Source organism: Populus nigra, chromosome 14 (genome assembly GCF_951802175.1).
Source record: "Populus nigra chromosome 14, ddPopNigr1.1, whole genome shotgun sequence".
NCBI lineage: Eukaryota > Viridiplantae > Streptophyta > Magnoliopsida > Malpighiales > Salicaceae > Populus > Populus nigra.
Genome location: NC_084865.1, coordinates 6969605 through 7041247, shown reverse-complemented (window position 1 = coordinate 7041247; position 71643 = coordinate 6969605). Strand labels below are relative to the sequence as shown.

The 71643-nt window shown below is 33.9% G+C and overlaps 5 protein-coding genes and 1 pseudogene across 12 annotated transcripts; 3 read left to right on the top strand and 3 right to left on the bottom strand.

Annotated features, from left to right (window-relative positions):
* Window positions 1-5345: 5345 nt before the first annotated feature.
* On the bottom strand, window positions 5346-6720 carry LOC133673336 (uncharacterized). Its single transcript, XM_062094069.1, has 4 exons — window positions 6181-6720; window positions 5924-6064; window positions 5665-5829; window positions 5346-5429 (listed from the first exon to the last, which is right to left on the bottom strand). Exons 1-4 carry the CDS (start codon window positions 6676-6678, stop codon window positions 5346-5348), a joined length of 888 nt encoding a protein of 295 aa, XP_061950053.1. The 5' UTR covers window positions 6679-6720.
* Window positions 6721-22919: 16199 nt separating this feature from the next.
* Window positions 22920-27137, bottom strand: LOC133672469 (uncharacterized protein At4g15545). 3 transcript variants are annotated; one of them, XM_062092895.1, is made up of 10 exons: window positions 26516-27137; window positions 25968-26036; window positions 25659-25712; window positions 25471-25537; window positions 25267-25338; window positions 24200-24457; window positions 23904-23949; window positions 23731-23809; window positions 23491-23628; window positions 22920-23170 (listed from the first exon to the last, which is right to left on the bottom strand). In XM_062092895.1, the coding sequence occupies exons 1-9, from the start codon at window positions 26792-26794 to the stop codon at window positions 23536-23538; spliced, it is 1017 nt and encodes a 338-aa protein (XP_061948879.1). In that variant the 5' UTR covers window positions 26795-27137; the 3' UTR covers window positions 22920-23170; window positions 23491-23535. The 3 variants fall into 3 exon arrangements, with proteins under 3 accessions (XP_061948879.1, XP_061948880.1, XP_061948881.1); XM_062092896.1 differs by having other exon boundaries at window positions 22920-23157; XM_062092897.1 differs by having other exon boundaries at window positions 25471-25534; window positions 26516-27135.
* Window positions 27138-40271: 13134 nt separating this feature from the next.
* On the top strand, window positions 40272-42034 carry LOC133673402 (peptidyl-prolyl cis-trans isomerase CYP59-like). Of its 4 annotated transcripts, none has more exons than XM_062094181.1 (5): window positions 40272-40506; window positions 40640-40680; window positions 40895-40994; window positions 41251-41386; window positions 41457-42034. In XM_062094181.1, exons 1-5 carry the CDS (start codon window positions 40389-40391, stop codon window positions 41881-41883), a joined length of 822 nt encoding a protein of 273 aa, XP_061950165.1. In that variant the 5' UTR covers window positions 40272-40388; the 3' UTR covers window positions 41884-42034. The 4 variants fall into 4 exon arrangements, with proteins under 4 accessions (XP_061950165.1, XP_061950164.1, XP_061950162.1 ...); XM_062094180.1 differs by having other exon boundaries at window positions 41248-41386; XM_062094178.1 differs by having other exon boundaries at window positions 40895-41000.
* A 281-nt stretch (window positions 42035-42315) lies between these two features.
* Window positions 42316-46934, bottom strand: LOC133673400 (cyclin-T1-3-like). Of its 3 annotated transcripts, XM_062094175.1 has the most exons (9): window positions 46815-46934; window positions 46679-46730; window positions 45982-46070; window positions 45758-45912; window positions 45182-45263; window positions 44837-44971; window positions 44237-44412; window positions 44011-44162; window positions 42316-43782 (listed from the first exon to the last, which is right to left on the bottom strand). In XM_062094175.1, exons 3-9 carry the CDS (start codon window positions 45982-45984, stop codon window positions 42677-42679), a joined length of 1809 nt encoding a protein of 602 aa, XP_061950159.1. In that variant the 5' UTR covers window positions 45985-46070; window positions 46679-46730; window positions 46815-46934; the 3' UTR covers window positions 42316-42676. The 3 variants fall into 3 exon arrangements, with proteins under 3 accessions (XP_061950159.1, XP_061950158.1, XP_061950160.1); XM_062094174.1 differs by having other exon boundaries at window positions 45758-46070; XM_062094176.1 differs by lacking the exons at window positions 45758-45912; window positions 45982-46070; window positions 46679-46730; window positions 46815-46934 and having other exon boundaries at window positions 45091-45233.
* Window positions 46935-48395: 1461 nt separating this feature from the next.
* On the top strand, window positions 48396-51291 carry LOC133672250 (putative Peroxidase 48). Its single transcript, XM_062092615.1, has 4 exons — window positions 48396-48818; window positions 49576-49773; window positions 50214-50379; window positions 50474-51291. Exons 1-4 carry the CDS (start codon window positions 48462-48464, stop codon window positions 50956-50958), a joined length of 1206 nt encoding a protein of 401 aa, XP_061948599.1. The 5' UTR covers window positions 48396-48461; the 3' UTR covers window positions 50959-51291.
* An 8632-nt stretch (window positions 51292-59923) lies between these two features.
* LOC133673335 (uncharacterized) lies at window positions 59924-66054 on the top strand (annotated as a pseudogene).
* The last annotated feature ends 5589 nt before the right edge of the window (window positions 66055-71643 follow it).

Genomic DNA, 71643 nt, shown 5'->3' with positions numbered 1-71643 from the left:
ATATCAATGCCTATATAGCACCCTCAACTACATCTATTGATTCTGTTATTACTCTTCCTATTATGACTTCATACTATAAATGGTTTCCAATAATTGAGACGTTCTCGTTCCAGCTATCATTATTTGCTAGGCTTTGATACCAAAAATTATAATAATTCAAACAATGGTTTGAAAGATAGAAGGGGAAATTGTTATTTAGTAGACTAAATTGAAATATTATAAGATATGAATTAGAAGGAAATTAAAACATTTCTAGATTGATTAGAGGTACTCCAGGTCTCCAAGGATTAATTTTACTCAACAAGAATTCAAGCTAACTCCATAAACTACTTTCTTATCCTTAAATAATTGAAATTAAGGATTAGAAAATAGGTTTAAATTTTGAATTTAATCAATTTGAATTCTTGAACTAAGATCAACAAGGGTAAATTGATCAAAGAAATTTTAAAATGACACCACAAACAAAGATCCTTGAACTAAGATTTATTATCTATTATGTTAAATATACTTTTTTTTTTCTAATTTTTTGGTAAAATAGTTCTATAACTAGCTTAATAACCGGCGTCGCGTCGAATATTCCTCTTCATCAATGTATCTGTCAAATATGGAGAGATAAAGAATTCTTGTCTTTTATTAGTGGAAAGGAAGAAAGGGAGTCGTCATCTATTATTTTGGTCACTAGGAATCCTAACTGGTCTCAGAGATCGGGTACGGGAACTGATTGCATAAAGGAAATGTATTAGCACCCAAAATACGTCTTACCTAAGGTAAGCTGCATTGTTTAATTGTTTGATAAAAAACTAAGATCTTGTCGTGTTTTAAAATTGTTGATCTATCTAAGGTTTAAGAAAAGTCCTCCTCACCAAGGAGGTCCTTATCTTATCGAGTAAAAACCTAATTGTTCTAATATCTATAAAAGAAAAACCTTTTTAATATTGAGAATATGTTTTACATATAAATTTATAATTTCAGATATTAAAAGAAAACAAAATACTTTTTTTGAAATTTTTGAAATTTTAGCTTAGTTCTCGTGACTTGAATAAACTGGTTATTAAAGCCAAAATGCATTCTAAAACATATATATTTTTTGGTTGTATTGAAGCGGTGGCGGCTGACGGTGGCTGCAGCAGGAAGAAAGAAGAAGAAGAAAATCTGCAGGGGGATAGGACTGGCAACTGTTGTGGCTAATCGGTGGCTGTGTTGGCTTCATGTGGTGGAGATGGTGGCTGAAAAGCTGATGGTGATGATGGTGGTTAGGACGACAAAGAGAGATAGAGTGTGAAGAGACAGATGACAGAAATGGGAAAAATCTAGAGAGGAAGGATGGTTTTCGGCCGTCTTTGGACGTAATTATGTCCACCCATAGAGCATGAAGATCAAATATATTTATAGGCGGTGGAAGAGGGACACTTTGTCTCTTCTGGTGCAAAATCTCAGCCCTTGGTTCGACTCGAAAGCATCCCAACAATTAGCTCAAAGTAGCAATGATGAACTGTCAGTTTTGTGTAGGAAAAATGGCTGGTCGGGGTGGCCACTTTGAGGCGGTGCCACCACCTCTACAACCTCGATCAGCCCGAACAGTTTATACTAGCGTGTAGTCAGGTGTAAGGGTTCGTTTCCATGCAAGTTTCATTTAATTTAGGAAAAAACGAGGTGTCAAACACCTTGGGAAGGAGGCCCCTCGGGCAGCCTCGATGGAGAAGAAGATGAATAGTAACTTTTCGCCAATTACGCTTTAGTCCTTCAATTTATGACTTATCTCTAATTACACCCCTGATGAACTTTAACTCAAGCCCCAGATTTCAGCGCCCTCTTCTCTTTGGTCCCCGGTTCTTAATTTATTCAATTAAGTCTATAATTAGCCATCAAACTTCAATATTTATGCAATTAAGCCCCTGATTTGACTAAATCAACTTCAAAAATTCTAATTTAATCGAAGAACTTCAATTTCTTTCAATTAAAGCCCAAATTTACTTAAAAATCAATTTTCCTTACAATCAAACCCTTCATAAATTCAATTAAACCTCCAATAAAATTTAATTGAGTATGGATGCTATGCCCAACAACATTAGTGTGGTATTCGTGAGTGAGCTCTGGCTTGTACCAGTTAGGGTAAGGTGGCTGCAAAGGTGCCAGAGGTTCAGGAGCTACCTGCCCGATGCTTAATAGCTTTTGGTACATCTCATTCAAGGGCAGCGGTAATGGAGGTAGTTGTTCTTAGACCATTTGGTAATTTTCAATTTAGCTTTTAGCTTTAAAGTTTTGGGACTCATGTCTTTTGATGGGAGATGAAGAGTTGATATTGGTAATTTGAGATGGAGGGTGATAGTTTTTGAATGTGTTTGACATCGCCTCTACAGCCTCGATTAGCCCGAACGGTTTATACTAGCGTGTAGTCAGGTGTCGGGGGATCATTTCCATGCAAGTTTCATTTAATTTGGGAAAAAATGAGGCGTCAAACACCTTGGGAAGGAGGCCCCTCGGGTAGCCTCGCTGGAGAAGAAGATGAATAGTAACTTTTCTGCCAATTACGCTTTAGTACTTCAATTTATGACTTATCTCTAATTACACCCCTGATGAACTTTAACTCAAGCCCCAGATTTCAGCACCCTTTTCTCTTTGGTCCCTGGTTCTTAATTTATTCAATTAAGTCTCTAATTGGCCATCAAACTTTAATATTTATGCAATTAAGCCCCTGATTTGACCAAATCAACTCTAAAAAATTCTAATTTAACCCAAGAACTTTAATTTCTTCCAATTAAAGCCCAAATTTAGTTAAAAATCAATTTTCCTTGCAATCACACACTCCATAAATTCAATTCAACCTCCAATAAAATTTAAATGAGTCTATAGATATTTGTTTTTGAACATTTCTTCTTCAAATTGAATATTTTTCTTTGTCGACAGGGTTCTTCATTTGTAAAAATTATACGGTTAAATTTTAATCTTTGAATGTTTTAGCCTCCTCAACCAATTTCTAGCCATTTTCTAAGCGCTATGACATCCTCTTCTCACTGGTATTATTTTTTGGAATTTTTGTTTTTAGTCCAAATATATTTTTTTGATTTTTGAAAGAGAAAAGGTGAATTTAGAGAATAATCCAAAAATAGGTTATGACAATTGGTCTTTTCCAATAACTAAACTAGTTCATCTTTGATCATCGATTCTCATATCAAGTTAAATGGTACCATCTGGCTAGAAAACTCAGTCCCTTATTGCAACATAATATTTGGGGGGAAATGAATAAATAAAAGATAAATATTGTCTTCTAAACAAATGTAAAAGAGTAATATAAAGCTATTTTGAGACCTTACCTAACAATTTAATTTTTTTATTTTTTGTTGTTGAAATGATTTTTTGACATAGAATTAAAGTCTTGAGATAAAATAATTACAAGTTTAAAACTCACTATCTTTATTCTCTTTTCTAGTTAAAATTAAATGATTAAATATAACATAGTATAGTTATGGGTATATGTAAGTTTCAAGCTTAAAAGAATTTTACTTATGAAAATGTATTAAAAAGTATAATATAATTTTGAAATCTTACATAACAACTTAAACTTTTAATCTGAGATAATTTTTTGATTTTAAATTCAAAATTACATGGAGAGAGTTTCCCAGAATTTGTGAAAGTTTACCAATAGATAAAAGTTGATGGTTATTCAGGAAACTAAAAAAAAATTGATGAAATGGATGGTATAATTTTAGCTTGGTATCGAATTAAAAGGGATATGGAAATTGAACACAAGCACACACACATATAATGAAATCGTTGAAACTTCATAGAGATATTGGGCTTTCCATAACTAATTTTGGGTTTAAGTGCTTTCCTGCAACAAAAACAAGTTTTTTATATGTAATTACGGACCTTCTAATAATTAAGTTAGTGGATTAGAGAGGAGAAAAATAAGGAGAAAGAAAAATATGAGATGAGTGAGAAAAATGATTTGGTGTGATAGTGAAAAAGTTATTATGAGTTAATTATTGTGGGGATGATTTAGGATATTTAAACACATGTTCATCTAATATCACATGACTTACTTGACGATGAGAGGAGTAATGGTAGCTAACCTAACAAGAGGGCACGGAGCAATGATTCTCCCAACAATCAGTGAGTCTGGTGATTATTCATATGTTTTCCTCACCAATAAAAATATTTTTGTGTGGCGTTGAATATTATTTTGTGTGCCTGTGATTACAAACTGCTTGTGGTCTAGTCAATTCTAGGTTAATTTAGGGGTATTTTTGTTTATTCAGACTCATGTCTGACCATATGGAATGAGCCGACCGGCTAGGTTTTTGTTTTTTTAACCGATAATTTGGTTAATTGAGGCCTTGGTCCAGGTTTCTAGTCAAATAGTTTACTGTTGGAGAATTAAGAAATTACTTGCGGCGTTCAGCACTGCATTTGTCATGAGTTTTTATGTAAAGCCAGAAGCTAAAAGAATATTTGACTTCAAAGAGAATAGGTAAAAGAATGGCCCTACATTTACTGGCCTTTAAAATGACAAGACCTGTAAAATATTCCAAGCTCCCTCTCCCTCTCCCTCTCTGTGTTTGTGTTTTATTAAAGCAAACTACTAGAAGATCAAGCAGAGAATAGATAAAGCAGATGTACAATCGATAAAAAACAGCCAAATAAGCCCTTTTATGCATCGCAGAGTGCAATGCTTGCTTCATCGATCATTATCATTTTGTGTATGCTTCTTCATCTGAAAAAAGTTGTTCTAACTCACTTTTAGGACCTGAAAAAAGTACTTATTCTTTAAGTCATAATAGTTCCTCAGGTGTTATTCCTTTTGGAAGGTTAATTTGGAAGATAAACTATATCGCCCAGAACACCCATTTCTCTTCCCAATCGATCAAAACCTTGTTTTCCACTAAACCAGTTGCAATTATGGCTTCAAGTTTCTTTGATAGTAGCTAGGTCCACAATCATATATTTAATCCAGCCATTATATATAGAAAATGAGTACTAATTAATGTAATCAAATTAATTAACCCTTTGATACTTGGCTAGGCAAAGCTAAAAACACCAAGACGACACCTTTGATATCCTCATTTACAACATTAATTGCAAAAGTGTCTTATCACCACGATGCTTTCATGTCCTTGTTGATGGAATATTAAGAGAGACTGTCATGGTGATGGTGTAGTCCTATGAACTTCCTTTTCAAATCCAACTGAAGAAGTTTCACGACCGAAAACAACCCACCATGAAAGTGATGTTATGCTATAATAAATCGAACACTAGCTTGGTTAGAAAGTACTTTTGCAAGTAAAAAAAACATATGCCAGTCATCTTCAAGCATTCCTACATTAATCAGTTGTCCGTATTACAAGTCATCCAGCAATATGCGGTACATACACAAGACTTGCCAAAGCCTCTTGCAGCCATTGTTCATCGTCATCATCGTCGTTCTTGATCTGCAAAGTACACAATAATTCTTAGATTCATAAAAATTTAATCTTGACGACTTGTATGAATTTCCTTCTTCTTCTTTTTTTGTGACAGGAGACAAACTTAAACTCATCAAAACCTTTAAGAAAAACGAGGAGGGTAGTTGAACTAAGATTATGGTGTGTTAATTGATTGGTTTTTAGAGATAAAGAAAAAAATGATGATAAATTATAAGAACCCCAAAAAAAACAATTACTATACCTGGACTGCATTGCTAGTGCAATATGTTTCTTTTCCATGACGGAGATAAGGAATACTATCATCATCCTTCTTAACCTCAGTTTCTTCTTCAAATATTTCATTGTTCCTAGCAAATCTCCCGCGAACGCGAACTCTGCGGTCAGCTAGGGTTTTTCGGCAAGCATACTGTAATATTGTTGCAGGAATCATTTACAGGTTAAATTCACATCTTCTAAATATAGGATTAAATATGAAATGGGTTTAACTGAAACTTAATTACCTTGATGGTCTTGTTAAAGTTCCTTTGGTTTCTCTTCTTCAAATACCTTGAAATTCTGTCTTTCCTCTCTTCCACCGTGTACCGGCCAACCTTGGCCATATCGGTGCTTTCTTTGGCTGTTATTAGGTTGTATTCCAGGCTCTGAAGGAAAATTAACAAATCATGAGCACCAAAAAGAACTCTATATATGCTTAGAAATTGAGAAGAAGAAAAATCTTTCTGAAAATTCTATATATCATCATGCAGAGGAGTCTTACAAAAAATGTGCGTGCCCAATTTTCTTCAGCAGCAGGACAGATCACAGGCGTAAAATTTGGCGAAAAACCATCAGAATCCTCCCCATATTCACACACATCCGATATTTGAAATCCGCAACTAAAATTCTCAATTTTGGCAATGCCACCATTAGACCCCATTTTATAATCCATCCATGTGGGCACAACCATATCAGAATTCCCAAATATTTCAGGCATTGAATTCGTTGCTGGAATCGGCGACATGATCTCAGATTCCCCTTGAAAAATATCAAGGGCACCACAATTTTTATGATCATAAAACGTTGGAAAGCTATGATCTTGATGATCACCCAACTTTGCTCCACCACTAAGACTAGAAATTGCACCACTTGACATATTTATGCTAGAAAATGAACCGGTTCTAGCATATCTATGATCTTGATCCATTACAGATGAAATCTCTGAAAATTCATCTGGAGAAAAGTGATAATCAGAACGGAAATGAGGAATGGAAGCCATTGAAGAGAGGAAATGGAACTGGTTTGTGGGGTTTAGCTTCTTTTTTTTTTTTTTTTTTTTGCCTTGTCTGTCACTAGACCAATAAGGCTACAACATATATAGCAATGTGGACTGTGAACTGGCTTTAGGCAACTTGTTCTGCCCGGAACTGTCCGGGTAGGACGTACGACACAGGACATAGCATGATAAGACATAATTAGTAAACAAGGCTAGCTGCCAACTAAACTGACACTGTGTAATTAGCTAGTTGTACTGTTTTATTAAGCTGTAAACGCATAAATTTAGCAACTTCAGTACTTTTTTGTGAATTTATCCTTCACCACTTGTTTTTTTTGTGTAATTCTCCACAAGAAAGAAAACTAAACAAAATGCAAGGAGCATTCCCTGAGAATTATAAAAACTCATTACCAGGTCCAAACTATCTTAACCAACAGAAAAACAAACAAAAGCTAAAGAAAGTTAAAAAAAATCAAACAAATAGATAGACAAAACAACTGTTAGGATATCAGTCTGGCAGATATATGAAAAACATAGAATTAATCGACCGGTTGTTCAAACAGGACCCTAGAAACAGGTATGTTACCAAAGGTGAGTAAATTAATTGTATAATTGAATTAACTAAAAAGAATATAAAATTAATTGAAAAAACCTAACCAAGTTATCAAATAAAAAAAATAAGAAATTAACAAAAACAATTCAGTTCAGTTTTTGTTATAAATTTGAGAAACTGAGAAAATTGAATCGAACCAAAATTAAATATTTTAACATAGAAAAAAAAAATCAAGTCCATTACTTCAAAACCTCTCAAAAAACACAGTTAAAAAACCCATGGACTAATTTAATTTTTTAAAATAAAAATCAAAATGGACTAAATTTTTTAAAATAAAAAACCAAAAAAATAATCTCAAGTACATTACATCAAAACCTCTAAAAAAAAAACCCCAATTGAAAGACTCAAATACTAATTTGGTTTCATAAATAGAAAATTAAATTGAATCAAACTATCCATTTTGAACTGATATTTCAGTTCGATTGGAATTTTTATCCATACTAAACTAAGCCATTTGATGCTCACCTTTATATATCACCACATGTACAAGAGGAATTTTTTTTTTTTGTATACCTCCTGAAATATCAGGATTCATTTTGATAATCCAATAAGACCAATCAATTATACAATTTAAGTTTGGATTCAAAACCATTAATCTATGATATATATGGTTATTATATATGGTTTTTTGTTTAACTTCTTATATAATGGATCAATATATTTTTAAAATTTTACTTTTTAGTCCAAGTCCAAATATAAAAGGATAAAAAACAGGGTGATAATCCAACATACCTAAACTTGGTGGAATGCCAAGTTTAGATGACATGGGTCTAGCTTGCTTCTAAGCTCAATATCTTTAGGTTCAGCTATGAACTTAAGAAACATTTCAAATGCAGACGAAATTACCCATACATTAGGATGCTACTGGCTTGGACCTAACTTGTAATACCAAAAAACTTCTCTCACAAACCCTTCGAGAGGGAAGTTATACCCTAACTCGTATATGCATATTAGGGTAGTATTTTCAAAGTACCCCTAGCTGAAGGTTAAGGTCAGTTGACTAATTCTTTCATTTTTAGAAGGCAATTTAGCAACATAATCTCTTAGTTGCCGACCACTTACAAAGGCTACCTTATATATGCTTAAGGTGTTAGGTGCATCGTCCTCAAGGGCTTGAGGTAGCCTTTCTTTCCCCCAAGGTTCCTTAGAGGCAATAGAGGAATATGGACTTCTCCGATGTTAAGAACTATCTTTCCCTTTCTAGAGATGGATGTTGGAGTTCCATCCCCTCTAGTTTTAAGTTCTAGTCCCTTACTACTTCCTTCAATTTCTGGTTGGAACCTAAATTCACCACCTAAGAAATTTTGGCGTATATGTGTGATTACCCATTGTCCAAACACTTAAAACATTATTCCTGAGCATATTGGATTTTAGAACATCATCAATTAGCATTGTTTGTGGAGAACTAATAAAAAAAAAGAGGCATCAATTGTTCTTTTATGGCTGGTTTTTTACATTCTTAATCGCTATCAATGGTAAACAATCAAGATACCCTTGGGATGGAATGCATCACAGACATTGTTGTAGTTGTTGGCATATCAACCCCATCAAAGATCAAAGTTTCAATAATTCATCAACCAAGTGCAAGCCATTACTCAAGTCGAGTTGGAAACTTAGAGGCAATATTAGACCTAGTCATCCCAGCAAGTCTTGGCACATGATGTATCACCCTCAGTCTTAACTTCTCAACCCTAAATTTTCCCCTCTACCATAAGATAATTGTATTATTTAAAAGAGTTTGGATGAAATGAGATGAAGAGTTTTCTACCCTAACAATCTCCTAGTCTTGTTAAAGGTTATTTTTGTTGATGTGAAGCTTTCCTAATAAGTGATCACTCCAAACATGATCCCTTTAGCCACCACAATATAGAGTTAGTTATCAATTTTGTCATTCCATGCTAGAATTCTCCGAATCTCTAAAGCCTATTAGACAAGAATACAGGAGAGATTTGGCAAATAGATACATACAAGATGAGCTCTACGATTCTCATGAGAAAAAGGGATCACTTTTATCTAAACGAGTCTTACACACTCTCATCCCTAAGGAGTATATCTCTACGAAAATGACTTTCGACATCTACGATAATCTGACAAATCTATAAGAACATGTCCAAAATACACGTAGTAACCTGGATTTAATCATCTAAGACAATGATATTATATGCAAGATCATCCCTACAACTTTCAAGTGGTCAGCACGAGCCTTGTATAACAACCTAAAGCTAGGGTCTATCATGGGTTTTAATGACCTTTGTGTTAAACTTGTGTCATGATTTAGAACTAGTTTACACGCCAAGAGGAGCTCTATATAACTCTTTAACATTACTCAATCAGGAGGAAAATTCATCAGGGTATATTTGAAGAGGTTCAAAATGCTCAAGGTGGAGGAATTAATTAAGTTGATAGCCTCAAAGGCTTTAATAAATGGAGTGGGGGAATGTTCTTTATGGAACGACTCGTATGCCCTACCAGACAGAAGCCTCTTAAAGGTGAAGCAGGTCATGCAAAATCATATACAATTAGAAAAACTAATATGTTGAAACATAGGCCTCTATTTCTTCTAGAAGGTTCAGGATAAGAAACCTTTCAAATAGAATCACTCTCCCAAGCGAAGAGAATAATTCCAAGAAAGGTAAAAAAAGATCAGTAAGAAAGCGCATACAATACCCTAATAGAAGCTATACAATTCCTTTGAATTCCACCATCACAGAAGTCATTACAGCCATAAAAAAAAATCTTGATCAATATTTACCCCTTATGGTATCGGCTCCACACACATGTACCTCTAAAAAGTTTTTGTTTGTTACACAAGGATAAAAAGCATGATATGAAAGATCATCTCATGCTAAATAAAGAGATTGAGAGGTTAATAGCCAAGGGTTATCTGAAGTAGTTTGTTAAGAGGCATGCCCAAATGGAATAAGACATAGAAAAGTCCAATCAACTTATTCAAGCTCTGCCTAAGATCAATATGATTTTAAGAGGGACCTCATTAAGAGGAGATGCTTTTAGTGGAAAACAATTATGGAATATAGGTAAAGGCTCATGAATAGGACGTATGGCATGAACCTATCAATTTCACTTCAAAAGATGGAGGGGGTGATTTACACCTATTGGATGCACTGGTAATTTCAACAATTCTAGCAAATTATGAAGTCTATAAGGTGTTGGTGCATGATAGAAGCTTAGTGAACATCCTTTCCAAAGAGGTGATGTCCTATATGAGGATATATTCCTTAATAGTCACTCATGTAAAAACTTTTTAGGTTGGGATTAAGGGTTAGAAGTGTTAGTGAAGGGCATCTTAGAGATCCATAATCATGTTTGGGCTCTCCAATAAACCTTTATGGTGATAGTTATGGCTTTGGCCTATAACATCATAATAAGAATGCCTCTCTTACGCAAGATCAATGCAATCATTTGTACCTGGTGTTTGGTTTTGAAATTCCCTACTCCAAAAGAGATGGTTATTATAAAAGAAACCTAAGAGGCCTCTAGGCATTGTGTCTCTATATATCTGAAAGGATAAAGGTATTTAGTTTTAGACCATTTAAGGTCTTTAAAGGAAGGGTGAAGATCATAATTAAGGCCATAAAGTAGCTGAAAGAAATGATTTAGGGGAAGAGGAGGGAGTCATCACCAAGATAGGCTCAACTTTGGAACAAACTCAATAACAATTATTGATAGATTCCTTCCTCATCCTTAAGTTTGATTTTGCTTTCAGCACTTCAAATATGTCAGGGATCAATCCAGGCATAACTACTCATAAACATCAAGTTAATCTAACTTTCTCTTTTGTCCAATAAAATAAGAGAAAATTTAGAGAGTAAAGGTAACAGACAATAACTATAGAAGTGGATAAATTATTAATTGCTAGTTTTATTTCTAAGGTCATGTATCTGGGTTGGCTAGCTAATATGATCATGGTAAGAAAAATGAAAAATGAATTATATATGTGGATTTCACCAACTTAAACAATGCATGTTCAAATAATAGCTTTAAGCTTCTTTCTTAGCAGCATGAAGCTCATCTTTGGATGTCCTCATCTCAATTATCCTTTGCTTCAAAGCATCTATTTCGTTATAAGTAAGATGAATCTCCTTTTTAGTGGAGCCTAGCTGAAGGAGAACACCTCTCATATTGTCATCCAGCTATGTATAAGATATCTTGAGGTCCCTCAGCTCATCCTCCACTATAGCCTTCTCATCCCTTAGCCTTTGAAGGGTTGTCTGGTCTATCTTGTTATTGGAAATAGCCTCCCTCATTTAAATCCTCTCAACAATCTAGCACCCCTTAGAATAGGTGCATATCATGAAAGTCTATCACGGATAAACAATTGTTAGAAATAATAGTCATAAAGCTAAAATAATGAGGTCAGACAAGAGAGTTTCTTACGTTGAAAGTTATTTGTCCAGTTAAGGTTAGAAAGTGGTTGTAACTCTCATAAAAAATCATGAAGATGTATGAAGAAATGGTCACAACCCTTTTCAGGTGCTTCACCACTATTAGATGAGTCTTGCACACCTTTATTTCTAAAAAGTATATCTCCACAAAAATAACTTTAGACAACTAAGTTTCACAGATCTATGAGAACATGTCCAAAATATACATAGCAACCTGGATTTAATCATCCAAGATGGTGATGTTATGTTAAAAATCCTCCCCATAACTTTCAAAGGGTCAACACAAGTCTGGTATAGCAACCTAAAGCTAGGTTATATCATGGGTTTTAATGACCTCTGTGTTAAATTTATGTTATGATTTAGCACTAGTATACACGTCAAGAGGAGCTCCATAAAATTCTTTTATGTTACTCAATCAAGAAAGGATTCCACTAGGGTATATATAAAGAGGTTCAATGAAAAAATGCTCAATGTAGAGGAATGGATTAAGCCGGTAGCCTCTGAGGTTTTAATGAGTGGACTTAGGGAACATTCTTTATGAAAGGACTTGTATGCCCTACCAAACAGAATCATATTAAAGTTGAAACAGGTTATGGAGAATCATATATGGGTAGAAGAACCAGTATGTTAAGACATGAGCCTCCCTATTTCTATCAAGAAGTTCAGGATGAGAAACCAAATAGAATTGATTCCTCGGTAAAAAGAATAATTTCATGAAATCTCAAAAAAATTTGAATAAAGCATATGCAATACCTTAAGAGAAGATATACAACTCCCTTGAATGCCACCCTTATAAAAATCTTTATAGCCATCAGGAGGAAAGATTTTGTTCAATATCCACCCCTTACGGTATCGCCTCCACGCACACACCTCTAAAATGTTTTATTTGTTCCACGAGGATAAAAGGCATGACCTAAAAGACTGCCTTGCACTGGATAAAGAGATTGAGAGGCTAATAGCCAAGGGTTATCTGAAGTAGTTTGTTGAGAGGTATGTCCATATGCAATGAGACAAAAAAGAGTTCAACCAACTTATTCAAGCCCTACTTGAGATCAATGTGATTTTAGAATAGTCCTTAAGAGGGAAAGACACTTCTAGTGGGAAAAAAAAGTATGGAAAACAAACAACGATTCTTCAATAGGACCTATGGCATGAGCCTATCACTTTCAATCCAAAAGACAGAGAAGGGGTGACTTACCCCAAGAGGATACACTAGTAATTTTCATAATTTTAGTCAATCGTAGAGTCCACATGGTTTTGGTAGATGTCCTAGATGAGGATATATTCCTGAATGATGACTTATGCGAAGACCTTTTTGGTTAGGATTGAGGGTCAGAAGTGTTAGTGAAGGGTGCTCTAGAGATCCCGATCATATTTAACACTTACCTTAAGTGTTTTACTCTTCAATAAACTTTTATAGCAATAGATATAGCTTTGGCTTAGAACGCTATAATAGGAAGGCCTATCTTATATAAGATCAATGTAACCATCAGCATCTAGTATTTGGTCTTGAAATTACCTACTCCAAATATGGTGGCTATTGTAAGAGAACTTTATGCATGGTGTTTCTATATGTTTGAAAGGTAAAAAATCTTTGGTTTTGGACCAATTAGAGTCCTTGAAAGAAAAGATGGAGATCAGCTTTGAGGCCATAAAGCAGCTGAAAGAAGTAATTTAAGGGTAAGAGAAGGGAGTTGTCATTAAGATAAGCTCGATATTGGAACCAATTCAATAGCAATTATTGACAGATTCCCTTTTCACCTTTAAGTTTGATTTTGCTTTCAACACTTCAAACATGTCAAGGATCAGTCCGGATATAGCTACTAACAGACTTCAAGTCAATCCAACTTTTTCTCTTGTCCAATAAAAGAAAAGGTAGCAGGCAATAATTATAGAAGTGGATAAACTGTTGATTATTGGTTTTATTCAAGAGGTCATATATCCGGACTAGCTGGCTAATATGGTCATGGTAAAAAAATTAAAAATGGATTATATGTGTGGATTTCACCAACCTGAACAAAGCATGTCCAAATGATAACTTTTGGCTTCTTCCTTAGCAGTAATGAGTTTATCCTTTAGAGTATCTTTAGAGTATCTTTAGATGCCCTCATCTTAATTATCCTCTACTTCAGAGCGTCCATTTCATTATAAGTCAGTTAAAGCTCCTTTTTAGTGGAGTATAACTAAAAAAGAACACCTTATATGTCGTCCTTCAATTATGTATAGGCTATCTTGAGGTCCCTTAACTCATCCTCTACTATAACATTCTCATCCCTTAGCCTTTAAAGGGTAGTTTGGTTTATCTTGTGCTTGGCAATGGCCTCTCTAATCTATATCCTCTCAACCATCCAGCACCTCTTAGAATGAGTGCATATCATGAAATTCTATCAAGGAAAATAATTGTTAGAAACAATAATCATAAAACTAAAATAATAAGGTCAAACAAGAAAGTTTCTTACATTAAAAATTATTTTTCCAAACAAGGCCAGATGGCGATTATAACTATCATCAGAACATCTGGATATCTAAAGGAATGGTCGGAACGCTCTACAGGTGCTTCACCACCTCTAGGCCCTTCTCCCTACAGCCAGATCTCTTACCAATGACAACTTTCATGGCCTACATTTCCTCCTTAATCAAGGTGGGGAAAGTAAAAGGGGTTCGACTAAGGATAATGCTAACAAAAACATCCTTAAACCCAGGTTGTCCAACCTCTAAGAAAACACCTTAAATAGAAATCCCAATAGCTAAAGAGGTCTCTACTGTTGAGAATAGGGCTAAAGGCATCAATAGTGGGATGACATGATAGGTCTCTACAACTAAGGTTATAAGGTCATACTACACAGAGGTGGAGATTTTTTTTCTCTTAAAGTTAGCAACATCACCCAAAATCACTTCATAAGGGTTCAACTTTATTTGACCCCCAGCTAGGGGAGAACAACTTCCTCTATCCTCTATTTCTACAGGAGTAGTTGCTTATGCAATTTTTTCCTCGTGAACAATGTCCTTAAGAATAATAAGCTCATGTATATTGATAAGTTTGTGTTCCATCTTTGCTCTAGTCCTAGCTCCACTCAAGTCAAGGGAACAAAACTCTTTCCATAATGTAAACAAGCTCTCCTTTATAGACCTTGCTGAAGGTTCTCATTCTCCTTTAACTATTAACCTTGCATGGAAACAAAGTAAAAAATGAATGCTTAGATACATAGTAACAAGGGATAAAGAGGTTGCATACTTTGCAATATGATCTGGTAATGCCTTTTGGTCATTTTATTAATGTCATACTCAATTGAGGTTGAGGCTAACAACACATGTTTTTTTCTCATCCGAGCTTAGACAGGGCCTATTGTTCATCTTAAGGGGAGGTACTCTCTAATAGTTAACATAACCATAAATTTCTTACATCTCATCTCTAAGGCTAACTGTCCCATTATATCTTATTATCAGCCGCCTTCTCTTCCACTTTTTGACATGTAAAGGCTTGCCCTATAAGGTCCTTTTTTATAAATCCAGCGGGTATACTGGTGAAGGTAAAAGAACTAGCACACATTATTGTCGTCATTAGTACTAGCAATCAAATGGTAAAATGTCCTAAATATGTTACTATAAGCTCAATTCCAATGTGCCTAAGAAAATTGTCAAATGTAGACAAAGTTACCCATCCATTGGGATCTAGTTGCTCTAGACCCAACCTATAATACCAACAAAAACTTTCCTCACAAACCTTTAAAAAGAAAAGTTATACCCCAATTCATACATACATATCATGGTACTATTTTCAAAGTACCCTCAGGCAGATTCCAAGGTCGGTTGGCTAATTCTTTCATCCCTGGAAGTCCTTGCGTTATAGTAATGCCCGGGTACATTACAATAAAATTGACTAATTAAAGAAGAGCTTGTCTATTTGGTACCATAAATGGTCTCATCATCAATCCTACAAGTTTAGTCTAATGAAAAAAGGATAAGGCTTGAACCTTTGATCTAATAGGAAATGAATACCAATTCGATGACCTCAAACCCTTAAGGGTTAAAAACTTTTCTCACTTTACATGTTCAAGTTTTATTACCCTTTTCGAAGCTATAAGTTTTTAATTTTTATGGGTTACGTAGTGTGGAACCTTCTATAAGAATATATGATGAATTCTTGATAATTTAAAAGCTGCATGATTTGACTCAACTAGTCTCAAACAATAGATTACCTTAAACCCACACGGGTTGCTCAATCTATGTTCAAGTCCTTTTACCTTTTCAAAGCTGTGAAATTTAAATTTTTTATGAGCTGTGCAATATGGGACCTTCTATTAAAATATATAATGAATCCTTGATAAATTAAAAACTAGCATAATTTTACTTAACTAGTCCAACAAATACTCTAAGTTAGAACTAGTAATGGATGGCACAAAGAAACTAGCAAACACTCTAAATTTTATGTATGTATACAATATGTAGATGAGAAGTGTATTCATGTGATTGAATTTCACTCTCTTTATTCAATTTATAAGAAAGAACTATCATCAAAACATAATATATATAGTTTTTTTTAAATTAGCACATTAAATTAAAAATATTTGCAGAATAACATAGTTTGAAAAATAATTGGAAAATTAGCATAATTTATACATGTTGCAATTCACAATCGTGATTTTGAAACGTAATAACTTAAGATGTCATGATTCTAAATCATAACAAGTCGTGCAATTTAACTTGGAACTCTATTCTCTCTCTAAACTCCAACCATCTACATTGTCTCTCTTTAAAAAATAGTTAAAATTGTTGCCCACAACCTTAGAACACACCAAAAAATCAATCTCCCCATCTCCAAGCCTTCATTCACCATGTTTGGCATCAGAATCGCCGCCCAAAGCAATGCCACCACTTCTTAAGGCATGGGCATTAGACTGCAACCACTCCCCAGTTAAAAAAAGATAAGTAAACAACCTATATTTGTATTAATTTGGTGTATTTCATTGTTAATTTATGTTTAATTTGTGTTTGCTTGAAATTAGGATTTAGTTTGTTTGAAATTAGGGTTTGATTGAATTATGTTAAATTAGCTATGAATTTATACAATTAGGGTTTATTTTATGCAATTGAGCATGAAAATAACATGAATTAGGTTAAATTGTGAGCAATTATGCTATGTGTTTTTTTAGGTAACTTGTTGAAATTGAGAATTTTGATTAAATTTTATTAAATTAATTATGCATTTAGGGTTGATTTCATGCAATTGAACATGAAAACAAAAAACATGAAATGGTTTAAATTGTTATTTGTTATGCTTTGCATTGATTTTTTAGGTAAGTTGCCAAAATTAAGGATTTTGATTGAATTGTGTTACATCAGCTATGGATTTATGAAATTAGGGTTGATTTCATGTAATTAAGAATGAAAATATCACAAATTATGTTGAATTTTTATCAATTATGCTTTGTGTTGATTTGCGGCAAAGTTGTTGAAATTGAGGATTTTGATTGATTTATATTAATTAGCTATGAATTTATGCAATTAGAATTGATTTCATACAAATGAGCATGAAACTAACATGTTAGGTTGAGATATGCCTTAATAGGAAAACATGTCATGCTCGCCAACATATATTTCTCAATACATTTATAATGTACTTTGTTATTGCTATAAATCTATTATTTTTAATTTTTTTGTTTATCAAGGTTTTTGTTTTTATTTATAATATTATACTTGTTGAATATTACATTATATAAGTACATTTATATAGGATGCCTTGTACGCAAGGTTGTGGATCTTTTTTTATGGGGAGCATCCACTCTCGAAGGCTAACTTGCCTAGTATGCCTGATTCATTTGTTAGAGAGGTAAAGTCATAGTACATGGTTATTGGGTTTGCTAATACTTTTGTTCTATGAATGCAGGACAAACACAAATCAGAGAACGTATTTATCAGTAATGTCAGTATATTTAACTTGTTATGTAATATGATTAGTAACTTCAATTTAACACTTTTGTTACTTTATATTCAATGTACTTATGTTTTAAATTAAATTATCTATAAATATGACATGTTCTATTGTAGGATGAGGTTAAGATGGATTATCGAATACATAAGATGATAAAACTACGTGATCGGGTTAAGCCATTTGTGTTCCAGATATATTTTTTATACATTAGTTATTTTGAGCACTTCAAGCTTGATCATAGCTTGATCTATGCATAGACTGAGTGATAGAGACATGGGATGCACACATTCCACCTCAAGAATAGGGAGATGACACCCACATTTTAAGACGTGGCCATTTTGTATAGACATTCCATCAATGGATGGGTAGTCACAATCGAGGAGTATGTGATCAAGTTGTGCTATATGAGCATGCATTTGGAGTGGCACCCCATTTTTGTAAATTGAAGGGTGGTAGTATACACCTTAAAAGGTTTAAAAAGATAGTTTTCACACCACCAAATGAAGCTGCGACAAAGTCTTATGCAGATATGTATTATATCATGATTTTAATTTGTGATTTGTAATGTTAGGTTACGTGGGATTAAAATGTTTGATAATGATCTCATACATGTGTTGTCATTTTATCAGAGCAAGCTAGATAAATAGCAACATTTCTAAGTATGTGTTTAGTAATTCATTTGTATTCAACTTAACTTTTACCTATTTAGTATTTTTATATGTTTGACACTTGTGTTTTAAATTATGTGGGCTTTGTATGAAGATGAAAAACTACCAATTGCACTTGTATTTTGCACTAGTTTGATGGACATATAAATAGTTATGTTTTTGTTAGTGTTTTTAAATGGTTGAGATATATTACCTTGATCAGGTGATATGACCAACACATTCCAATTAATATTGATATGAGTGGTGTGTTACACATTGTAAATTATTAAGGTAAAAATAACAATTATGATTGCTTAAGTTGTTATGGAACTTACATATCACAATAGAATGTAAGTAGGAACGAGATATTTACTGAGATGCATCATGTGATTACAAAGGATGAATATATAATTTGGTATATGGGTATAACATGTCAGGTCATCACACCATATCCCGAGCAAGTTCCTCTACTAGAAGACTTGTAATATGAGCAACATGTATATCAAATTCAAAAGACCGTAAGTGATCATAACTTTTTAGAATTAATATATGTTGAATGATGTGTTTTATTTATAAAACCTTTAATGTATAAATTTGATGAATTTTAGGTTGTTTTTTTTATTATGAAAGTGATATAAACTAAGTCAGGTCCAAATTTAGCCTTAAAAGTTTGTTAATCAATTTGGCAACATCAAACATATCTCTCAAATCATACATCGGATCAAGATGAAAGTTTACAGGGAGATACTAGATATATAAAAATATGTTTTGGTAAGCTTTCAGGTCAAATGAAGTCCGATGACATATTATTTTAAAGGGTTGAAGTTACTAAATGAATCTTGTCAAATCTATCAAACTAGACCTCCATGTACTGTTTCGAAACTATCTGGAGCTACAGGTTGTATTTTGTTGCAATTAAAGTTGGGATGGAAACTAGATATCTCAAGTTTTCCAATCATATATTGTAGGACTAATAATTCATCCAGAAAAAAAAAATAACGATGTGTTTGAAGTCAAGACTAAAATCCGCCAAAGATGTGTGGAAATTGGAGATTCAGGCTACATGAAGAAATTTTATCATGAAAACTTTGTTTTTATTATCTTATTTTATTTATAAATAATTTTTTAATTTGGATTTGTTCTGATCTATTAGACATTGTTTAGGGGTTTATTTCATTATTGAACTCATGCTAGTTAATTATTAGTTTAAGCCCATTAACTTGCACCAAAAAGGGTTTATTAGGGTTAGTTAGAGTAGATCATATTATTTTTTTAAGCTGTAAATTTAGACAGCAAGTGCAAGAATAAACGTAATTTTTTCTTTTGTTTGTTTGTGGCAAAACAACTTTTCTTTGCAAGGACAAAGATGGATACTAACTTATCAAAGATTAACTAGCTCAGTGGCATTATTCACATACTTAGAGTTTTTAGATACAAGATTATCTTTGGAATCAAGTCTTTTTCCAATACATTTGGTTTTTAGGTACAAGGTTACCTCTAGGTCAAGGTTATATCAAACCTGATTGTTGGTTTTCTGGATTGTTATTTATTTTGTTAGGGGTTACTTGACCACGTGATCAAAAGGTTCGCATCAAAAAGAGTCAAGAGGTTGTCTTCATGCCTTGTAATCTTGATGAAGAAGGATAAGGATATATATATATATATATATATATATATATATATATATATATATATGCATCTCGTTAGCTCATTACTTATCGCCCTGCACTTGCAAATGTGGAAGAGACATTAACTCTTGATGATATCATGGTCAAGAATGAAGCCACCTAAGCTCCTATAGTTGTGCTATTAACAAACTCGGCCCATCCATTATATGACATTCGATATTATATTATGTTATTTTGTAATTGTTAGTTTTATGTTGTGTTGTTTTATTAATTATAATTTTGCAATTAATTTTAATATTTTTAGTATATTTATAATATAGTTTTTGGTTGGTTAAGTTGAGATTTGGATTTTTTCCAGATATATTATGGAGAACTAGAATATTTGAAGTACTGGAATTGGAAATCAAAATCTTACAAGTTGCCATGTGAACAAAGATAACATGATTGTTTATTGACATTATTGAATTCTTGGATTTGCAAGTGTTATGAACCAAATATTTGTAAGATTAACAATCCAAATAATCGTTAAGCAAGTGTCATTAACCAAAGAATTGGAGTTATTATGCAATTGATCCTAAATTTCAAATGAAATTTTAATTATAAAATTCTTGATAAAAAAAATTACAAGAAATGAAAACATGACAAAAATTATAGTTATTATGTAATTTACCATAAATCCAAAAGAAGTTTCGACTAGAAGCTAATTTAAAACCACATAAATTATCAAAAATGAAACATTGAAAAAAAAATATAGTTTTTATAAAATGTTTAATTTTATAAGAAAAGAAGTCTAATCCAAACAATGATAGGATTAGTTCATTACCAAAAAAGTTAATCATGAATGTACAAACTACATGGATAATTGTCATATGGCTTAGATCTCCACAAGTGTTTAAATATTTTGTGAAGATGTAAGTTTTAAGCTAAAAATAAAAATAAACTTAGTAAGTTTCATTTTCAGATCATTAAGATAAAAAATGTGTGATCATGATAAATTACTTTATTGTCCTAACACCAATAGCTCAATTGCCCTCGCTTGTTGAAAATAGACCAAGACAAACACGACAAGCAATTCCTCTTATGTCATTGTCATTTAAGGGTTGTTTGTGATTTGGTGGTTGTCACTATTCCAAAATACAACATATAAGGAAGTTGCATTTTGTAAACGCAACATTTATTTTATGTCGAGTTTTTTAATCGTAACTTCTTTATTTCGTGTTTTGAAATTATGACAAGTACAAACTGTATTATTTCAGTAGTATTTTCTTGTCGCTATGTTATTATATCAAAATTTCAAGTTTTCTTTTATGCACACACATATACCACTGCAGGGCAGTGCAACATGCAGCTTTCAGCATTCAATTGCTAAGATAGTCTTGGGAAAGTGAGACCTTACAGTGAAAGCGTGTGTCATGGAAGCTTTCTTCAGAGAATTTTGAATGGGGTATCTGGTTCAAAAAGATTTCTTTGAAAGAGTTATCTAAACATATTGCACAATCTTTAGTTATCTTTAGAAGAAAGGAAGGAAAAAAAAGATTCCTGGTTTACCTATACTGTATCAACACAGATTTAGATAAATCAAAAGGGCAACATGGGAATACAAAAAATACAATGAAACTGCTAAATAAAGGACACTAGGGGGGTTGCTTCTAGTTCAAAGGTTTATCTTTTCATGAGCCATTTGCCACAAAAAGCAAAATGAGGAAGAGACAACGGAAGAGATATGACTCATGAGGATTTTTTTTGTTTAGACAGTACTCATCGTATCAGGTGCCTCTGCCTGCCCTTCCCTTCATATCCCATCAACCAACTTAGCCAGCAATCCCGTGATGTTTCTGCCCACTTGTGTTTAAAGAATGGTTCCCTCCTTAATTAAGCGGTGTTCTTATTTCTAAAAAATTTACATATTCCAGAGAGGGGGACGTAGTTTTTAGATATTTCAGAGGGCCCAAACATGGTTAAAAAATCCTAGAGATTATATGAATAAAAGCAGCTTCTTTTTTCCTTCTTCCAGAAATGTATGGTGCTTTTCAGTTTTCACCCTAGTTTGCAGCTACAATCTTGAGGTTAGCTATTCTAGATATCTCTTTCCCCACCATTGCCATTGAGGAGGTAACTTAATCCTATATATTCTCTCAATCTACGAAAGAACCAAACAAATTCTCGAGGGAATTGATCACAGTTACTTGTGACAGTCGTAGTTAGGGGCTTTGGGGGAGGTACTGTCATGATCTGACAGAATTGCATCTGATGTCTTTTTTATCCTCTCTTCCAAGTGGGCTCTCTATTCATGGTCCAACAACCTCATGTTGGTGCATGAGGCCTGGAAGTGAATCTAAGCTGTATCTTTTTTGAAGCATAAAATCACTACAGCACTTTACCTATTCTTTAATTATTTCAACTCTAGAAGTATTCTTGTTCTATAGAGGACACTGCTTTTGTTTTTCTCTTAGGCATGTTGAGAGGATCCTTTGTACAAAGATTTGTCAAGCTTTTCTCGTGCAAGCAGCTTGGCAATGCCCCCTGATATCAGGTTGCTTTTCTTGTGCAAATCTGGCAGAAGATTTGACTGAAACAGCAATGTTCTTGCGACAGAAAAAGGACGTATAAATAAGCATGAAAGACAATCCCTCGTGAAAAAATATTGAGATGTTGCGAAGAACAAATTAATTATTAATCAAGCAATAATCCCCTAATCCTGTTTTGCTTTTGCCAATGGCCTGTTTTAACATGGAGCTTTCATATGCCAAATATTCTGGCATCATGGCAGGGATTGTATATGTTTAATTATCGCTCGATTGCGTTTATGACTGGGAAAAAAAAATGGGTGCAGGTTCTCATTAAGATTGCCTGATAAACACCCGCTGCTTCAACAATTCACAGTTTAAGATGCAACTTCAAAGATCCTTCTTGATTGATTTATATTTATTGCAGGTTACCGTTGGAACTCGAAGAGCTTAGCAGTGAGGGAGGGGCGGAGGGAGAGAGAGATGAGGTGAGGGGTGATGGATAATGCCACACTGAAGAAAATTACCTCTTATATGAATGTAAATAAATCAAAATCTTGCGAAGGTAATGTCGACAAGCACTTATGGTCGGGCAGGTCATGCAAATAACTCCGATTATTTACACAGAATATGCCTAACAATTCTAGTTGCTGAAAATAAACAGGTAACTTTTTTTCCGACAAGTCATATGCCTTGGAGAATTTATGCCAAAGCAATCCTCATAGAAGATGGGAACGACTCTGATCCACGACCTACAAAGCATGGCTGTCGGTTGAGTTAGAATAGAACCTGTTCAGAGCTTTGTGAAGATGATAAATATTTGAAATCAGTGATATTAAATTACACAAAAATAGTCATTACTGATAAACTACAAAAACAAAAGGTTTATTTCAGCAAGGCAGCTTCAAACCAATGAAAGTTCATGTGCGAGTATGCAAACACCCAGATGAGAAGGAGAGAGCCCTAAAAGGTTTCATCCAGGGATATTGGCAAAATCATTTCCTCTTTATAAACCAGAACAGAAACTTACCCCCACACACCACCCAACCTCTGACACACAGACTGAAGACTAGGAACATGCATACCTGATTTCTATCTAGAACCTTGCTAGCTACATGACAGCTTGAGGCCTAGTGTATGTTGCGATTAAGCAATCCTCGGAATGAAAAATAAAGATCTTTGTTATCTGTCCCGAATATCTCTTCTGCTTTCCTTAAAGTTTCCTGAAAGATAATATACAAAAACATGTTACTCCTATCAACAAACGAAGTATGAAACATTCAATTGCATCAATATATTTTGTAAATTGAAGGATTCAATGCAACCTCTCGAGTTTGCTCTTGACCATTTAGTTTCTTGATGTTAGCCAGAAATGCACTGAACTGTTCATATGATAGGCGACTCCTAAATCGCAAATGTAACCAAATCAGTGATAGAAGAACACAAATAATAGAGCTATAAATTTGCATAGCTGATACAATCAAAATACTAGACTAACCTGGCCTGACGAAAGAACTCCTTTCCATCCACACGTGGAGCACGCCCTAAAGAAAATTCCATTATAAAATCAAATAATGTCAGATGAAAAAATGTTATATTAAATTGTGATAGGATTGTAAGATTCCATAGACATCAATCAACAAATAACACAACAGAATGAGCACCAGAACAGATACCTGCTTGGTAAACTGTAAGAGGAGACTAGACTAACAAACAATAGCAGCAAACAAACAGATGTGTTGCAAATGGTCTGATATTGATATATGAAAATTTGAAATCATAAGAGATATAAACCTGGAATTGGATGTCCCCGGGGAGGAGAATTTGCCGCTGATGATTGCTGGCTTGATGGGTACCATGAAGAAAGGGGAGCTCGTCCATCATATTGAGGCTTTGTAGGAGATGTTGCACCTGGGGTTTTCTGAGGAGATCCAGCAGCAGAATAACCTTTAGGAGATGCACTAGTAGAAATAATTTTTGGGGTTCCAGATGGAGTAAGTCGTGGTGTAATATATGGAGTGATAGAATATCTTTGCCCAGCATGCCTTGGAGCTGTTAGACCAAACAATCAGCTTATAATTCATGAATAACATGTACAGTTAGCCCTCTTAGCAGTAATATTATCATTCAGTAATAACCTCATGTAATCACAAGAAATCACCAGATTTCATAAAAGCTAGCCTGTTTAACATCAATCAACCAATAATCAAAAAATAAAATAATACACATAAAAAGCGTCTGCTATAGGATACAAATATACTCCAAGATGCATATTGTGGTAACCATTTAGCAATTGAAGAAATCACAAAATCTCTCACAATAGAATGGGGAAAATTATACAACAGGCAGCAAGAGGCTTGTTTCAGTAAAATTAACATTTTTAGATAAAAGGGTAGAGCTGAATACAAAGAGCAACTTTCTTGATACTCAGTTCTTGAGAATTAAGATAAAAATCCAATAACCACTGGTTTCACTATATTTTTAAGGCAGTCGTATTTGAACAAGACCTTTCCCTCTGAATGATGGCACATTAACGCATTACATCATCAATATCAAAAATTATAGCTGTAAATTTTCAATTGGAATGATTTGTGCAGATTCTCATTTGCGACTCTTACTATGCTAGATGATGTTGTAGTAAAATGCTACCTTACTACTTAAATAAATGCAGTCTATTGTTTATGTTTGAAAAGTAGCTAAAAATGAATGCACAAAAGGTAACAGAACCCTACTTAAACCACTCAAAATAGATACACTTTAATACAGGATACCACAACAGATGAAGGGATCTATTCTAGAAAAAACATAACCATATATATTACAAAAATAATAATAATAATAAAAGAAGAGCAGTCAAATACCCTCATCAGTGTTTCCCATATCTGTAGATCCATTGAAATTATGGTGGGCCACATAGCCATTCATCCCCTCATCTACAAAGCAAGAAAGTGTGGAGATAAGAAAATTGGTAATTTCCAGGGAGAAAACAGTTAGTATGCATCATGGTTTTATTTCAAAGAGTTTACTCAGTAGAAACAAACTTTATCAAGCCAGGTTATTAGTACCTTTTTCAGAATAGGCTCTAGGAACTGATTGATCACAGGTACCAATATCCACAGTTTCAGCTTGCTGCTAAATAATACAACTAATCAGTGTCTCTTAAACTTCCAAAAACAAACTCTACATATAAAAAATCATTATTAACTTGAATTATAAATCAAATGACCTATAATAGCTAAATGTGCCATCTTACCGATGAATTATCATCACTCAGTGACTGCATCAGTTGCCTCTTAAACGTCTCCAACTGCCAATACTCAAAACGTTTTAATAGTTCCTTTCGGCAAATGTCAAACATCATAAGCAACACCCTAGACTAAATATACAAAATGACATTCTTTTATAAAGATGAAACAATGAAGGCTAATCAGCAAACAGCTATTGTTGTTGCTGTGTTTAGGTGTAAGATGTTAACAGAATCCTAAACAGAGACGACCCATGTAAGCAAAACAGGAAGAAAAAAATACAAGCATTTTGAATAACTAGAAGTCTAGAATCTCACCTTTGCCAAATCACGTCCAAGTTTCTTTGCAGTCATTGCCAATGAATCATTTTCCTTCGAAAGTTTCACCTTCATTTAATATCAAAACAATGATCAGATTCAATTCTGTTAACAAATACTAATAATCACCAAATAAGATTAGAAAAAAAAAATATTGTCTATTCCCTTCCCAATAAAACAAAAAACCCACCATTTATTTTCTAAAACCTATATCAAAAATCAATCAAATTAAACAAAATACCCCATTTTTTTTCAAACTCCCATTTGAAATATATATAATAGCGATTCTGTTCCTTTCTTTTCCCCCAACAAATTCAAAACCAAAAAACGGAAAAAGAAAAAAGAAATCAATCTTTTATCTTCCTTCCCTAACAAAATACAAAAACCCACCATCAAATTCATTTGAAAATATATATATATATATATATATATATAGACACACACACACACATATATATATATATAAAAAACTAAATAGCCAAAACCCAACAACAAAAAAGGTCACAAACTTTCTCTCACTTAAGCCTTTATGAAGACCACCTACTCACATTTTCATCAAGTGCGAGACTCAATTTAGACTCAGATTCCTGGCAGACACGTTGCAAGTGACCCAATTTCTCTCGAAGCTCATAAATAATCCGATCCTTATCGAACATCCTCTGCTTCATCCGACCCCTTTCAGATTCCAAATAGGAGACGCGGGATGCAATTGCCATGGAAGTAATCTTCCGTGCTAGATCCAATTGATCATATGGGTCCATTGGTATCACCGCTAAGATCTCATCTGGTAAGCTAAAATCAGTCCCTCCTGTTGTAAGCTGTGACATAGTTACTGATTATTAGAACAGAGATGAAGTTGTGTTTTTTTTTTTTTTGGGTTTGGTTAAGGATGGTGTTGTGTTTTTTGTTGCAGGAGGGAGGAGAGGTAAAAGGCAATAATAATAATGATAGTAATACTAATAAAAACAAGTGAAGTTCTAATTTGAAAAGGACGGAAAGATGTGTGTTTGGGTTTGGTGGTGGTGGGAAGAGGTGGTGGTGGTGGTGATGTTGGTGTAATAAATTTGAATTATTAGAGGGTTAGTTGTCTTCCTCTAGGTTTGAAACTTGGACAGGGAGGGAGGGTTTTCTATCTAATAATCTAAGCCCAAGTTTCAACTTTCTACTAATGTATGGCAAGTGATCAGCTCCAGCGCAATATTTAATTAAATTACTAAATTATATTTTTATGATTTATCATACATTTCTATTTTTATAACCCGGGGATTGCCGTTTGAATTGGCTCATAATATACCTACTAGAAAAAAAATAAAAATTTTACTTTATCTAAAAGATGAAAAGGGGAAAATTTTGATGCTCCACTAAACCAAATTGTTTGATAAGAAACCATTGAGTCTATCTATCTTCTTTTGTTTTAGTATATCAAAACAAAAAAATTTGAGAATTAAATGTGATATCTTAAAATAAATGGAATAGTTTAAAGCTTTCCAAGAGGCATTGAGTATTTGTTTTTGGTAATGATTGTATAAAATGTATAATGTTAATTATCAATCATTGTCAGGTCTATTTGGAATTGTAATAGCGGTTACGATTGCGGTTCAAAGTGCTTTTCGCTTAAAAATGAATCAAAATAATTTTTTTCATTTTAAAAAAATCATTTTTGAGATCAACACATCAAAATGATCTGAAAACATAAATTTAACGATTTGAATTTTTCAATTTATTGAGTTTTACTTTTCTAGTTTTACACATGTTATTTAAAGTTGTCCTTAATATTACTTTTTTTGCCTAAGAAAAATCCCACCTTGCATTTTTATCTTTTAATTTTGACTCATCAACCTTTTTCGTCATTGTTATCTAGCATCTAGTCCTCTTTGATAATTGTGAGTCCTTGCTTATGACATTGTAATTGATTAATCATTTACACTTAAAGGTCTATCAATAAACGCTTAAAATTTTGTTAGTGTATTTTGTTTTTGGTTAATCTTCATATAAAAAAAATTAATTTTATTTTTATATTGTGATTTCACATGCAGGAATCGTATGTGATCTCAATTCTATTTCTAAGTTAGAGTTGCCTATATGTGTGAATAGTCATCTAATATCCAAATTTAAGTTTATAACTATCATGGATTCGACCTTGAGTGATATCTTTAGAATCAATCATAAACAAAACATCGTAGAGTTTAAGACAATGAGGTTAGGTGTCGTTAGATATGCCTTGACACAACCTGAGGTTGAAGGACTATTATCTTTCACACCTATATCAAGTGTAAGGATAAGGGTTGCAAGATTATCATTGATAATGGAAGTTGTATCAATGTAATATCTTCAAATATTATAGCTCACTTAGACCTAAACAAATTCCCCCCGTCTTAAGCTATATAATAATACATTGTAAGTTAATAATAACTCCTTAGTAGTTAATGAGAGATGTTTGTTCCCTATCAAATTTCTAAAATATCACGATGAGATTTGGTGTGGTATAACTCCAATTAATGTAGGACATGTCATTTTAGATAGGCCATGAATATATGATTTAGACATCACCATTTCTAGTCGATTAAATTTATGTTCTTTTGCTTTTAAAGGTAGAAATATCAAACTCATTGGATTAATACCAAAACCTAGCAATAAAAACAAGAAATGAGATATTGAAGGAACAAGAACTTAATACAATGAGTCTAAATGAGTTTGAGAATGAGGTTAAGGAACACCTTTTTGTATCTGGTTTAGTTGTAAAAGAAATTTCAAGAAACTCTTTAGTGGAACTACCTAAAAAGGTAAATATGGCTAGCTTAATAAGTCCAAAAAAGTTTGAAAAGGAAGTTCATAAAGAGTCACTTTTGTTTTTTTTTAATTGTAAAAGTTTCTAGAGACTCTCTAGTAGAATTACCTAAAGAAGGAAGTACAATATTATGAGAGTTTTAAGAAGTATTTATTATGAGTTCCCTAATTCCTTAACCACTATGCTTGACACCCAACTTGTCATAGATTTTGAGCAGCCTCCTGAGCTTCCTGATTCTTCACCACCTATGTTTGATATCAATTATATCATAGATTTTGAATAACCTTCTAAGCTCCCTAATTCTTTTTTAAAATGATAAAATTCCCTTGAGAGTTTAGAGGAATAATTGATATGATTTATGTAAGGATTAAACAAGAAAAATTGGATTTTTGAGTAAAATCATCTACCGACCAGTTTTATGGTATCAAGCATAAATCTTAATCTGACTATTAGATCGGGCTGTAATTTTATGAGTAGACTCCTGACATGTTGTTCTACCTTGAACTATAATTTCAGAGCAATTGGAGTTTGAGAAGGATATATAAATTGGTAATAGTCGAACAAAATTAAAAAAATATCATACAAATTTTCTAGTGGCAGTTTCATAAATAAGTGGAAAACTAGGAAAAATTCAGTTCTTCCTTTATTTATAACTAACGGGTCTACTAGAAAAAAAAAAAGAAGAATAAAAAAATGAGAGGGCGAGAAAGCTTAAGTGAGGAGAGAATTCAAAGAAAAAACATGGAAGTAAGGAGTGAATGAGTGATTCTAACTAAAATTTCTCAAAGAAACAAAGGAATTAAAAGAAAGCAAGAAAGTTAGGAATTTAAAGTGAGGTTTTAGTGAGAGAAAGTGAAGAATCTAAGGAGGAAGAAGGTGAATAGTAAACTGAATAATGCAATGACACTTGATTTGGGCTCAAAATATCTAGGTAAGTTGTTTTTATACAAGAATTTCATGTTTAATTATGTTTTTGGAGTAGAGTATAGAAATTACTAGATTGTGAGGAAACTAGGGTTTATGAAATTATTGAAATTGTGTAAAGTAGATGTTTTTCTTGTGATAAATGATGATGATTATGATGGGTTTAGATGATGTTATCGAAGAAAAGTAAAATTATGGGAGATGGAAAAATTTTAGGGAGTGGCCAACCAAAAATAGGTAAAAAAAAAAAGGAGAATTATAGAACTAAAGTGAATATTTAATTTTTATATGTATTTAGTATATGATAATGTGTTGATAATGATTAGAATTGAATTAAATAAGTTATCAAATTTCAATTGATTTTTTTGCTAGTTTATTGTGAATTTGAATATATGTATAAATGTTGAAGGATTGTATTAATGGGTTAACATTTAAAAATTGAGTTGGATAAACATGTTTTATGAAAAATTTATGAACAATCGAAGATCGAATTGTGAAGACCTTGATGAGATAAATGATTTATGGTTATGCAATTAGTTTAATTGATTAGGAGTTTATATATATATATATATATATATATATATATATATATATATATATATATATATATATATATATGAATGAATGTGTTTAGCAATAATGTGTGGGAAAATTAAGGAACTTATAGGTAAGAAACGTGAATTACATGTTAAGAGCATATTTTAGAATATGTAAAATGGAATTGTTGAAATAATTGGCATGACAAATAGTTAACTTATTAAGTGTAATTATATGTTAGTGGTAAGAATTAACATGATTAAATGGGAATCAAGAAAGATGGAATGAATTCTGAATTTTGGCTAAAGTTAATAAAAGTTTGGATAAAAAGGTTACTTTGATTGATAGTTATTCTAAAATGAAATAAGGTATGGAAGAAGGCTTTCTTTGGCTGCCTAAATAGGAAGAAAAAGGGGTTGTTATGACAATCCAAATTTTAACGAAAATAGGGGCTGTTTTGACATCCCATAAATATCAGAACTTGAAAATAATAAAATTTAGAGTTGGTTTCTTTAGGAAAGTTGTAGATATTTATGTTATCTTTTAAATGAGATTGTGCTTGATTAAATTGGAGTGATATAACTCTAGATATGAGCTAAAAACTAAGGAAATGTCCAAACCAAACCAACTCCTAGACATATTTCTGATGTTACTGTAATTGTCGATCTTGAACTTGAAATGATGCAATTTGGAGTTAGTTTCTTTAAGAAAGTTGTATATATGGATGTTATTTTTCAAATAAAATTGTTCTTGATTAATTTTGAATTATATGATTTTATATATAAGTTAAACATCGAGTAAAGGTCCAAACAAAACTAAATCCTACTAGAAAATTTTGTTTTCTAACTTCTAGTTAGGTTTGGGACTTGCTATTGATAAATTTTGAAACATTCTTCTTCATGAGAGTTGTAAATAAGTGTGCTAAATTTCAATTGAAACAAGTTTTACTTTATTTGGAGTTATGTAAATTTATATATGGATGAAATACTAAAAAGGGGTCAGGCTATATGTCACATGATAAGTTTTGCTCATTAATTTTTAGCTAGATTTGAGACTAGATAGTGATAGACATTTGGACATGTTCCTTCATGAAAGTTGTGCTTGAATATGTTAATTTCATTAGAAACTGACATTGCTTGATTTGGAGCTACAAAACTCCAGTTAAGGACTGAAGGCCACAAACACGTCATGTTATACCTTGATAAACAAATTGTATGTGTGTGTGAAATGAGTAATGTTTAGTATGCTAATACCCGAATTTGATTTCTCTTCCCTCTTAAAACTAAATATACATGTCTTAGCTTTTCAAAATGATTAAACCATACCTAGATCTAAGTTCTAAAAGTTGAGTTATGAAAGAAATACTAAACAATGTTCAACATATATGAGTTACATTGATTTGAGTAAGTAACAATTATTTTGCTTGAGAAGTTATTCTTGATATAGAAATTTGAATAAATGATTGTAAGGATAAAAATGAAAAATACATGAATGAATGAACATACTTAAGTTTGTGCATGTGTAATTTTGAAAAAAAAAAATGAATACTTTGAATGTAATTTTGGTATGAATGAGAGTTATTGATTGTGAAATTAAATCTTGTTATGGTATAAGAGAGGTTGCAAGGATAAGACAATAGTAGGAAGCAACAGTACGTACATAAACCTAAGGTAGGTACCTTGCACCTTGATCCTTTTATTTTGTAAAATTTGTAAGAGTTGATTTATTTTCATTTCTTTAAATGTGTTTGTGTATATATAGGATTGTATATAACAACGAAATAAATGTGATCGACTAGCTACCCTGAATGAAGCTTGTCATAACTATTTTTGGTTTATTCCTCAAATTCACTTTTCTCTTCTAAAAATCAAAAAAATATATTCGAATTAAAAACAAAAAAAATCCAAAAAATAATAACAGTAAGAAGAGGATGCCAAAGCGCCGAGAAAATAGCTAGAAATTGGTTGAGGAGGTTTAAAAATACAAAAATTAAAATTTGACCGTATATCATTGACTGATGAGAGTTTTATTGACAAAAAAAATTCAATTTGAGAAAGAAATGTTCAAAATCAAATGTTTATGGACTCAATTAAATTTTATTGAAGGTTTAATTGAGTTTATGGAGGGTTTGATTGCAAGAAAATTTGTTTTTTAAGTCAATTTGAGCTTTAATTGAAAGAAATTAAAGTTATAGGGTTAAATTAGAATTTTTGAGAGTTGATTTGGTCAAATTAGGGGCTTAATTGCATAAATATTGAAGTTTGATGGCCAATTAAGAACTTAATTGAATAAATTCAAAACTAGGGACCAAAGGGAAAAGGGTGATGAAATATAGGGTTTGAATTGAAGTTTGTCAAGAGTGAAATTGAACAAAATTGAAAGTTTGAGACCAATCAGGGGTGAAATTAAAGATAAATCATAAATTAAAGGACTAAAGCGTAATTGGCAGAAAGAATATTGTTCATCTTCTTCTTCAGAGGGCCTGCCCGACAGGCCTCCTTCCCAAGGCGTTTGACGCCTCGTTTCTTCACCAAATTAGAAAAAACTTGCACGCAAACGATCCCCTGACACTTGACTACATGACAATGTAAGCTATTCGGGTTGATCGAGGCTGTAGAGGCAGTGGTACCGCCCCAAAGTGGCCAATCCGACCAGCCATTTTCCTGCACAAAATTGACAGTTCATCATTTCTACTTTGAACCAATGGTCGGGATACTTTCAGGTCAATCCAAGGGCTGATATTTGGCACTAGAAAAGACAAAGTGTCCCTCTTTCATCGCCTATAAATAGATTTTATTTTTATGGTCTCTCTTTCTGGTCCAAAATCGACAAAAAAACTAGTCTCCCCCTTTCCTTTCTACTGCCAGCCGAACCTCTATCCCTTCTCTCTCTTTCTCCATCGCGGCCTCCGGCCGCCAAAACCTTCACCATCAGCTTGACTACCTGCATTGCAGCCAGAAGAAATGCCCAGAAGCACCGCTAACGATAGTAACACCACCGTCAGAAACAGAAGAAGAAACAGAGAAGCGGGGGAACATAAATCGAAAGAAAAAGCAACGCAGAAACAGGGGAAAAGAGGAGTAACTGCCGTCTGGAACCACCGCTTACCACCACAACACCGCCACCGTGAACAACAGCACCTCACTGCATGTCCGCTTCTTTTCCTCCTCCTATTCTTCTTCACCAGCCTCGTCCTCCACTATTCACGTAGCATGTGAACAATGGAGAGTTCTCCATTATTCATTGGACTGAGCAGCACTAACCCAAACTAAAATTGTTGGGCAAGGTCCAGCCCAATCCCAGAATTTCCAAAAACAATCCTTTCAAAAAAGTTTGTGATTTTCCTGCATATTTTTTTTAATCAATTTCGCGTAATATTGGTTTGTATTTTTATACTGTAAAGATACAAGTTTGATATTAAAATACCCAGTTTTCGTTGAAACATTGCAAAAAATTATAAAACAAAAAAAATATCTTGTTTTCATGTTTCGTATTTTCATACAAAAAGAAAAAAAATTAAAAATATGTTTTAGCATGTATTTTGGCTTTAATAACCAGTTTATTAAAGCAATGAAAACTAGGCCAATATTTCAAAAAATACCCAAAAAATATTTTGTTTTCTTTTAGTATATGGGATTATGAATTTACACATAAAACATGTTCTTAATATTAAAAAGATAGTTTTTTTATATAAACATTAGAACGAATAGGCTTTTACCCGATAAGATAAGGATCTTCTTACAGAGAAAGACTTTTTTTAAACCTTAGATACACCAACAATTAAAAAACATGACAAGACCTTAGTTTTTTATCAGACAATTAAACAATGCAGCTTACCTTAGGTAGGGCGTATTTGGGGTGCTCATACATTCCCTTTACTCAACCAGTCCCCGTACCCGATCTCTAAGACTAGTTAGGGTTCTTAGTGACCAAAATACTAGGTGGTGACTCCCCTTCCTGCTTTTCACTGATAAAAGACAAGAATTCCTTGTCTGTCCCATTTTCCCGATTACCTCAAACCTATATGATGAAGTGGAATATCGTCGTGACGCTGCACATGTGCGATAAAGCTAAAGGTTGGATTAATGATAATATAACTGATATGAAATGTAATAGTTGTTATCTCGAAGTGAAATTTGTGTGTTATGAATAGTGTCAGATTTTAGATTAATAAAGTGATTTTATTGCATATGTAGTTGTTGTGTAAATGTAAGACTAGATATATGGAGAAACTAGTGCCTGATGATAGGTTGGAACTAGTGATCTAGTAATAGGTTGTTGGATCTAGTGACCCGATAATGGGGCTAGTGCTCAATAAGAGACTAAGAGCATCAATTGATTGATGTATAGGAAAATTGATATGGTAAAATGGTCCTGTTGTGCCATATGATTGATTGAAAAGTTGATTTATGATCATGATATATTATTGAAAAATAAAATGATGTTTCGTAAAATTAATTACATGGTTTTGGTTATGATATGTAATAATTTCAAGACCAAGATTGTGAATTGGTTAGTGGCCTCGTACGAAACTATTAATGCTTAAATTATTGATTCATCGGAGTATTAATGAGACGTTGTATAAGATTCAACAATTAATACAAAACTATGGTGGTGTAATCATGTTAATGGTAATAAATGTTATATCAATGAAATTTAATTAATAAAAACATAATCCTCGTGAAGGATGGAGACAAAGTTTGTATTAACTAGGAAGAATGCATGAAATAGTTGATAGACTAATAAATCTAAGCAGAAAATGGAAGATGGCCTTTATGACAAAAAGAATAATGGTACAGTGTAAAAGTTAGATTAGAAATTATAATAATAAAAGTTCATTGACTATTGGGATATGGTATAATCAAGGGTATTTATGATGTATGTGTATTGCATTTCAAATTATTGTGATAAAATATAATTGATACAATATAAGAACCATTTATTGTATAATTATAGAATGCCATATTAGTTGTTTTATGTAATGTAATTATGTTAGAATAGGGGTTGTATGATTTTTGACATGTTATGAATTTGGTGGAAATTATAACAGTGGAATGAAATTTTGTTAGCAATGGTGATGACTGCGTATGACCAATGGTTTTCAATTGTCCTGTTTAATATAAACAAGATATAAAAGTTCAGCTAGAATATTGGTTGTGTAATAAAACATTTGCTATGATAATTTTAATTTCATGGTAAATGAACTACCAAAGTTAGAAATTAAATATGTACTAGCTATATGGAATTTAGTAACAAGTAAACTTGTTGTAACTTAAATGGTTATATAATTATGTAGGGTAATCATAGAACGACGGTATTAAAGTGTTTGACCTAAATTACTATGAAATTGTTAGGATGATATCATGAAGGCCAACATTTTAAACGATAAAAATAGAGAGATGGAATTTAAAAGAACAACTCTTTTTGTTAGTATTCTTATAGATAATGTCATTTTTAAGCATATGATACAATTACCTCGTAAGATTAAATGATTTATTTTATGATGAATGAAAGATCTCGAATGAGGGATATAAAGGATGAAACATTAAAAAGGTGAGATTAAAAGATCTTATGCATGAATGTATATTTGAGCATAATGAAATAAAATATGAAAAACTGGTTAACGATTTGTTTCATTAATATGATTTGAATATTTGTTAAGTTGAAAATTGAAAGCTAACATAAATAACAAATTTTGTAGGTTACATTACCATTACGATGAAGCTAAGGCACGAGAAATTCCTAGTATAGAACAAATTCTCACGGGTTATTCACGAGATGTATTAAGTTTATTTGACAGATCAACCAAAAAATATACTATTGTCCAGTTAGGTAAAAACTTTGTAGAGATATCCTTTATATATATAAAAAATACCTGTTTATTTTTCAAAAGTGTTATAAAAATTTCGGGTTGTTACATGATTTATCCTCCATGCTTGAAATCTAACATGTCATAAGTCTTGAGTAGTCTATTAAGAATCCTCACCTTTTATTCATGATAAAGAGAATAAAAAAGGCTTTGATTCACTAGGTTATGTCCAATCTCTATTCATCCAGGATTCAAAAAATGTGTGTTCCATTCTACACTCCCAGTCATATAAGGTTCATGGTCACAAAACTAGTGTCGCACGTGTGCGGCGTCATGGCGAAAATTTCCACTTTAAATCTAAAATGTATATATCTATCTAGCAAATATGGGGAGACAAGAAATTCTTGTCTTTTATCAGTGAAAAATGGAATCGGAGTCGCCACGTAGTATTTTGGTCACTAGGAACCCTAACTGGTCTCAAAGATTGGGTACGGGGACTGGTTGCGTAAAGGGAGTATTAGCACCCCAAATACGCCTTACTTAAGGTAAGCTGCATTGTTTGATTGTCTGATAAAAAGCTAAGGTGTTATTGTATTTCTAGTTATTGGTCCATTTATGGTTCAAGAAAAGTCTTCCTCAATAAGGAGGTCCTTATCTTATCGGGTAAAAACCTAACCGTTCTAACATCTATATGAAAACTATATTTTTCATATTAGGAATACGTTTTACGTATAAATTCGTAATCCCAAATACTATATCGGGTAAAAACCTAACCGTTCTAATGTCTATATAAAAACTATATTTTTAATATCAGGAATACATTTTACATATAAATTCGTAATCCCAGATCTAAAAGAAGACAAAAAGATTTTTTTAGAATTTTTGAAATATTGGCCTAATTCTCATGGCTCTAACAAACTTGTTATTAAAGCCAAAGTGCATGCTAAAACCCTTTTTTGAAATTTTTCTATGTTGTATGAAAATATGATGTGATGATTTTGTTTATATATATATATATATATATATATATATATATATATATATTGGAGAGACTAGGCCGTATGCATGAAAACAAAACATTTTTTTATTTTATTTTTTGATGTCTTGACGAAAACCGGGTATTTTTTATACTGAATTTGTACCTTTACGGTATAAAAATACATACCAGTATTAAACAATTTTGATAAAAATATTTAGAAAAATCAACAAATTTTTTTAGGATTTTTTAGGATTTTTTTTAATTTTTATTTAATATATCTATATATATAAATAATACAAAAATAGTATTTAATATAATACTAGGTGGGCTGGGCTGGGCCGACCCACTAACTGGGTTGGGCTGATCTCGGGCCAAAAAGGATTGGGCCGATCTCAGCCCAACAAAATCTCCTATTTTCTTATGGGCCAGACCCGGCCCAGACAGTAAGGATGGGCCAGAATCAGTCTGGCCCATAAACACATGGCTGGGTCAGAACCAGCTCGACCCAGAGAAGGAAAAAAACTAACAATGCTGGGCCAGAATTAGCCTGGCCCAACAACATAACTGAGAGGGGGGAATTATTTTCCCTCCTCTCTTCCTGCATGCAGAATGCTATTCATTCTGCGTGCAGGTGAAAAAAGAACAGCAAAATGCAAACAATGAAGGGGAAGAAGAGTTACCTGGCACGGAGGAGGCGGTGCATTGCTGGTTTGGCTGCTTCGCTGGCGGTGTTGCGATGGAAGTCGGTGGCGGTGTCGTGGCTCACAGACGGCGGCTCCAAATAGCAACGTTACAGTTTCAAACGGTGGAGAAAGAGGCTCCTGCTCTTCCGTTCTCCTCCTCTTCTTCTGTTGCGTTTCCTTTTCCTTTTGTTCTGATTTAGATGATGTTTCTTTCCAAGACCCGACCTCGTCCGGTGTCAGTATCGTTTTTCCTTAACCCTCACGGTCCACTCTCCTTTACCTCTCACTGTCCCTCTCGGTTTGCTTTTCCTCCCTTTCGGTTCGTTTTCCTTTTCCTCTACCTTCACAGTCCCTCTCCTGTTTATGGCTTTCCCGGTTTTTCTTTCCTTTTTTGTTCCGTTTTCCTCTCTTTGGTTTGTTCCTTTCTCTCTTTTCATTTTTTATTTCTCTGCCCGTTTTCTCCCCCCTTCGCGTGCTGGCGTTGGGGCGGTATTTATAGGGCAAAAGGGAGCGGGGGCGTCCCTATTGCCACCCTATCGCAGCGCATGGGGAGCAGGGCTTTGCAGCCCTGCCACGGTGCCGGGTTGGCTGGCTAGTAGGCATGGCTGAAGGGCGCGGCTCCCCCGGTCTCTCATCATGAGGGTGCGTGGGGCTTCGGGTGTTGGCAGTGTGCGCGACATGAGGGAGTTAATGAGGAAAGAAGAAGAAGAAAAGCGCTTTCTCTTCCCCTGCTGCACGTCCAGGGGAAGAAGAAAGGGGAATAGTGTCGCTCAAAACGACACCGTTCTGTTTCCCTTTTTTTTTTAACATGAAACGGCGTCGTTTTATACAAAACACGATGTTTCATTTAAATGTGGCGCCAACATATTTTTCCCAGATCAGTCCTTAATTTATCCTTTGTTCTTTTAAGTCCTCACAATGTAATTTGGATTTTAAGAATTAATTCAATTGCATCCCTGCCAATTTCAGTAGCCGCCCCTATAGTTGGCCGTGTTTTTCATTTCAATCCTTGGTTTTGAATTTGTGTATTTTGACCCTCAATTGATTAATAAACTTTCAATTTCTTCAATTTGGTCCCTGAATCGATCAATTACAGGCCCTCTATTTACGTACCTTTTCCAATTTGATCATTGGTTTCTGATTTTCCCAATTAAGTCTCTAATTGGCCATTAAACTTCAATATTTATGCAATTAAGCCCCTGATTTAACCAAATCAACTCTCAAAAATTATAATTTGATCCTAGAACTTTAATATCTTCCAATTAAAGCCTAAATTGACTTAAAAATCAATTTCCCTCGTAATCAAACCCTCTATAAATTTAATTAAACCTTCAATAAAATCCAATTGAGTCTATAAATATCCAATTTTGGACTTTTCTCTTCAAATTAAATTTTCTTTTCCAACAGGGCTCTCATCATTCAGGTATATACTGTAAAAAATTTCAATCCTTGTATTTTTGAACCTCCTTAATCAATTTTTCTGATCCTTTTCTGAGCACTCCAACCTCCTATTATTTTTCTAATTTCTTCCGGCTATATATTTATATTTATATTTTTATTTTTGTGTGGGGATCGAAAAATAGGTTACAACACCTAGGATGCAAGTAGATCTTCCTCTTTTATCTCCTCATTCTAAAATGTTTGATTTAGCTGAGTCTTTTGCAAGCAAAGTTTATAATTTGTATGTCGAGATTAAAAAACATATTCAAGCAAGTAATGAACAATACAAATTTCAAGTTGATTTACATAAGTATCATGATGCACTTACTGTTGGAGATTATTTCTTGATACATATAAGACCTAAGTAGTGTCATTTGAAAATCAATCATAAATTGCAAATAAGTAGTGTTAAATCATTCAAAGTGTTGCGAATGATTGAATCAAATAGTTATGTCATTAAATTGCCATTAAACTTTGATATTAGCTCTATATTTGACATGAATGACCTCGTTATATATAAAACACAATAGTTTATCAATGATGCTCCTTTTAATATCCCTACCACATTATCTTTATCATTGGCACAAAATGAACATATTAATGCTACTTTGGATGCACAAGTTGTTTTTACCAAGGAATGTGAACTTCAACGAATCTCAGTATATAATCTAGACAATTAGATTCAGACTATACTTGTATTATTAGAGAGACATCATAGTAGCTTGATCATGATTTTTGGGAGAGCATTATTGGAGTCACCTTGAACTATACTTGACGAGGTCGATTTTCTCCAATCTCGGAAGAGTTAATTGGGACATCAGACCAAAAATATTGTTTACGCACTCATACAATCATACAAGATAGATGGTGGCCAAAACCATTAAGAGATTAGGTTTCAAGTTATGTTTTGGTTTAATTTATTTGAACTTTTAGTTAAGATTTATTAATTAGATTTTATTTGTTGGGTTTGATTTAATTATTGTTAGGTATTTTATTTAGTAAACTATAAATTTAATTATTTATTTTAATTAGAGTTTTAGTATTTATATCCAACTTTTCTAAATAGTAAATTATTATTTTTTGAATCGAATAAAAATCTGCAAAGTGCATACTTTTCAACTCTTATTCTTCTCCTCTCTTTCTTTGGCTTTTTCTTTCTAGCTTCTTTTTTCCTTTCTTATTAGGCTTCAAATATTCCTTTTGTTCCGCATCAAATTATCTATATCCGCGTATTTGAGATGACCTGTTGCTGTATGATGGAATGCTTCACTTATCATTAACATCAACTTCTGTCACTTCTTTGTCCCAATCTGTGCACTGGTTGCATGTGTTAAGGCTTCTTCGTTTTTTATTGATGCATAGTGATCAAATTTTATGTGGTACTTGTATTTGTTTTTTGTTTTTAGCATAGTGATCAATTTTTATGTGTTCTTTGTATATTGTTTTTGACATATGTTTGAATATGCTCCTCTTATTTTTACTTGATGATTATAATGTTTTTTGTCAAGCCAGGGTTTGAGACCAAAGAGGCATGTGAACAAGCATATTTTAAGGTATTGGAAAGACTGGCAAAGTATTTTTCTGTCAAAAAACTTGATTTGTATTCTTCTTTCTGCATTTCTGATTGCCTTGAAATGCCGTTGTTTATATAAGTCCATGGTTCCTAGGGCATTATAACAGTTAATTTTAGGAATGTCATCAACTAGATGTATCGTGAGGTGTTTTTGTGTTCCTACTGAAATTTTATATTTAATTGCTTCATGGCAGATGGATATTGCTTTGATTGATGATAGAAGGATTCATGTGGGTTTTAGTCAGAGTGTTGCAAAACTGTTGTCTCAGTACAGGCGCAAAGACAACCAACCAGGTAAAGGTAAAGATTGCTATTTGATTAATATTTCATGTAAATACACGCATGTCGAGGGAAAAAAGGAACTTAATAATGAATTAAACCTGAGTGCTAAAGAACTGGTTGGGCATAAATCGAGCAGTCCCTTTTCAGACAAGGAAGATGGGATTATTGTAAATGCAATGCCTAACGAGCTTGAAACAACCAAATACTCTCTCTAGGAATTCTGCCAAATATAAACTGTTGTGTTTGTATTCTATCTTATTGACAGCAGGGAGAGGTTGCTTCAAATGTGGTTCTCCTGATCATATGGCCAGGGATTGCACTGGGGATCCTGCCAATAAGCATCATCCTTTAAAAAACATACTAAAGGACGATGATATGCAGCATGGTGGAGGTAATAATTCAAGGTTAGTAATAATATGGCTTTTTCCCCTTTTCCTCCCTCTGTTTGTCTAACAGAGAAACAAGCTTTTGTAGATATGAAATGGTATTTGACGGAGACACTCCAGAAAGTCCTAGGCCAGAAAAGAGAGGAACAGGCAGAGTGACAGAGATAGGGGACATGGAGAGGACAAACGATTTCCTGAAAATAAAGGAAGTCAATATTCTGAGGAGCGACTTGATAGAGAAAAGCATATGGATAGAAGAAAAGAATGAAGAAATGGAAGAAGAGACTATGGAGATTACAGAAAGAAAAATTCAAATAGTCAAAGAGGGTGGTGATGACCATAAAGATGATCAAGATTACAGAAAGAGAAGTTCAGATAGTCATAGAGATCATGATAGCCATAAAAAGAGGGATGAGCGAGACCATAGACATAGAAGTGCAGAAAGTGACAATGATCGTGAGTGTCATCGAGACAGGAGTAATCGAGATGACAAAAGTAGTCGAGCTCTAAGATGATGCACGGTACTATTTTGACTTCGGTTTTGTAGTTCTTGATTCTAAATATTGTAGAACTTAGTTACATTGTACAATCCTCACAGAACAACCACACACTCACTTCAATTGCACAAAACATATCTACAATGTCATCCCCCATTCTACAGGGCAACCACACACTCCCTTCAATTGCACAACCTTTTCACCGACACTGGATCATGTAGTAACTGCCAAAATATATCCACCGAATCCTCGAGGGCTTATTGTATTGTAGCAACTAGCAACTGCTAGCCTTCACCAAGCGCGTCAGGCTTTGAAGATTTTCTTTCAATCCAGGAAAAAAATGTGGATTCTTTTTCAAAAACAAGTTCCAATGTTATCAAATATAAAGAAAAAGAGAGGAAAAGCAGCAAACAGAGTCATCGTTGAATATGCAAATGAATTCCACCAAGCTTGCAATCTAAAACCATTACGATTACTAGATTATCATCATCATCGTTTCTGTACATGGATAACGATCCCAAGTATTCTAAAAGAAGATCAAAGGAAAGCACAATTAAGAACATCCAAAAACCTCGCTTCCATTCTTATAAATTACGTGGAAGAGTTTAATCCAACCATCAACTATAAGATAGCTGCTAAAGGGCTTAGACCTCACTAGAATCATCCTTTCAGAACAGGATCCTCCAACAGCTGATATATTACTTCGACTTACTGCAAAGGAAATACAGAGCGACAGTGATCTCGTTTAAACAGTTACCAGCATCTGAGAGAGAGCTTGACACCTAGAAGTGCTCCAGCAAACATTAATACCTCAGGCATGATTTTCTGGGACATGTCTTTTATGATCTCTCTCCATATAACCAAGCCGGTTCATCCTGTTTCGATCATCTGTATAATCATGATGATTATAATGGTGAGACCCAGGCACATTATCATTCCGATGCTTCCCCTCAAACTTTCTGTCACATGGGCTTGATGCCTTGTGTTTGCGGTTGGTCAGCTTAGGTGAGGGAAAACCCTGGTCCATATCATCAGGAGCAGGCAGTTCCCCATCTTCAATGTTGTTCAGATCTGGCTTTTGAGATAACTGTCCCCTCATTCCATGATGTTTTTCGTCCCTTGCATCAATATTCTTTCCATGATGCGAGTTCTCATATTCTTCCCTGTCCAAGGGCTTGGACCAGCTTTGTCTTCTATCGTGCTTGTTTTTTTCACTTTCAGCAGCCAGTTCAATTCCATCTTCCAGTTCCCTCTCAATTAGATCATCGTCATCCAAGAAGTTTGTTTTTCGAGTCATGTCACCTCGGGACCTCTTTCTTTTTTCCAAAGCTGCCTTCACTTTGTCTCTATCAATCTTTTTAATAGCATCTTGGGGTGACTGAGCAAACGTACCCTCTCTATGCTCCGCAATACGACCAAAATGTTTATCTTTTGATTCTCCTGAATCTTTTATTTCACTTCTTGCAACCTTCCTTTCTAGATCTTCATTTCCAAGCCCATCCAAGGCTTGTCTCGAGGTTTGACCTTCCCTCGTATTTCCCTGGGAAGGCAATGTCTCTATTTCATAGGGTAGATCATCTTTAGGTTCACCATCCATATTGTGGTCTGAGGCACTTCTCATCTCAGCACTTCCATGATAACTACCATGGTTTTGGCTGGTTCTTGGAGGACCAACATGATTATCTGCAAGAGGTTGCTCATGCACTGGTCTAGACATTAGATTTGAGTTTCCAAGTCTTGTACTAATAGATCCAGTCTGAGAATGATTATTAGGTGCCACATGTTCTTCATTGCTAGATGAAGCTTTTGATGTGGCCCGATGAGAAGCTCCACCTACAATGCTCCCTTCAGCTTCACTGTTAGCTGATGGGGGCACCCGGTTCTGTTCATACAGTTCCAGCATCTGATTGCTAACCTCTGCGAGAATTAATTCCACAATTAAAGATGAAACCCACCATATTCAAAAGTGCTATTGTAATAGTAAACACTGTCAAAGGATTATACTCAGCCCCCCCCAGTCAGCTTCATTCCCCCAAGATGATGAATTGTGTGAGAGATTGTTCTCTCATGAACACGTGTGATTATTAATGAAAACAATATACTTTTGTTAATATTAATGATATGATTGGAAGGAAAAACACCAACCCTCCAATTGGCGTGGGGTGACATCAAACTCTTGCCACCAGACCTTCTCACCATCTGATGGGAGCTTTACTTTGAGGAACTTCGCAGCAAGGAAAATGGCACCTGCTGCAATGTGGTGGGGCTTAAATTGCAAGCAAAGAGATGTACGCAGTCTGCATGCGGCATCCCCAATCAAGATGAGACAATGAAGAAACGTATGTACATTAAAATAAGCAATTTTCCATACCCATCATTCACAAAATTCCATGCAACTTGAGCAAGGGCATTCTGAGCAACCTTGAATTTCTTTATAGCATCAACAAGAGGTTTATACGGATGGAGCAAATTTAAATCAAAACCAAGAGTTGCAAGTACAACCCTCTCTCCATGTAAAATTATTTCCTTCTGCTGTTCATATACCTCCTGCACGAGAGATGTGGATAGCAAGTTAGGAGAAAGAAAATGAATTGTGCAGGGAAACAAAAGGAATGTGAACAGAACAAAGGCAACATATATATACAGGACAGCTGAATATGATAGGGATATACAGACGCAAAAGCAAATATGCTAAACATTGAATGTCAAAACAACCACAAACATGTTGTAGATTATAATCTGTATGGTCTAAGGGATTGACAACAAGACAATACAGTTTGGCATTTTGAGTTCAGACACAACATGCTTGGGCTTTAGATCAATTGTTGGGGTGAAGTGGATTGTGTAAATCATAGTCAAATCTCACAAATCAGAAAAGGGGAGAAGTTGTGGTGGGGAATCCAAATCCCACTGCTGGGAGAAATACACAAGTAACAGAAGAAGCGGAGAGCATCTTTACACAAGCAATTACCTTTTGCTTGATCCTCTGAACTGCTTCAGGATCCTTTTTATGGATAATTTCATAAGAAACGAGAATAACATCTTTCAGTGGACGGGGAGTCTCCTCCACCTTCCCCGCAAGAAACATACAAACTGTAGCGATAGTCTGTGAGACAATTTGAGGGAAATTAGACAAGATGGTAACATCGGTTACAAATTCAGGGAGTGGGTACTACATAAGGAAAACAGCAAAAAGAAGGAAGAGACAATTGCACTGGCTATTACCTCAGTTACATGTCATCCCGGATATGTATTAAATAATCATTTCCAAGAACGAGAAAAGGATTTGACATTTAATGAAGGAATGTTGACTCACCCTCCTATCATTCTTCGCATGGGATTGACGAAGAAAGAATCGGTGACAGAAAATTATTGCAGTAGCAATTGTTACCTGGGGCCTGCATTTCAAAAAATACATGATTTATCTCACACATAATTACGAAGAATACTGTGCATTCAATGGTGCAGTATAACAACAATATATCAAATCACCCGCTTAAAAATTTATGTAGTGTAAACAGAAGAACCATTACTCCTTTTAAAACTCTACCTTCTCTGTCTCGCCATCAAATAGTGTGCATTCTGGTTTGAATTCTTTGTTGTACTTCATTCAAATACTCTATAAATTCAACATTGGTAATCGCCATATACTACTATCTAACAAAACAATTAAGAGATAAAAGCATAAACACAGCATGTTCTCATTGCTGACCAACCAAAGGGAACAGGAAATTATCTTAACTTGTAAATATAGATTCCATTTTAATCCAATTTTTATATGAAAGGGAATACCCAAAAAACATTCATATAGTACAAATTGAAAATTCAGAGACGTTAAACATTTAGTTTAAGCAAAATGAGATAGAGTACAACATAATGTGTCAAGACTCACACTTTAAGTCTCATGCCGAAATCTTGTAGAAACGTACAGTATGACTTGCGTAGATAAGCCTCTTTCTTTAAGTCAATGCCATCTTGTCTAGATGGAGAATTCTCTTCAATTTCCTTCCTAGAAAAGTACCAACAACCACCTTCTTCAAGTTTTTCCTGAGAATATCCATACAGTCCGCCATCATTCATTCCGGAATGAGATGAATCACTAGTCATTAAATTTACCATGTGTCTGCCACCACCAAATGTTATGAACAGTCTATACAGGCCCTGTATGAACTGAAGAAATCAATGTGCCGCTAGGCCATAAAACCCTGCAAACAGATTTGCCAGTACACATCAAGATCAAAATAGGCTATGAAAGCATGCACTTTTAGTAAAAAGAAAAAAAGAACCATAAAATGAAAATCAGAATCTAGAAAAAAAAAAAACTCAAAATTTAACCAATACTATAAACTTTAAGCTTCAATTCCGACCTGAGAAATTTACAAACAATTTGTAATAATTGACAGTCAAATCCCTTCTAAGATTTACTAACTCTCCCATGCAATCAAATGGTCATCCATTCTATGGGATAAACTATAAGGCGAATTATAAATCCAGACCCATTATGATTATAAAGCTTTCTGGCAACATACAAAATGAACTGTTGGTAGGAAAATCGTAGCCAAGTACATAAATTTAACAAACTCCAACAGAAAAATAAGCCAGATTCCCGATTAAGAACCAATTCAAAACCGAAAAATCTAAAAGATTTTTTAAAAAAGTGTTTTCTTTACAAGCCCAGAACATTAACACAAAAACAAAAACTAACCCGTACAATCTCTTCCTAATCTTTCACAAAAAGTAAGTTACTTTCCACCAAACCAAACAAAACCAGGATGCCATGTACAATTTCAAAGGAAAAAGTGAAGAATTATACCTTGTATAGTCACGAGAGCAGAACAAAAGACAAAGAAAACAAATGAGTTTCTCTGCAAGTACCAAGAAAACAACATTAATAATAAACCAAAACATGTGAGTCTGTCAAAATAATAGTTGAAGGAGGAGGATATAACCTCAAAAAAGGGAGAGGAGGAAAGTGAGAGAAGAAAAGGGATGTTTGTGGAAAATTTTAGGGTTTATTAGCATGAGGAAAGAATGAGTGGGGATAAAAGAATTAGCATGTTAATAATTTTTTTTTGGTTTAATATAGGTGTTTGAAGTAGCTTGTATGTATTTTAATTAATCCTATATATTTTAAAGTTAATGATCATATAAATCTCTAATAGTCATTATATAAGCAATTACAGGATTTAAATTTAAAATTATATAAAAAAAAATTTTAATCTTAAATTCTTATCATTGACCATTGTCTAATAATTATTTATCATACTATTTTACTAGGACCGTTGTTTTATTTGTTTTGTTTTTTTGAATTTATTATTATTTTAATTATTATTTATTTTAATGGTTAGTAATCCCTCTTTGTATTTTTAACTTTTTAATAAGGTGCGATCCGTTGAGGTGTTATCCATGCTCTAAAATAAATGATTGTGCCTATATAAAAATCTAACTCTATTTTATTATATTTTAATTTTCAGAGTATTTAATATTATAATTGAAATTGTTTTTTAAAATATTTTTTTATAATATATTAAAATAATTATTTTAAAAATATTATTTTAATACATCTAAAAATAAAAAATCACATTACAAAATAACTACAATCCTACTACCAAACAGTACCAAGTAAATATACCTGTAGATATACGTGGGCAGTGAAGAAAGACAGATGGGTGTTATGATAGGCTTCTTTTCAAATCTCTGCTTTCGAAAGCAGCAGCCGCCGCCGTGGTAAGAAAATAACAAGGTAAGGAACTGTTTCCTAGACTGCCTGATGAAGGGTTTCGTGCTGACCTTTATACACACACTGCGTTAATAAATGGATTTTTCAAGAAAGGATTGCTGACTGAAGCACCCAAGCTTTTAAGAAAAATGGAAGAGGACGGCTGTGCAAGCAACGAAGGCACCACCTTTAATGTCATCATCCAAGGATTTCTCCAACAAAAGAATCCATCAATGGCGAGGCAACTTGTCAAAGAAATGGGGTTTCTCGGCGAATGCAGCCACCAGAACCTTCCTTAAAAAATTAATTTTTTTTTACGTTAATCTTCATAATTTATCCTAATTATTTTATAAGGTTGTTGATGTTTTATAATTTGAGTTGTAGATTTAATAAATTAATCTGTATTATTTAATATATTGTAATTTTAATATTTAAAAAAAAATATTATCTAACATATAGCTATATCAATAATTTTTTAGAAACATCATTAAATAGAAATTATATTATGAACTTATAATTAAAATTTGTTTTATTAAAAAATAATAATTAAATATTTTTTTACGTTAAAAAAAAAATCTACCACGCAGCAAACCACGAGCTAATAATGTAAGTGTTGTATTTTTTCATCAATTAGATATTTTTCATCGCAAGAGTAATTCATAGCAATAACTACCGCATTAAGCATCCAAATTACCAACAACCCCATGCCACCCTCATTGAAAATAATAATTGTTTCTAGGCTATTTCCGTCAATTCAAGAAACATAACTGCCTCCATTTCCCGCCCTCTCTCAGTACTCACAAACCCGCCCCTCTCGATCTCTTTCTGCTTCTTCAAAGAAAAGAAAAATTAAGAACTTGATTGATTGAAGAGAGAAATGGCAAAGTTAATGAAGAGAAAGACAAAGACACTTATAGTTATCTTCATAATCTCTGTGATTCTTTCTTTAAAATTTCCATCTGAAATAGAGGAGGAGGAAAGGGCCAAAAGAGAGAAGCTGGAAAAAGAAGAGAGAACATTTTCTGTTTTTCTACAAAGAGAGAGTGCCACAAGTACTCGAGGAGGTGTTGTTTCTTTAGCTGATGAGCTTCACGGTCTTGAATACGATTTTTATCGCCAGAATTGTCCACAAGCTGAGTCTATTGTTAGATCAACAATGGCAAGGATTTACATGCAGCAAAATGATATTTCTTTTGGTCTTTTAAGGCTTCTTTTCCATGATTGCTTCATCAAGGTATGCTATTTTCTTCTTCTTAATTCTTTTTTGTGGGTTTTCCTCAATTGGGTTTTCTTTTCTTTAAATGTTTGTGGCTTTTCTTTTCTCTAAATGTCCATGTGTGCAAGGGTTTTGCTCAATTGGGGTTTCTTTGTTGTAGTTCTTTGAGGGTTATTTCAAGTGGCCAGGTTCGTGGATTCTGTGTATTCTTTCCTTTCTTTGAGGGAGTATGATCACTACACAGTTGTTCCCAAATGGGGAATTTGGTTTCTTGTTTGTTGATGATCGTAGGGTTCTTATCAATTTGGGATTTTGTTTTTGTGATGTGTTTGTTTACACGCAAAGTGTCCCTGCCTCGTGTTTATTAGTTTTATGTTATTTTTCTGTTGCAGTAGGCTACTTGGCTCTTTAACTTTTCAGGTCTGTATATGCCTTAAATTGCTTCTTTTATGAAATTTCTTCTCTTGTTATTGTGCATCCTTGCTTCAATTCTTGGCCTGGTATTCTCAGTTGTTTGGTTCTGTAAATTCTTTGTTGAGACACTTTTCGTGAGGAGCTATCATTAATTGATTGGGCACTCCTTAATTTCTTAGGCAGATAACCACAAATTTGATCTGGATGCTGAGTCTTGCTATTAACAATAAGAATTCTTGTCATTGCATGTATCTAGATATTAATTCAGATTTCTTTTCATTGTATGTATCTAGATATTGATTCATGGTAATGTTTTTTATATCGTTACTTATTACTGATCTCGTGGGATCACTACAATCAGGGTTGTGATGCTTCAGTCTTCTTGGATGATAGCAATGGGAATAAAAACCGTTCCATTGAGAGGCAGGCCGCTCCGAACAAGACCTTGAGAGGTATTAATGAGATTGACATGATCAAGGAGGAGCTTGACAATGCATGCCCAGGAGTAGTTTCATGTGCTGACACCCTTGCACTTGCCACCAGAGATGCTGTTGTGCTGGTCTGTACTTCTATTGCTTTGTTTTCTTTACATGGACTTAGCACTCAGCAGCTTTAATCTTTTCTTCATTGAGTTCGATACTGAACTAAGCTTTAGTTTTCTTTAGGTTTCAGGTGTTTCTGTTTTGAAAAAAAAAAACGTAGGAAGAGCTTTCGTTAATGACAAGTATCTGAATCTGACTCCTTCTGAGTGAAAATTTCAGTTAATTAGACTACAAATTTTGCAGTCTATGATCTGAAATGTTTAACGGTGATGAAACAGCATTAGGACCTTGTTATTTTGATTGAAGTTTCATCACTTCCCTTCCTTACTGTTTGGTTATTGAAATTTCTGAAACAAAGGAACTGAATCAGTCCTAGTATGCCGCTGCTTTACTCTCATCCATATATATCTTCTTCACCATCAACGCTGATGGTTTTCGTTCTTGCCTGATCTTGCAGGCTGGTGGTCCATTTTATCCAGTTTTTACAGGCAGGAGAGACAGTACTCAATCCTACTTTGATGAAGCCATGGACGAGATTCCAAAGCCCAATGATAACATCACCCGAACACTTTTCCTCTTTTCCCGCAGAGGTTTTGATGAAAGAGAAACAGTCAATCTCTTAGGTACTTACTGTGCATCTTTCTCTCTATTCCCTTTTTTGTCTTCCAAGAAATGATAGAATCAATCATGGACTGAATAAATTTCTTGATTTTATAGGTGCTCATAATGTAGGCAAAATCAGCTGTGACTTCATCCGGAATCGCCTCACTAACTTCTCTGGGACAGGACAGCCAGATGCCTCTGTAGATCATGATTTCCTAAATGAATTGAGACTTGCTTGTCAGGATAGCAACAGCACCAATCATAATGGAACTGTAGCTTCTATGACATCAAGGGAGATGAGGAACTCTAGTTCGGCAATGATTTTCCAAGGATTATCCGCTTCTATACCATCTGGAGCACGTTTTGATAACCACTACTATCAGAATTTGTTGGGGGGTAGAGGACTTCTATTTGCTGATCAACAATTGATGGCTGATGAGAATACCGCAAGATTGGTGGCAGTTTATGCTTCAGATGATGGAACAACCTTTAGAAGGGACTTTTCCAGGTCCATGGTGAAGATGTCAAACCTTGGTGTCTTGACTGGAACTCTAGGTCAGGTCCGAAACAAATGCTCCTTTCCCACCAGCCAATCTTGAATGACAGAGTCCAGCAACAGTCAACTCTTGTGACGAACGGTAAGATCAGTTCTTTTTCCTTCAAAAGACTACCAAAGAGTTTGAGAAGTAATAATCACCAGGCTGAAGAGAAGGAATCTCATCGCGATTATTAAATAACTTCGCTTTCAGTATATACAGATCCCAGTCTCTTGTGCACCTGGAACATTCTAAGATTCATTAATTTTAGGGTTCTAGTGAGCTGTTGTTGGTTGTGATAATCAGCCAAAAATTGCATTTGCAAATCCGGATTCAGAACTCTTGGTGTAGTGTCTGCAGATTATTCTCACAATAAGGGCAACACAAATCCCATCACCTTCAATTTTCTCAATGGGGTTTTTCTTGTTCTGTGTGTTTTTACACGTGCGAAAGTTCTCTTTTAGAAGCCGAGAGAAGATTGGGCTTCCAAAATGATCGACTCCCTTGAGATTAGGATATTTCAGTAAATACATGCAACCAACTTTAATCTTCATTTTAGAAAATTTCATAAAGCTTTTATCACTTAGCTTTTGACTTTTTGAAAATATATTAGTGGATTAATTAGTAGTTGTTGTTCTTCTTTTCTAAGTAGTTCCTATACTTGTCATATGGTCCTTGTATTATTTACAATGGTATTCAACCTCTCATCGTTATATGTGTAGGAGGAAATTCCGTATATTCGAATAGAAGGAAATTATTTTACGTAATAATTGCATTAAATCTATTAGGTGTTTTGTTTTGTTTTTTCCCTAAATGATTAATTAACAGGGCCAAAGCCAACAATTAAAGCATTCCTATGATTTAGGAAATATCAAATCTCTTAATAAAAATAATCTGCGAATATATCTTATTGTTTGAGTAATATTTATCAGAAAAAGTACTTAATTGTGTTGTAATATTTCACTATTAATTCCCTTCCATATCTTATATTGTTCTAAAATACAGTCTGTATAGGGTCAACTGGCTCGTTCTAATACAGCTTGGCAATGTTCTACTAATGCTAGTACTACACATATCCTTCATCGTGATCGCCTATGTCTGATCCAATTTTTAATGGCCGTGCATCATCATCTTTCACCTGCACTTAGGATGCAATTTCTTATCTAATTCCTAAAGAAACTAGACTTGGCACTATAATAGCCTGACCCAACCTGCCATATATTAACTGCTTTGGACCTTACAGTCCTCACAGTTTTGTTCTTGGTGACGCGAGCCCATCTCTAAGTCTGATGCCCCAAAACGTGTACAACAGGTCAGCGACCAGCACTATTCATAAAGCTTTGGCTCTAGACATTCGCTTTCGATGTAAGATATCACAATCCCCTCACCTTAAGACAAGTCATCCTCGGTTTTGATACCAAATGTAATAACACGACCCAACCTGTCGTATATTGTTCGCTTTGGACCTTACTACCCTCACGGTTTTGTTCTTGGTGACGCGAGTCCATCTCTGAACCTGACACCCCAAAACACGTACAACAGGTCAGCGACCAGCACTACTCATAAAGCCCTAGCTGTGCACATTCGCTTTCGATGTGGGATATCACAATCCCCCCACTTTAAGACGAGCCGTCCTCGGCTCTGATATCAAATGTAATAGCCCGGACCAACTTGTCGTATATTGTTTGCTTTGGGCCTTACCGCCCTCACGATTTTGTTGTTGGTGATGTGAGCCCATTTCTGAGCCTGACACCCCAAAACACGTACAACAGGTCAACAAACAACACTACTCATAAAACCCTGGCTCTGGACACTCACTTCCAATGTGGGATATCACATGCACTTTTAAGTCTACTCATACAGATATATGGTTATGACTTCTCCTCATCGTTTCCCACCTTCTACTCATTAGTTATCCCGTGCAAATTTCTGCACACACTGTCGCTCTACAGATCATCTTGTTTAGAATCATCACACTATTTCATGCAATCATTTTCATGAGCTTCAACACATCATGCTTCACTATCTGAAATCCTCACTCCAGTTGTAGATATCGTCATGGGCCTAAGCATGCTATTGAGAATTGTCTTGTGAGGCCACCTTGTCCTCGTAAAAACTTAATTTTACATCTCAAAAAAAAAATGTCCAAAAATAAAATTTTGCTAAATTTTTATATGGTGAAAATTACTTCATAAGAAAATCTTTCAGCAAATGCTTCGACATTATTTTTCAAATTCTTTAAATGAAAAGTATAAATTTGATCAAAAAATTTCTTCCATTTTGATCATACTAAAAATTTCTTGTCTATTTTCAACTAAGTGGTTATTACTAGTTTTTACCTATAAATACTACTTGTTCACTTTATGTGAAAATATTCTAGATGCTTGCAAACTCTTTAATCTAAAGTGAAAAATCATAGCACAGGGAGAGGAAAAGGTGAGGAAAAAATTGATAAAGGAACTCTAAAGTGTGAAGGTTTAAGAATCTAGTACAAGGATTTTCTCAACTTTGAGATAAAGTAATAAACTTGAAAAAGAAGGAACCAAAGGGCAACAACCATTATTTAAGCTTGAAAGGTATAAAACATTCATTTATCCTAGTGGATGATATCCATGAGGCACATCTCTAGCATGTTCTTTCTTGTTTTATAGTGTTTTTGAATATTTTTTGCATTATATTGCTTTTAGCTTTGATTTTGATTAATGCATTTAATGTTGTTTTTATCTTTGTTTGATCCTGTTTGGAGTTGTTTGTTAATGTTGCTGGATGTTTAGAATATGGTTGGATGTTTAGATTAAATGAAATATAATGATTTGGAAATCTAATAGCAAGGTTATCGGTGCATTTTTTTTTTGTTAGTGTGTGTTCTTGGTCCCTGGGCATGATTTGGGTTCCAAGTGTTTAAAGTGTCAGTTTTGAATTGAAATTTAATATTTTTGTGAGCTGTTTTAAGTTAGTAGTTTTGAAATTTGAAACCTCTTGTATAATTTTGATGTTTTGATGTTATTTGTTAGTTTTTTAATTCAAACATGTTTGATTATGGTTGTGTAACTTGTTAGAATGAAGAAATCATGTTTTAGAAGTAAAAAATGTCAGTTTTGAAGGCTTGATAGTGTGCTGAATTTCTGGGTTGCTGAGAGGTGTTCTTCGTGTTCTTGGGAAGAACATTGTCTTAGCTCCATGATTTGGACTAGTTTTAGTCCAATTCTTTGCACAAAATCCTTCAAGTGACTTTATTAATCAATAATCTAAGGTTTATTTGAATCAATAACATGTTTTCAGTAGTTTTTTTTTTATCTTAGGGCTTCAGTTTTGAACCGAAATCCATTTTGATAAAATCATGGTTTTTTAGTGATAATTAAAGTGCATAGATATTATATTACTGATCCTTGCATGATTTTTAATATGTTTGTGTCCTTGGTTTGTTTGTATCTAGTCTGATTTGAAATATATGTTGTTGGTTCATGTTGAATGTTCTTCATTTTCTTACTTTTTTTAGGTTTTGATTTGTTTTAACAATAATTTTTGAGTTTTTGTTTTAAGTTTGATTTTGTTTTGGATTCTGGTTTAGGTCTTGGTTTGTTTTCTCGATCAAATCAGTGGATTTTGGTTCGGTTTATGGTCAAACTAAAAGTTTCGGGTTAACCCGATAAGGTCAAAATCAAGTCAAATGATAAGATCGTATTTGGCTGGCAACATTTTTTCTAATGGTTTTCTTTGACTTAAGGATGTGTTTGGCAAACACCACCTAAGCCTATTTTAACAGTTTTAGTTTTAGGAAAAAATGAGTTTTTGTCAAACATGGCCTTAAAGAAAAAGATTTTTGTTTGTTGCATACTACCTAATTCATAAAAAAAAAATGCATTTTATTTATAAAAAAGAGAAAAAAAATGTTTTAGCATTGCTTTAGAAAAAAATTTTGTATTTCTTTACATTTTTTTATCAAATTTACAACAAGTTTGTAAAATTCTTTAAATATTTGACCAATATTTCAATAACACGAAGTTTTTTTTTCTTTAAAAATTAATTGTCAACATTCTGGTATAAATGTTGGACTTACAAATAGACTAGTATTTAAATATGAGGAGTTGACTAGAAAATTCTTAAATTGTTTTTTTAATATTCACCAATTTTAATTGAAATTATTTTTCACCACAATATACGAGTTGTGGGAAACACTTTTGCCTTCCAAGATAAGTGGACTCTGTTAGGGCACCTACATGAATTCTTGTCATGAATTCTTCAAATGAGCTCATAATAAATTCAAAATGTCATTTTTGTTCATAAATGTAATTCTTTGTTATGAGTCATAGACGGACCACTGGTTAGGAATCCATCAACACCTTTAAACCACATCCAAACCACACAATGCAGCTTACCTTAGGTAATGTGCGTTGGGGTGTTAATATTTTCCCTAGCCGCAATCAGTCTATTTCATTAATAAATTTAGAAGAAATTTTCATTATAATTATATTCTCTCTTTTCATGTAAAGGTGAGAAAAAGAGCAATATTTATGATGGATCTTATATTTGTATGAGAAAAAGAGAGTTCATTGTAAATAAATTAAAAGAGGTGGGTGTTTTCCAGTAGACTATCTCATACTTGGAAAATTATGGTTTGTTTCTTATAATTTATACTTTTTTTATGATTTTGGTCCTTGTAGTTTTAATTGTTAAAATTTCAGTTATAAAACTTCATTGTTCTCACATTTCAGTCCATAGATGTTGTAAAATGTTGAATTTAGCCCTTGAAGTTTTCAATGAATTTTTAATTTTTATATTTTTTATCCTTGTAGTTTTAAGTATTTATGTTTCAATCTAAAAACTTTATTTTCATCACATTTCAACCCTTGAATATTGTGAAAAGTTTGTTTTGGTCTTTGAATTTTTTTTAAAAGTTCAAGTCAATCCATATATAACATAAGGAAAATAAAGATCTAGACTAAAATGCGAACACCTAAAGCTAGAGGTATCAGAATACAAATATATATGATACCTCTAGCTTTAGGTGTTCGCATTTTAGTCTAGATCTTTATTTTCCTCATGTTTTGGATCCTTAGATGTAGAGAGAAGAGAGAGAAAGTTGTTATAGAAAAGAGATGAGAGAGAATAATTTTAGTCAGCCATATTTGTCAGAATTGTTGATCTTGTTGTCAATAGTTTCGTCTTGGAGAGGGAAGTTCAATTAATATGATTTTCCCCTTTAACCACTAAAAAATAAAGATTGGGATCTATAAAGTTTTTTATATATATAGTTTGATTTATATATATATATATATATATATATATATATATATATATATATATATATTTGCACTAATTAGTGTATGTTTTGAAGTTGATAATGAGTTTAGCAAGTTTCTTGAGTGTTTATGTTTTTAGTTGAAAGAAAATTGAAATTTGCATTTTAAGATCTAAAAACTCGGACCCTGATTTTCTAGATGACTAGAATAAGTTCTAATAGACTACACTTCGTTTACCTAAATGAATGTTCTTTTTTCTTAAAAAAAAATTAACAAACCACATGTCATCCACTCATTTTTTTTAAAGGCTCGCCTAAGCTTTTTTATTTTAGGCCAAACACGCGGGCTTAATTTTCTTTAAGCTAAGGCATGTGGACCAGGACTTGCAAGACCAAGTGCATTTAGATCATTCTTTGAAAACCATGCATACATGGGCTTCATTTGTTTGGCCCTTAAATTAATTAGTTATATATATATATTTATTTGAAAAATTATCTATTATTGTTGAAGATTCTGAAGTAAGCAAGGAAATAAAAATAGAAAGTCTGATTTCTTTTCCATAAATCAGGTCCGAATAATAACACCTATTTATGTGTAGTTAATAGCCTTCCTAATATAGATTTGTAGATGCTATATATATTCAGGAATATATTATGAAATAAAATGAGAAGTCAGGATTTAAGAATTCTCCACATGGTATCAGAGCACTAAACCGAGCCCATCTTTTTTTTCCGAGCGTATCTCTCTCTGAATCTGGAATTTCTTCTCTTCTTTTCACATCTGTCCTTACAATCCCCTAGTCACTTGATTTAGCAAACCTGTCCAGATTTGAAAAAACATGTTTGAAAACACTACAAAAAAACCCAAATATCAGGTTAATTTTAAAGTTACAGTCATTGTACCGACTGAATGACAGAAACTATCTAAAGTGGTCACAAATAATAAAAACCTTTCTCAAAGGAAATGGAAAGATCAACCATTTGATGGACAATCCTCCTAGTCCAGAAGACCCAAAGTTTACACTCTGGGATGAATAAGATTCCATGATTATATCATGGTTTTGGAACTCTATAATACCAGAAGTCTGTGGGCTTATATGTTTTTAGTTATAGCAAAAGACATATAAGATGCAAGAGACAAACCTACTCTAAAGTGAAGGATGTTGCGTTAATCTATGAGATTAAGACGAAGCTTTCAATGACCAAACAAGGTAATATGATGGTTATTGAATATTACAATACTATGAAAAGTTTCTGGTTTAAATTGGACTATTACCAGGACTTTAAGATGTAGTGTAGTGATGATGCTGTAATTTTAAAGAATTATGTAGAAAGAGAAAAGATCTTTGAATTTCTTGCAGGACTCAACATATAATTTGATAAAATACGAGTCCAAATACAAGTCCAAATACTTGGAAAGGAATCTCTACCCTCACTCAATGAGGTATTCTCATTAATAAGGGCTGAAGAAGGAAGGAGAATTGTGATGCTGGATGTTCGTAATATTAAAGGGTCTGCTATGTTGATAACTCATAGCAGAAACATGAGTGATGCCATGAATGGTGCAAAAGTTGGGAAGACTGAAAGGAAAAAATTCCCTAAAGATGATTTGTTTTGTAACTATTGCAAGAAGACATGTCATACAAAGGAGACTTGCTGGAAACTCCATGGAAAACCACCAAGGATAGGGTGTAATGGAGGATACAATTGGAATCAATCAATAAGACATGCACATTTAGCAAATTTAGAAAAGACAGCCCGTGAGTCCAGCAACCTAGAAGTGGGAGGGTTCAAAAGAAAGAGATTGAACATCTAAGAACCCTACTCAACACCATGGAGAAACCATTTGGGTTATGCTCTCTTGCTCAAAATGGTAAAATTCTAATTTCTCATGCCTTTAGTGCCTCAAACAAGGACCATTCCAGCATTTGGGTCATAGACTTAGGTGCAACAGACCATATGACCCATTCTGCAGGTTCCTTCAGATCATATCAACCTTGTCCTAGCAGCAAGAAAATCACAGTTGTTGATGGATCTCTAACCACAATAGCAGGCCAGGGAACAATTCCCTTTAACCATTTATTGATCCTTAAACGAGTGCTACATGTCCCTAACCTGACTGCAAATCTGTTATCCATTTGAAAATTAATCAAAGACATAAACTGTAATGCAACTTTCTTCCTTGATCACTACATATTTCATGACCTAGCTACGGGGAAGATGATTGGGCAGGCTTGGAGTGCAAGGCAATAGTAGTAACTCTCATCCTCTATCATTCATTTCAGTCAATTCTAATAAAGATGATGTTTGAAATCATCATTGTCGTTTAAGACATCTTTCATTCAAGACTTTTAGTTACATGTTTTCATCCTTATTTAAAAATCTTGATGTTGAACAATTTCATTGTGAAATTTATGAGTTTGTAAAGCACCATGGAGTGCCTTTTTCCTATAAGTGATTCAAGATCTGTGTCTCCATTTAATATAATTCATTCTGATATATGGGGTCCATATAACGTTCCCAATATTTCAGGAGCAAAGGGATTTGTGACATTTGTTGATGATTGCACCTGAATGACTTGAGTTTATCTTCTTAATCGAAAAGTCAATGTATGTCACATCTTTCCAAACTTTACAAAAAAGATAAAGAATCAATTTGGGGTTAGCATTAAAGGTATTAGAACTAATAATGATCGGGACTACTTTAATCAGATCTTATCACCATATTTTTAAAAAGAAGGGATTATTCATCGATCATCTTGTGTTAATACTCATCAATAAAATGGGTTAGCCGAAAGGAAAAAAAACATCTTCTCGAAACTACTTGAGCTTTACCTTTTCAACATCAAGTTCTAAAACATTATTGGGGAGAAGCTGTTTTAACATCTAGTTATTTTATAAATACAATACCTTCAAGAGTTATTGGTTCTAAAAGTCTTTTAAACTATTTATCAAAATAAATTCCCAAGAATAATTTTTATTCTAAAATTCCCTCTAGGATTTTTTAGTGTGTCACCTATGTCCACATTCATAAATATCACCAAGACAAACTTGATGCTAGAGCTCTTAAGTGTGTTTTCATAAGGTATTCCATCACACAAAAAGGTTACAAAATGTTATCATCCACCTTCAAAACAATTTCTTGTGTTAAAAGATATCACTTTTAATGAAAATCAACCTTTCTTCAACAAGTGTTATCTTCAGGAGGGCAACATAAACACAAAAGATAAGCATAAAAATGTTTTTGACATTTTTTCCTTCCAAATCCTATCTCGGTAGTAATCATCTTTGAATTCACCACCCACTAAGTCTCCAAACCTTACAAGAGAAACTCTGCAGGGAGAAACTACTACTCACTGACCTCTTCAGTTATATAGAAGAAGGGTACAGCCTGATCAGACTCTCTTGTAAGCCCAAGAATCTAAACCAGAGCAAGGTAATGAAACTTTTCATCCATCCTTATCTACTCCTGATACTAATGGCCTTGATTAGCCAATTGCAATTAGAAAAGGGATGAGAGAATGCACTAAGAATCTGTTATATCCTATAGCTAACTTTATGTCATTTGAAAAGTTTTCACCATCATACAGAACCTTTCTCTAAAAAATAAACACCATACCTATCCCAAAAACCTTGCATGAGGCTCTAAGTAATGAGAAATAGAAAACTGTTATAAGAGAATAGATGAATGCACTAGAGAGGAATCAAACATGGGAAATAGTTGAGTTACAAAAAGAGAAAAAAATAGTAGGGTGTAAGTGGGTCTATACTCTAAAATATAAAGTCGATGGCAGCTGTAAAAGATATAAAGTCAGGCTAGTTACAAAAGGGTATACACAAACTTTTGGAATAGACTATCAATAGACATTTGATCCAGTTGCTAAGATGAACACCATTCAAATTTTGTTTTCTCTATCTGCTAATTTTGGATGGTGTATGCAGCAATATGATGTAAAGAATGTTTTCTTACATGGAGAGTTGGAAGAAGAGGTGTGTAAGGATCTACCACCAGGATTCAGTCACTCTCTACTTCCCGATCAGGTTTATAAACTAAAGAAGGCAATATATGGGCTAAAACAGTCACCTAGAGCATGGTTTGAAAGGTTCACACAAGCCATGGTTTCAATGGGATATCAACGAAGTCAAGGAGATCATACTTTGTTCATCAAACATTTCATTTCAGGGGGAGTTACTATTCTAATTGTTTATATTGATGATATTATAATAACAGGTGATGATCTTAAAGAAAGATATATATTAAGAAAAAGACTTTCTATAGAATTTGAAATCAAAGAGCTGGGGAAGCTGAAATATTTTCTTGGCATAGAAGTAACACATTCAGAAAAAGGAATTTTTATCTCTCAACAGAAGTATATTCTGGACCTTCTAAAGGAGACAAAAATGGTAGATTGTAAACCATGTGAGACAACTATTGACTTAAATTATAGACTTGATAATGATGAGGAAAGAGCCACAACTGATAAAGGACAATACCAAAGGCTAGTTGGTAAGCTGATCTACTTAGCTCACACTTGTTCAGACATTGCTTATGCAGTGAGTGTGGTGAGCCAATTCATGCATAATCCAAAGGATTTACACCTACAAGCAGTTTATAGACTCCTTATATACTTAAAGTCTACCCCTGAAAAAGAAATATGAGAATATGAAACTTGAATGCTACACAGATGATGATTATGTTTGTGCCTTAACAAATAGAAGGCCAACATCAGGTTATTGTACTCTGCTAGGAGGAAATATTATGACATGGAGGAGCAAAAAATAGAATGTTGTTTCAAGATCAAGTGCAGAAGCAGAATTCAGATCAATGACACTTGGAATTTATGAGTTATTATGGATAAAGATTATCCTAGAAGATTTAAGAATCAAATGGGAATAACCAATGAGATTGTACCGTGACAATAAGTTTGCCATTGGAATAGCATAGAATCTAGTACAACATCATAGAACTAAACACGCGGAAGTGGACATACACTTCATCAAAGAAAAAATAAAGAGTGGACTGAGTTGCATACCTTATATGCCTACTAGGGAACAACTTGCTGATATACTTACTAAAGGTGTGCAGAATCCCACCAACAGTAGCGCCTGCAGTAGCACCAGCAGCACCCCCTGGGGTTGCACCTCTACCATATCCAGATCCAGCTTATTTTGCACAGTTGGTTCGTGCAGTGATGACAGAGATGGCGGGACCATTGAGTACTACCCTCAGGGATAATGTGGTCACCTTAGTTCGATGGGTAAAGAGTATGAGAGAATTAGGTTGTGAGGCATTTATAGGAGAGGAGGATGCTGAGATAGCTGGGCGATGGTTACGAAAGATAGAGAGGTCTATGGATCAAATAGCAGTACCAGCAGAGCTCTGAGTGGATTGTGCTACTCAGCTATTATCGGACAGAGCCCAGACATGGTGGGATATTGTTAAAGAGAGATGGGCTGCTGAGACGCTTAGATGGAGGGATTTCAGGACAGAGTTTGAGAACCAGTATTATTCCCGACAGCATCGAAAGATCAAAGAACAGGAGTTCTTGGCTCTTACACAGGAAGATATGACAATATTGGAATATGAGAGGTGGTTTCAAGACCTCTCTATGTTTGCTTCTGTTTATTTACCGACTGAGCAGCATCGGATCGAGAGACTCCGAGATGGACTCCGACAGGAGTTGAGGATGGGATTGGCTGCTTTGCAGTTCCCGACAGTAAGAGATTTTATAGTGGCCGCTCAATCTCTAGAGGCCGTGGCAGCCGCAGGGTGGCGGGAAGGTGATGGACAGGGTACTATGGGAACAGAAAAGCGTAAGGAGCCTACATCATTTATAGGGAGACCTCTATTTCCAAAAAAGGGAAAAGGAGGACATTTTGGTCAGTTCAGAAAGAAGGGAGGAAATCTTGGATCAGGCGGTACATCGAGTAGACCTATGCAGAGCTCACAGGGAGGGTGGTCACGACCACATACTAGTTTACCAGGAGGAGTCGTAGAGGGCTCCAGGATGACTACTTATCCTCTGTGTGTGAGATGCGAGCGTAGACATCCTGGAGATTGTTCGGTCACATTTGGCAGATGTTATATATGTAGACAGGAACATAGATGGAGGGATTGCCCCTATCTAGATGCTGCATGTTATTATTGTGGAGAATCGGGGCATCGTAGGAGGGAGTGTCCTCAGAGGACTATGGGGCAGACACAAAGACAAGGTTTTTCATGATAGAGCCAGCAGCAGTCTGTGACTGTGGACAGGCCGGGTAGACCTGCCCAGTCTGGGACTAGTGCCGTTCGAGGCTGACCTCGAGTACAAGGAGGGAGAGCTCAAGGAAGAGTTTTCCGTATGACTCAGGAAGATGTGCGAGTTGCCACTGATGTTGTTGCAGGTACTTTACTATTAGAATCTCAACATGTATATACATTGATTGATCCTGGTGCTACCCATTCCTTTGTAGCTAGAAAATGGAAAGATAAATTGAAAGTGCAACCTATGAGAGTGGAAAAAGGGGTAGTAATTGGTACACCTCTAGGGGAAACTGTACTTATAGAGTATGTATATAGGGGTTGTCGGGTAAAAATAGGAGATGTTGAAATGAGGGTAGATTTATTACCACTAGACTTGTATGATTTTGAGATGATTTTGGGAATGGATTCGCTAGTAACATACAAAGCCCAAATAGATTGTTTTACTAAAACAGTAACTCTCCAAGATGAGGGTGGTAGGAGGGTAGAGTTTAGAGGAGAGAGGAACATCATACCAAATAGTATAATTTCGGTCATGACGGCTAGAAAACTATTAAGAAAGGGATGTACAACTTATCTTGCCTATGTAGTAGATTTGGAAAAGAAAGGAATAGAGTTGGATAAAATACCTGTAGTAAGAGAGTTTCCAGATGTATTTCCAAAGGAATTACCCGGGCTACCACCTGAGAGAGAAGTAGAAGTTTCGATAGAAACACTGCCTGGAACTACACCAGTAGCTCAGGCACCGTATCGAATGGCGCCGACAGAATTGGTGGAATTGAAAATACAGTTACAAGAATTGCTGGATAAAGGGTTTATCCGCCCTAGTGTTTCACCTTGGGGGGCTCCTGTGTTATTTGTTAAAAAGAAAGATGGAACATTACGGCTCTGTATAGATTACAAGCAGCTCAATAAAGTGACTGTAAAAAATAAGTACCCCCTTCCACGAATTGATGATTTGTTTGATCAGTTAAAAGGGGCATGTGTATTTTCAAAAATAGACTTGAGGTCAGGGTATCATCAGGTGACAATAAAGGAGAAAGATATGCAGAAAACAGCTTTTAGAACTCGCTACGGGCATTATGAGTTTGTGGTGATGCCTTTTGGATTAACTAATGCCCCAGCGATATTTATGGATTTGATGAATCGGGTTTTTTGATCCTATCTGGATAAGTTTGTAGTAGTGTTTATTGATGATATACTAATATATTCTTCATCACAAATGGAACATGCAAATCACTTTAGAGAAGTGTTAGAGACCTTAAGGAGAAATAAGTTGTATGCGAAGCTGAGTAAAATTTGAATTTTGGCTGAATGAAGTAGTATTTTTGGGTCATGTGATATCGGAGAATGGTATCAGTGTGGATCCAAAGAAGATAGAAGCAGTCTTGAGATGAGAAAGACCTACGAATGTGACTGAAATTCGTAGTTTTCTGGGCTTAGCTGGATATTATAGAAGATTTATAGAAGGATGTTCTACGATAGCCTCTCCAATGACTCGGCTAACTCGGAAGGAAGTTAAGTTTGAATGGTCAAAGGAGTGTGAAACAAGTTTTCAAGAGTTAAAATCCAGGTTAACTTCAGCCCCAGTATTGGCTTTACCAAAAGAACAAAAGGGATTTGTCGTGTATAGCAATGCTTCCAGTAAGGGTTTGGGTTGTGTACTTATGCAGCACGGAAGGGTAATCGCTTATGCATCCAGACAGTTAAAACCACATGAGGTGAACTATCCAGTACATGATTTGGAGTTAGTAGCTGTGGTGTTTGCTTTTTGGATATGGAGGCATTATTTGTACGGAGTACAGGTACAGATTTTTACAGATCATAAAAGTTTAAAATACTTGTTGTCACAAAAAGAATTGAATATGCGGTAGAGGAGATGGATGGAGCTTATCAAAGATTATGATTGTATTATTGACTATCACCTGGGGAAAGCAAATGTGGTGGCAGATGCTCTGAGTCGGAAGAATAAAGCTTTTATTGGTGGCTTACTAGTGCGAGGTGATAAAGAACTCTTGGAACTTGGTGGGCTAAATGTGCATTTGGATGTGACTTCAGGAGGAATGTTACTGGCAATGTTAGTGCTACAATCTGATATGAGAGAAAAGATTCGAAAAGTTCAAGGTGAAGATCCCGAAGTAAAGAAAGAAATGAATAATGTAAAAGTCGGCCAAGACTCTTTATTTCAAGTGTCGAATGATGGGCTCGTAGTGATGGGAAAAAGAATATATTTACCTGATGACAAGGTTTTAAAAGGTGAAGTTTTAAAAGAAGCTCATGAGTCTAAATTGGCGATCCATCCAAGGAGCACGAAAATGTATAGAGATTTGAAGGAGAATTACTGGTGGCCAAACATGAAAAAGGAGATAGCAGAATATGTGGCCAAGTGTGCCATATGTCAGCAGGTGAAAGTAGAGCATCAACGACCGGCTGGAGAATTACAGCCTCTTCCGATTCCAGAATGGAAATGGGAGAATATCACTATGGATTTTGTATCTGGGTTACCAAGAAGCAGGAAAGGACACGATGCTATATGGGTGAAAGTGGATAGACTGCCAAAGTCTTCTTTGTTTTTGCCTATGAAGATGGGGGATTCAGTTGAAAAATTAGCTCAATTATATATTAAAGAGGTGGTGAGATTGCATGGTGTACCAGTTTCTATAGTTTCCGATAGGGATCCTCGGTTTACATCAAGGTTATGGCCGTGTATACAACGGGCTTTGGGTACCAGATTGAATCTATGCACAGCTTTTCATCCACAGACTGATGGACAATCTAAAAGGACAATACAGATTTTAGAAGATTTATTGTGGTCTTGTATTCTAGAGTTTGGAGGTCAATGGGAGGATCATTTGTCATTAGTAGAATTTACTTATACCATCAATCTACTATTGGAATGGCACCATATGAAGCATTGTATGGAAGGAGATGTCGAACTGCAGTATGTTGGGATGAAGTTGGGGAAAGAAAATTATTGGGACCTGAACTGGTGCAGATCACGGTTGATAAGGTGAAGGTGATAAAGGAAAGGATGAAAGAAGCTCAAGACCGGCAAAAGAGCTATGCAGATAATCGACGGAGACCTCTAGAGTTTCAAATTGGAGATATGGTATTTTTAAAGGTTGCTCCATGGAAGCATGTGATTCGGTTTGGAATGAAAGGAAAATTAGCACCCAGGTATATCGGGCCATATAAAATTATAGAAAGAATTGGGACGGTTGCCTATTGTGTACTGTTGCCACCACAGTTAGATAGGATACATAATGTGTTTCATGTCTCGATGCTGCGGAAAGTAAATTTGGATCCTACACGAATTTTGCCACAAATTTCGATGGAAGTGCGAGAAGATTTAACTATGGAGGTACAGCCTGTGCGAATTATGGACCGAAGTATAAAGGAATTACGGAATAAAAGGATGCCGTTAGTAAAAGTATTGTGGAGAAACTCTCAAATAGAAGAAGAAACCTGGGAGAGAGAGTCAGAAATGATGAAGAAGTATCCTGGATTATTTTCTTATATAGGTATGAATTTAAATTTCGAGGACGAAATTTTTTTTAGAAGGGGAGAATGTAAAACCTCCGAGCGAAAAATCATAAATTAACTAATTTTATGTAAAACAAAAAAAATCGTAACTCTTGATTGGGTTATCTAAAAATTCAGAAATTTTGCGTTGAGCCTTCTAATATGATACCTTAGCTTGGGTTAAAATTTCAGAATTTTTAGAGAAATTCAAAAATTTGACGAAAAATCATAAATTGACTAGTTTTATGTAAAACAAAAGAATTCGTAACTCTTGATTGGGTTATCAAAACATTCTGAAATTTTGTGTGAAGCCTTCTAATATGATACCTTAGCTTGGGTTAAAATTTCAGAATTTTTAGAGAAATTCAAAAATTTGACGAAAAATCACAATTCGACTAGTTTTACGTTATTAGATGTAATTTTCAATCCGACCATCGGATTGAGCTGAAATTTTATGAGGAATCTTAAAATATATTGAATAAAATCTGGTTAAAAGTTTAAGATGAATGGAGCTCGGTAGTGCTAGCAAAAAAAATAAAGACCGTCAAAGAGGAAAAAAATATTCATTAAGGGTATAATAGTAATTTGCCATTGAAAACAAAACATATAAGCTATCCTTCTCTTCTATTAACTGCCAAAAGGGCAGAAACAAAAAGATAAAAAGAGAAACAGAGCATAACGTGAGAGAAAGAGGGAAAAGTAAGGAAAACAATAAGAAAATTGAGAAAATACCTTTATAAGCTTGCAAGTTCCACCTATAAAACACTAAAGCAAGTGAAGGAAGGAGGATTTGAGAAGGGGAATTCAGCTAACTTTGGAAGAGAAGAGAAATTGGAAGAAAAGCAATAGGTAAGCATGAGAAGTTTGGATTTAATGTTTGATTTAGATGTTTTATTAAGCTTATTTGATTAAGTTAGGAAGTAATTTCATGGAATTTTACCTTAGTTTCCCTTAAATCCTAGATTGTTGAACTTAGGGTTCTTATGTGAATTTGGGGGAATTAGGAGGGGAAGGAAAAATGATGAAATTGAAGTGGAATAGAATGAAACTAAGTTGAAATAACAAGTAAATGAAGAAAAAATTTGGGGTAGGAAAAAGAAACACCACATTCGGCCAAATGAAGGAAAAAAGTGGGAGAATGAGTTTTGATGTTAATGTTTAGAAACAAACCATGTTTAATCATGATAATTTAAATGTAAGAAAGACTAAATGAAGAGATAGCATTATGGAGGAATTATGAACATAGAGTAAGCAAAGAAGTAACTTGAGTTAAATATGAGGTTGTATGTAAAATAATGATGTTATATTTGAGAATGAATTTTTATTAGAATAAATTACAAATAAAAATATTACGTGCTTTGTTTTTTGGCACGTAAGAAAAATATTGATGGACTAATGATATAATGACACTTGATTGATTCAGGAGTTGTGTCTGGAGCTGGTTATCAGACAGGAGGAGCTAGGTCATCCCGAACAGAAGGTAGGTGATTCGTCACCTTAGTGTGTAATTTTTAGTTTCCCTAATAATCTATGTTGCTTATCTAATTGATATTAAACGAATGGAGCAAATGAATAAATTGCGTTATGATTATGTGAATTACCAGTAAATTATGTGAAATTACCGGTTTTGTGGGTTAACAAAGAGGTTAACCGGATATGGGGTAATTCGTATGGAATTACCGGATTGTTTGGCTAATAAAAGAGGTTAGCTGGATGCTGGGTAATTCAAATGGAATTACCGGATTTTTTGGCTAATAAAAGAGGTTAGCCGGATGCTGGGTAATTCAAATGGAATTACCGGATTGATTGGCTAACAAAAGAGGTTAGCCGGATGATGGGTAATTCGAATGGAAGTACTGGATCTATTGGTGACTGAGGAAGGAATCCAAATTTCTGAGTAATTATATGGAAGTGTTAGCTTTATTTGGTAATTAAGATGAGTTAGTTAGATTTGTTTGGAAAAGATTATGTAAATTAAGGGATTAAGTTAGATTGAAGTAGAAGTATTAAATTTCAAAGGTTAAGAGTAATTAATTAATATTAGAATAATATAGTGAGTAAGTTACTTAATATTGTTATTGTTGAAACAGGTACACTGCGTGGTGATGCAGATCGTTAGATGTAGGAATACTCTTGTTTATGAATTACTATTTTGGAATGTAATATTCATGTCTTTACTTTGAGTGTAAATCCTTTTGTGTTGTAAAAATTAAGTAGAAGGTGTAATATGTAGTGGATGTATTATATATATATATATGTGTGTAGTTATTAGTATGACCAAATCATTTTCAAAATGATAAGATAAGATTTATTATAAACTTAATCTTAATGTAATGTTGTATTTATGTAGTTTAAAGGCTTATATGTAGTTAGTTAGCATTTATTACGTTTAATGATGATTTTGTTTATCTTTTGAGTTGTTTTGGTAGTACATTTATATTGATTTACTAATTGATATTATGAGACTTGCATATATTGATAAGTATAAATATTGAGTTATTGGTTGATGAATGGAATGTGATCCAGGATGATTGGATCAAGATGGAAGTCGTAATGACATATAATAGAAGTGTTGTCGATAACTTGGTACCAACAAAAATAGAGGAAACTCTGCCGAAATTTTCAAAAAAAAAAATCCCAGAATTTTAGACATATTACCCAATACTTGACATTGGTAAAGAAATGTTGGGAGATTTCATGATATTATAATTTGAGGGTGTTACAGCTAAGCTGATTTCTTAGATAATAGGTTAATCTCTTAATTCCAATGATCTAGATCGTTCTCCCTAGCCATGATGGCTAGTGGATCCTGCCTAGTACCTGTAAAAGATCTCCTCTTATGTATTTAAGGACTCTTTGATGCTTAAATAAATATGATTTAAGAGAAAATACAATCTTTCAAAGAATAATTATAAGAATAGATATATAATATAGAATTTTTTTTATAGATTAAGCAAAGATCAACCTTTTAATGAAGGATATCCTAGTCCCTTTTATAGCTTATCCGCTCATCCCTTTTCAAGGGAAAAGGGTTTAAGTGTCAACAAAATATCTTCGACTCATCAGGATAAAATTCCTTTACTTATTACAGTTAAATATCTCTAACTCATGGTTTAATCATGCAGCCTAAGTTTCCTCAGAGCTAAAAAGAGCATGAGCTCAATGTTTGGCTAAGCCCGAAGATGGTGGGTTTGGCAGCTCACTAGACCCATATATGCCTAGGCTCAACGAGTGGCTGAGTATAAAGATGGTGGGTTTGACAGCTTGCTAGAACCATATATGTATGGGCTCAGCCTTTGACTGAGCACGAGGATACCAGGTTATTATCCTATCTTTGGTTACTATTTTAGAAAAAAAAATCCAGGTAAAATTGAGAAATGTTTATCCATCAATTTTGAATCTCAATTACCATAGTTCAAAGCTTTTTAGGCTTTCGATGAAAAAGAAATAACAAGAAGAATTAGAGGGTTTTTTTTCTAGAAAGTAAAATATTAATTTTATAAATACTAAAAAAAGTACAAATAAATCGCAATTCTCACAATACATGTATTTGTATTGAGATAAAACAAATAATGAAATTACAATTTCCAAGAATTATCGGCGAATAAGAATTTTTTTTTAGTTCACGATTAGGAATATTTCCACTCGTAGTATTAAGACAAGTTTTGATAGATGAATTATTAAGTACTGTTAATATATTACTCTTTCATTCATTAAGAAAAAAAATGACTTTTTATGGATCATATTATTTCTATATAAGTAAAGGAGTTAAAACTTAAAAGTACCTAATAATCTATGTTTTGACATATAATGATGCTATTTACTTGGAAACTAAATAACTTTGCCAAAAGTAGAGAATTAAGATATTCATGGAATTAATGTTTCATATAATGCTTTAAATAATTGCATTTTACATTTTTAAAATTCATTGTAATTATACACTCTCAAATTATCTATTACATGTTATTTATAGGTGTTTCTCTTTTGAGAATATAGATCTATGTCCTACTATGAAAGAATATGGAATGTTGATAGAGTTTCCCAACCATCTGTATAGGGTGTACTTCCCTTTGAAAGATGACAAAGTGGTTCTTGAGTTGTTAAAACTACTTATAGTTCCTTATCTGACTAAGTTCTTAGAGAAGAATGCTAGTGGTCTAAAGTGGAAACTGTTAGAAGCTAAGCTAGAGAGGAAAAGTCAGAGCATGGATTTATGATAAAAAAAAAAAAGACATGGATTGCTTTAGGCATATTTGGCCTTGTGTTGTTCCAAAACTTGACAAGTGTGATAAGTTTAGAAGTTGTCCTTGCATTTGAACAGTATGAAAACACCCAGATTAATCTTGTTGTTGTTATATTAGTTGAAACCATCCCAACCCTCAGCCATTATATAAGAAATGAAATGGGGGCATTGAGATGTTTCATATAGTTTTTATATATATGGATGATGAGTCATATTGAAATGAAGAAACTGATCTTCAATAATTTTTGGTGGTTTAAATAAAGCCCTTTGAAGCTGGTGGAAGAAGAAGAATGAGGAAGATTGGGTGATTAAGGTTTGATAGAGAAGCTACAAGAGATGATGCATAATAACAATTTTAATTGGAAAGCCCTGTGGGTCATAATAGTAGATGTCTTGATGAGTTATGGACAAAGACATTAACTGCATTTAGTTGGGATTACAAGTTATGTAAGTTATGCTATGACGCTTATAGTAAGACAACTAAGAGGCATACAATACTTTCCGAGAACTATTAGACTTACCTAATTTTTCAGGTTATTTAAAGATCCTATCGTATAAAAAGTCTTAGAGATTGTCAAACAAGATTGGAAGCACTTGGATTTGATCATAAAAGAGTCTGAAAGTTTGAGGGACCTAGCACCAGTGAAGAGTATACAAGATAGAGAGATTTGGCATTAGCTATTGTTCCTAAGGCACCACACTTTAAGGATGGACCTTCATAAGTTGTAGAAGAGCCAATTAAAAAAAAGGTCAACAATATGAAGGAGCTGAGAGAGTGACACGATCGAAGAGTTGATGTCTTATCCCAAGTGCAGGAGTGTCAAAGTAATAAATAACCCGATAAGACCAGGATCGATTCACAAGGAGGTCAACTATATAAATTAACAAAGAGTTAAAAAGATCTTTGAGATGTGAGATTAATGTGAGGATTAAACAATGATAAAAACAATTGTTAAGGTTAGAGGATCCATTAATGGTATTAAAAATAAGTATAATATAAACTCTTTTTATTACTCAATTGAAAACCACACACAAAGAAGGTTCCAATCAGATGATTTATGCTTAATAGTTCATTATAAATTTTTAACATGATCATATTAATTATCTTATTTTAGTAACACCATACTTTTAAATATTTTTAAGAATTCATGATGCTGACTTATGTTCACAACAAATCAAGTTCCTCCCATAACAACGATGTTGGCCGAAAACTATGAAGGATCAAGCATTTATTGTACCAAGTGTTATACAACACAAATCTAGATTAATCATTTAACAAGTAAGGTATCAAGAATTAGTAAGATAAAAAGATAAGACATATTAATAACAAACTTTCTTGAATATAAACATTGAAGTCCATGTTGAATTTATATTATACTTATTATAGTACCATTAGTGAAACCTTTTCACCTTGACATAATTAACTTAGCTAAACATAATGAAGAAGAAGAATATAAATAAATAAGATAAGAACATAATTATGATATAAGTTAACTAA

Excerpts from the sequence above, each read along its gene's own strand:
- LOC133673336 (XM_062094069.1), bottom strand. The coding sequence starts at position 6,678 with ATGGCTTCCATTCCTCATTTCCGTTCTGATTATCACTTTTCTCCAGAT. Across the intron at positions 6,065-6,180 it reads ATTGGGCACGCACATTTTTT|AGCCTGGAATACAACCTAAT; the intron begins GTAAGACTCCTC and ends ATTTTCCTTCAG. Across the intron at positions 5,830-5,923 it reads ACTTTAACAAGACCATCAAG|TATGCTTGCCGAAAAACCCT; the intron begins GTAATTAAGTTT and ends ACAATATTACAG.
- LOC133672469 (XM_062092895.1), bottom strand. The coding sequence starts at position 26,794 with ATGTCACAGCTTACAACAGGAGGGACTGATTTTAGCTTACCAGATGAG. Across the intron at positions 26,037-26,515 it reads GTCTCGCACTTGATGAAAAT|GTGAAACTTTCGAAGGAAAA; the intron begins GTGAGTAGGTGG and ends TATTAAATGAAG. Across the intron at positions 25,713-25,967 it reads TTGGACGTGATTTGGCAAAG|TTGGAGACGTTTAAGAGGCA; the intron begins GTGAGATTCTAG and ends GAGTATTGGCAG.
- LOC133673402 (XM_062094177.1), top strand. The coding sequence starts at position 40,389 with ATGCTTCACTTATCATTAACATCAACTTCTGTCACTTCTTTGTCCCAA. Across the intron at positions 40,507-40,639 it reads TAGTGATCAAATTTTATGTG|GGTTTGAGACCAAAGAGGCA; the intron begins GTACTTGTATTT and ends TTGTCAAGCCAG. Across the intron at positions 41,001-41,247 it reads AGACAACCAACCAGGTAAAG|CAGGGAGAGGTTGCTTCAAA; the intron begins GTAAAGATTGCT and ends TCTTATTGACAG.
- LOC133673400 (XM_062094174.1), bottom strand. The coding sequence starts at position 45,984 with ATGGTAAATTTAATGACTAGTGATTCATCTCATTCCGGAATGAATGAT. Across the intron at positions 45,264-45,757 it reads TTCGGCATGAGACTTAAAGT|GCCCCAGGTAACAATTGCTA; the intron begins GTGAGTCTTGAC and ends TTTGAAATGCAG. Across the intron at positions 43,783-44,010 it reads CACCCCACGCCAATTGGAGG|AGGTTAGCAATCAGATGCTG; the intron begins GTTGGTGTTTTT and ends TAATTCTCGCAG.
- LOC133672250 (XM_062092615.1), top strand. The coding sequence starts at position 48,462 with ATGGCAAAGTTAATGAAGAGAAAGACAAAGACACTTATAGTTATCTTC. Across the intron at positions 48,819-49,575 it reads TCCATGATTGCTTCATCAAG|GGTTGTGATGCTTCAGTCTT; the intron begins GTATGCTATTTT and ends CACTACAATCAG. Across the intron at positions 50,380-50,473 it reads AGAAACAGTCAATCTCTTAG|GTGCTCATAATGTAGGCAAA; the intron begins GTACTTACTGTG and ends TTGATTTTATAG.